Raw genomic sequence first — 72089 nt, 5'->3', positions numbered from 1 at the left:
ATATAGTCTCTGATCTGTCAAAGGCCACTTTCAGTTTCATGAATGAAACCAGATCCTCCATTAGAAATCTGGAGGCACAAGTGGGCCAGCTGAGTAAGAAAGTCATTGAAACTCCTCCCAGTATTCTCCCAAGCAATACAGAAGAGAATCCAAAAGGAGAGTGCAAGGCCATTGATTTAATCAAAGTGGCCGAATGCATAGGGGAGGAGGAGGACGAAAATCCTAGTGAGGAAGACCTCCTGGGACGTCCTTCAAGCAAGAAGGAGTTTCCTATTAAGGATCCAAAGGAATCTGAGGCTCATACAGAGACCATAGAGATTCCATTAAATCTCCTTCTGCCATTCATGAGCTCTGAAGACTATTCTTCCTCTGAAGAGGATGAAGATGTGACTGGAGAGCAAGTTGCTCAATATTTAGGAGCTATCATGAAGCTGAATGCCAAGTTGTTTGGTAATGAGACTTGGGAAAGTGAACCTCCCTTGCTCATCAGTGAACTAGATACTTGGATTCAAAGAACTCTACCTCAAAAGAAGCAAGATCCTGGCAAGTTCTCAATACCTTGTACCATAGGCACCATGAGCTTTGAAAAAGCTCTATGTGATCTAGGGCCAGGGATAAATCTTATGCCACTCTCTGTAATGGAGAAGCTGGGGATCATTGAGGTACAACCTGCCTTGTTCTCATTACAATTGGCAGACAAGTCAATGAGGCAAGCTTATGGAATAGTAGAGGACATGCTAGTAAAGGTTGAAGGCCTTTACATCCCTACTGATTTCATAATCCTAGACACTAGGAAGGAAGATGATGAATCCATCATCCTAGGAAGACCTTTCCTAGCCACAGCAGAAGCTGTGATAGATGTCAACAGAGGAGAGTTAGTCCTTCAATTGAATGGGGCCTACCTTGTGTTTAAGGCACATGGCCATCCCTCTGTGACAGAAAAGAGTAAGCATGAAGAGCTTCTCTCAGTTCAAGGTCAAGAAGAGCCCACACAGTCAAACTCTAAGTTTGGTGTTGTGAGGCCACAACCAAACTCCAAGTTTGGTGTTCAAATTCCATATCCAAACTCTAAGTTTGGTGTGGAGACAACACACTAAATTGATCTGATCATCTTGTGGCTCCATGAGAGCCACTGTCAAGCTATTGACATTAAAGAAGCGCTTGTTGGGAGGCAACCCAATTTTATTTATCTATCTAATTTTATTTTATTTTGTTTTAGTGTTATTTTTGTGTTGAATTAGGTACATGATCATGAGGAGTCACGAAAAAATCAAAGAAATTAAAAACAGAGTCAAAAACAGAAGAAAAAATTTTTCACCCTGGAGGTAGCGCAGACTGGCGTTCAACGCCAGTAAGATGCATCTGGCTGGCGTTCAACGCCAGAACAGAGCATCTTTCTAGCGCTGAACGCCCAAAACAAGCAACAACCTGGCGTTTAACGCCAGGACGTGCACACAGAGGACAATCTGGCGCTGAACGCCAGAAACAAGCATGAAACTGGCGTTCAACGCCAGAAACATGCATTACATGGGCGTTTAACGCCCAGAACATGCACCAATGGGCGTTTGAACGCCAGAATGATGCATGAAGGCAATTTACACGCCTATATGGTGAAGGAATGGTATTTCTTTTCACCTCAGGATCTGTGGACCCCACAGGATCCCCACCTCAGGATCTGTGGACCCCACAGGATCCCCACCTACCTTTTCTTTTAATCCTAATCACACTCTCCTAATCCAAATCTCATTTTCAATGTCACACTTCCCAAAAACCTTCACCAATCACCTCAATTCCTCTTCCCAATTACCCCATGCACCATTCACATCAACCTCCTCTTCCCCATAAATCCCACCTACCCTCATCAAATTCAAATTCAATTTCCCACCCTTTCCCACCCAAAAATGGCCGAACTCCCACCCCCCTCTCCCTATAAATACCTTTCCTTTCTTCTTCATTTTCACACAAACTACAAACCCCTTCTTCTCCCATATAGCCGAAACCACTCTTCTCCCTCTCTTCCCTATTCTCTTCTTCTTCTTCTTCTACTTTTCTTTTCTTTCTTGCTCGAGGACGAGCAAATTTTAAGTTTGGTGTGGTAAAAAGCCTAAGCTTTTTATTTTTCATTCACCATCAATGGCACCTAAGACCGGAGTATCCTCAAGAAAAGGGAAAGGGAAGACAAAAGCTTCCACCTCCGAGTCATGGGAGAAGGAAAGATTCATCTCCAAGAGCCATCAAGACCACTTCTATGATGTTGTGGCAAAGAAGAAGGTGATCCCCGAGGTCCCCTTCAAGCTCAAAAAGAATGAGTATCCGGAAATCCAACATGAAATTCAAAGAAGAGGGTGGGAAGTCATAACCAACCCCATGCAACAAGTTGGAATATTGATGGTTCAAGAGTTCTATGCCAATGCATGGATCACTAGGAACCATGATCAAAGTATGAACCCGAATCCAAAGAACTATATCACAATGGTTCGGGGGAAATACTTAGATTTCAGTCCGGAAAATGTGAGGTTGGCGTTTCATTTACCCATGATGCAAGGTGATGAACGCCCCTACACAAGAAGGGTCAACTTCAATCAAAGGTTGGACCAAGTCCTAATGGACATATGTGTGGAAGGCGCCCAATGGAGAATAGACTCCAAAGGCAAACCGGTCCAACTAAGAAGACTGGATCTCAAGCCTGTGGCTAGAGGATGGTTGGAGTTCATCCAAAGATCCATCATTCCTACAAGCAACCGATCTGAAGTTACTGTGGATCGGGCCATCATGATTCATAGCATCATGATTGGAGAGGAAGTGGAAGTTCATGAAGTCATCTCCAATGAACTCTACAAAATAGCTGACAAGCCTTCATACATGGCACGGCTAGCCTTCCCCCACCTTATATGCCATTTATGCTACTCAGCTGGAGTTATCATAGATGGAGATGTCTCCATTGAAGAAGACAAGCCCAGCACAAAGAAGAGGATGGAGCAAACAAGGGAAGTTCCTCACGGCCCCCAAGAAGAACATGAGGAAGTTCATCATCAACAAATGCCTCAAGGAATGCACTTCCCTCCCAACAACTATTGGGAGCAACTCAGTACCTCTTTAGAGGATTTGAGCCATAATGTTGAACAACTAAGGGTGGAACATCATGAACACGCCCTCACTCTCCAAGAAATAAGAGAAGATCAAAGAACAATGAGGGAGGAGCAACAAAGGCAAGGAAGGGACATAGAAGAGTTGAAGAACATCATTGGTCCTTCAAGAAGAAGACGCCACTAGAGGTGGATTCATTCCTTGTTCTTTATTTTCTTTCTGTTTTCGGTTTTTAAGTATTATGTTTATCTATGTTTTGTGTCTCTACTTCATGATCATTAGTGTGTAACCATGCCTTAAAGCTATGAATAAAATCCATTAGTCCTTCACTTATCTTAAAAGAAAAATGTTTTAATTCAAAAGAACAAGAAGTACATAATTTTCGAAATTATTAGTGAATTTAATTTAATTATATTGATGTGGTGGCAATAATTTTTGTTTTCTGAATGAATGCTTGAACAGTGCATATTTTTGATCTTGTTGTTTATGAGTGTTAAAATTGTTGGTTCTTGAAAGAATGATGAACAAAGAGAAATGTTATTGATGATCTGAAAAACATCATGAAATTGATTCTTGAAGCAAGAAAAAGCAGTGAAAAAAAAATTGTGGCGAAAATTTTAAGGCAAGGATCCAAGGCTTTGAGCATTAATGGATAGGAGGGCCCAAGGAAATTAAAATCCAGGCCTAAGCGGCTAAATCAAGCTGTCCCTAACCATGTGCTTGTGTCATGAAGGTCCAAGTGAAAAGCTTGAGACTGATTGGTTAAAGTCGTGATCCAAAGCAAAAGAGTGTGCTTAAGAGCTCTGGACACCACTAACTGGGGACTTTAGCAAAGCTGAGTCACAATCTGAAAAGGTTCACCCAGTTATGTGTCTGTGGCATTTGTGTATCCGGTGGTAATACTGGAAGACAAAGTGCTTAGGGCCAAGGCCAAGACTCATAAAGTAGCTGTGTTCAAGAATCAACATGCTTAACTAGGAAAGTCAATAACACTATCCAAAATTCTAAGTTCTTAGAGATGCCAATCACTCTAAACTACAAAGGAAAAAGTGAGATGCCAAAACTGTTCAGAAGCAAAAAGCTACAAGTCCCGCTCATCTAATTAAATTAATATTCATTGATATTTTGGACTTTATAGTATATTCTCTTCTTTTTATCCTAATTGATTTTCAGTTGCTTGGGGACAAGCAACAATTTAAGTTTGGTGTTGTGATGAGCGGATAATTTATACGCTTTTTGGCATTGTTTTTATATAGTTTTTAGTAAGTTTAAGCTACTTTTAGGGATATTTTCATTAGTTTTTATGTTAAATTCACATTTCTGGACTTTACTATGAGTTTGTATGTTTTTCTGTGATTTCAGGTAAATTCTGACTGAAATTGAGGGATTTGAGCAAAACTCTGAAGAAGGCTGACAAAAGGACTGCTGATGCTGTTGGAATCCGACCTCCCTGCACTCGAAATAGATTTTCTGGAGCTACAGAACTCCAATTGGCGCGCTCTCAACGGCGTTGGAAAGTAGACATCCAGGGCTTTCCAGCAATATATAATAGTCTATACTTTATTTGAAGAATGACGACGTAACTTGGCGTTGAACGCCAAGTACACGCTGCTGTTTGGAGTTAAACGCCAGAAAAACGTCATTATCCGGAGTTGAACGCCCAAAACACGTCATAACTCAGAGTTCAACTCCAAGAGATGCCTCAGCTCGTGGATTAATCAAGCTCAGACCAAGCATACACCAAGTGGGCCCCGGAAGTGAATTTATGCATCAATTACTTACTCATGTAAACCCTAGTAGCTAGTCTAGTATATATAGAACATTTATCTATTGTATTAGACATCTTTGGTCTCAGTTTTGTTTTATTCTTCATCTTAGGAGATCATTGATCACGTTAGGGGGGCTGGCCATTCGGCCATGCCTGAACCTCTTTTACTTATGTATTTTCAACGGTGGAGTTTCTGCACACCATAGATTAAGGGTGTGGAGCTCTGCTGTACCTCAAGTATTAATGAAATTCTATTTCTTTTATTCAAATCTCTCTTATTCTTATTCCAAGATATTCATTCGTACCCAAGAACATGATGAATGTAATGAGTTAGATTACCCTCATTATTATTCTCACTTATGAACGTACGTGATTGACAACCACTTCCGTTCTACATGCAACAGAGCTTGAATGCGTATCTCTTAGATTCCCCAACAGAATCTTCGTGGTATAAGCTAGATAGATGACGGCATTTATGAGGATCCGGAAAGTCTCACCTTGTCTGTGGTATTCCGAGTAGGATCCTGGGAATCCGGAAAGTCTAACCTTGTCTGTGGTATTCCGAGTAGGATTCCGGTAATGAATGACTGTGACGTGCTTCAAACTTGTAACCTGCTGGGCGTTAGTGACAGACGCAAAAGAATCAAGGGATTCTATTCCAGTAGGAGCGGGAACCAACCGGTGATTAGCCGTACTGTGACAGAGTGCGTGAGCATTAGTTTTCACTACGAGGATGGGATGTAGCCATCAGCCATGGGTGATGCCTCCAGACGATTAGCCGTGCGACTGACAACCGCATAGGATCATTTTCCCGAGAGGATGAAAGTAGCCACAGTTGATGGTGAACCCCTATACAAAGCTTGCCATGGAAAGGAGTAAGAAGGATTGAGTAGAAGCAGTAGGAGAGCAGGCGTCCTTGGGCTCTACAGCATCTCCATCCGCTTATCTGAAATTCCCACCAATGAATCTGCATAAGTATTCTATCCCTTTTATTATTCCTTTTTATTATTTATTCCAATAATCACAATTCCCCTTTTTTCTGCCTAACTGAGATTTGCAAGGTGACCATAGCTTGCTTCATACCAACAATCTCTGTGGGATCGACCCTTACTCACGTAAGGTTTATTACTTGGACGACCCAGTACACTTGCTGGTTAGTTGAACGGAGTTGTGTCCACTCGTGCCAATTTCTAAAATCCAATTACAATGAATATGATCACAATTTCGTCCACCAGTATGGCAAGGCCTGTCATCTGCCCGTGGAACTGGAACATAAAGCCTACTGGGCAACCAGATTCCTAAACCTAGATGCTAAGTTAGCTGGTGAAAAAAGATTGCTCCAGCTAAATGAGCTAGAGGAATTAAGACTCAGTGCCTTTGAAAATGCAAAAATTTATAAGGAAAAGGCAAAAAAGTGGCATGACAAGAAGTTGTCATCTAGAGTCTTTGAGCCAGGACAACAAGTTCTGCTCTTCAACTCTAGGCTCAGACTATTCCTAGGAAAACTGAAATCCAGATGGAGGGGCCCGTGTATGATTACAGGAGTGTCACCATATGGATATGTTGAGCTTCAGGATATTGATTCTGACAAAAAGTTCATTGTTAATGGACAGAGGATCAAACATTATCTTGAAAGCAATTTTGAGCAGGAATGCTCAAAACTGAGGCTTGAATGAGTCTCAGTAAAGGTCCAGCTAACGACAATAAAGAAGCGCTTGCTGGGAGGCAACCCAGTCATTAGCAGGTTATTTGTTTTACTTAATAAAAGTTTGATATATATTCTTCAAGGTTGATCATCAAAATTGAAGGAATTCACAGAGTTACAGAAGGATTCAGTGAAAAAAAGCAGAGAAAAGGAGCTTGCTGGCAAGAAAATGCCAGTAAAGGGCACTCTGGGCATTTAACGCCAGTAAAGGCACCATTTTAGGCGTTAAACGCCAGAATGGGCACCATTCTGGGCGTTTAACGCTAGAATTGCAGTATCCTGGAGCAAAACGCCCAGTGATAAAGGGGTTTCTGGCGTTTAACGCCAGCCAGGGTGCCTGGCTGGGCGTTAAACGCCCATAATGGCCACTAATTGGGCGTTAAACGCCAGAATGGATACCATTCTGGGCGTTTAATGCCAGAAAGGCAGGGGAAGGAGATTTTGCTTTCCACTTCAAATTTTTTTCACACCTTCATGTTTTGACCCATAATTTTCTATATAAACATGTTACAAATTTTCATCATTCACCCTCAAATTTCAAAAATCCAACAATTTTCTAAATTATTTCTCAAATCTCTTTCAAATCCTTTCCAAATCTTCTTCAAAAACTCAAGTATTTTCTCAAATTCTTTCCATATCTTCTCAAATCTCTTTTAAAACTTTCGAAATCCCTCCCCCTCCCTTATAAATACACATTCGGCCATCCCCCTCTCTTCACCATTCGGATTTGCTTCTCCTCCTCTCTCTTCCCTTTCCTTTCTTTTGCTTGAGGGCAAGCAAACCTCTAAGTTTGGTGTGCTTTTCTGTGATCACTAAGCTAAGGCTCATCAAGACCATGGATCCCAAAGGAAAACAAACCAATTCAAGAGGCAAGAAAGAGAATACTCCAAAGAATCTTTGGAGTCAAAAGAGGTTCTTAACCAAAGAACATGCAGACCACTACCACAAAATAATGGGTCTAAGGTCAGTAATCCCAGAACAGCAGAATCAAAACTGCATGCTCTGCAAATTGCTGAAGGAACAAGAGAAGCAATGGCGTGAGCTACAGGAGCTGAAGGGCCAGAAGCTCTCCCTTGAAGGGTCAAACACCCCACAAGTTGAAGGAGCATCCACTTCTCAAAATCAAGGTTGTTGAGTCCTAACTCTGTGATAACCTTTATCATTAGAAATCTATTTTAGAGTCATTTAAATTTCTGTTTTTAATTTTCTATTTTCTATTACTATTGGTCTTATCTTATATTTAATTTTGAGTCTTGTTCTTATTCCATGATTAATAAAATTTAAAGTTCATGTCTTAAAGCTATGAATGTCCTATGAATCCATCACCTCTCTTAAATGAAAAATGCTTTAATCACAAAAGAACAAGAAGTACAGGATTTCTAAATGAATGCTTGAACAGTGCATATGTCTTTTGAATTTGTTGTTCAACGAATGTTAAATTTGTTGGCTCTTGAAAGAATGATGGAAAAGGAGAAATGTTATTGAGAATCTGAAAAATCATCAAATTGATTCTTGAAGCAAGAAAAAATAGTGAACACAAAAAAAAAGAAAAGCTTTAAAAAGGATCCAAGGCTTTGAGCATCAGTGGATAGGAGGGCCTAAAGGAATTAAATCCTGGCCTAAGCGGCTAAACCAAGCTGTCCCTAACCATGTGCTTGTGGCGTGAAGGTGTCAAGCAAAAAGCTTGAGACTGAGCGATTAAAGTCGTGATCCAAAGCAAAAAGAGTGTGCTTAAGAACCCTGGACACCTCTAATTGGGGACTCCAGGAAAGCTGAGTCACAATCTGAAAAGGTTCACCCAGTTATGTGTCTGTGGCATGTATGTATCCGGTGATAATACTGGAAAACAGAGTGCTTTGGGCCACGGCCAAGACTCATAAAGTAGCTATCTTCAAGAATCAACATACTTAACTAGGAGAATCAATAACACTATCTGAATTCTGAGTTCCTATAGATGCCAATCATTCTAAACTTCAAAGGATAAAGTCAGATGCCAAAACTGTTCAGAGGCAAAAAGCTGCTAGTCCCGCTCATCTAATTGGAGCTAAGTTTCATTGATATTTTGGATTCTATAGTATATTCTCGTCTTTTTATCCTATTTGATTTTCATTTGCTTGGAGACAAGCAACAATTTAAGTTTGGTGTTGTGATGAGCGGATAATTTATACGCTTTTTGGGACTGTTTTTAGTACATTTTAGTTAGTTTTTATTATATTTTTTATTAGTTTTTATTTAAAATTCACTTTTCTGGACTTTACTATGAGTTTGTGTGTTTTTCTATGACTTCAGATATTTTCTGGCTGAAATTGAGGGACCTGAGCAAAAATCTGATTCAGAGGCTGAAAAGGGCTGCAGATGCTGTTGGATTCTGACCTCCCTGCACTCGAAGTGAATTTTTTGGAGTTACAGAAGCCCAATTGGCGCGCTCTCAATTGCGTTGGAAATTAGACATCCAGGGCTTTCCAGAAATATATAATAGTCCATACTTTGCCCGAGATTTGATGCCCCAAACAGGCGTTCTAAGTCAGCTTCAGAATTCCCGGCGTTAAACGCCGGAACTGGCACAAAAGTGGGAGTTAAACGCCCAAACTGGCACAAGAACTGGCGTTTAACTCCAAGAAAAGTCTCTACACATGGAAGCTTCAATGCTCAGCCCAAGCACACATCAAGTGGACCCCGGAAGTGGATTTTTACGTCATTTACTCATTCTTGTAAACCCTAGGTCACTAGTTCATTATAAATAGGAATTTTTGCTATTGTATCTTCATCTCATGACACATTACACGTTTCATATTGTATCTTCTATGGCATGAGTCTCTAAACCCCATGGTTAGGGGTGAGGAGCTCTGCTGTGTCTTGATGGATTAATGTAATTACTACTGTTTTTCATTCAATCACGCTTGCTTCTATTCTAAGATACCACTTGTTCTTCAACCTGATGAATGTGAGATCCGTGACACTCATCACCATTCTCACCTATGAACGTGTGTCTGACAACCACATGCGTTCTACCTTCGTTTGAGTGTGTATCTCTTGGATTCCTTAAGCAGAATCTTCGTGGTATAAGCTAGAACCCATTGGCGGCCATTCTTGAGAATCCAGAAAGTCTAAACCTTGTCTGTGGTATTCCGAGTAGGATTCGAGGATTGAATGACTGTGACGAGCTTCAAACTCGCGAGTGTTGGGCGTTAGTGACAGACGCAAAAGAATCACTAGATTCTATTCCGACATGATCGAGAACCGACAGATGATTAGCCGTGTGGTGACAGCGTGCGTTGAACATTTTCACTGAGAGGATGGGAGGTAGCCATTGACAACAGTGAAACCCAACATACAGCTTGCCATAGAAGGAGCCTTGCATGCATGAAGAAGAAGACAGTAGGAAAGTAGAGATTCAGAAGATATAGCATCTCCAAAACCTCAACCTGTTCTCCATTACTGCAAAACAAGTATTTATTTCATGTTCTTTTACTTTTTACAATTAAATCTGAGAATTATTGATATCCTGACTAAGAGTTACAAGATAACCATAGCTTGCTTCAAGCCGACAATCTCCGTGGGATCGACCCTTACCCACATAAGGTATTACTTGGACGACCCAGTGCACTTGCTGATTAGTTGTGCGGAATTGCAAAAGTGTGATTGTGATTTTGTGCACCAAGTACCGTATGCTGTGATGAGAATTCCTAGGCTAGATGCCCCTAGGATTAAGTTTGGATTGTGCAAATGGTTGGTGCTAATATGCATAGTTGGTATGTAATGTGAATTAATGATTAGGTTGAAAATTGTGTGGCCTTGTATGCTTGGTGTATTGAGAATTTGATGTATTGGGTAATGAGTATTGATTTGTGGTTTATGCATTTAAATTGTGAAATTGGGCCGAAGGCCGTGAATTTTGGGCCGAAGGCCAGAAAGAGGTAAGGAAGGTAAGTTGATGTGTGCATTGTATGATGACACAAGTGATTTGATGAATTTCAGATAATGAATATATGAATGATTGGGTTCGTTATTGAATAATAAGGTTTGAGGAGTTGAAGTGTGGAATTTGGTAATTTTGGGTGAAATTATGTAGATGAGGTATGTTTAGTTTTCGTTGAGATATATTATGTGGTCATATATGTGATTATGATTATTGATGCCTTGATGGTGTGATGATGTATGAGGGATATGCATGTTGTGATATATGCTTGATGAATGATTAAGGTTGATTTGTGGGTGAAACCATGTGATAGTGAGTATGATATTGATTATTATAATGATGGTGGATTGGAAATAGTATTGTTGGAAATTGGATAAGGAAGGATGTATGACATGTTAATGTGTTTGTAATTTAGCCATTTGTTTGAAATGGGTAAAAATGATTATATGGCAATTTTGTGAATTGTGGTAAAGTGTTAATGTATGAGTTGAGGAGGCTTGATATTGATTTTGGTATATTTTGATTGATTTCAAAAAGGGTTGAAATTGGCATGCTTTGGTTGATTTTGAAAAGGGTTGAAAATGGCTTGTTTTGAAAATGGCACTTTGTGGTTTTGTATGAAAATATGGTTTTTGGGCATACTTTGACGGGACATAACTTGGACTCCGGACCCCCGTTTTGTGCCAAACTCGTTTAGAAATAAAATTGGATCTGGGATGTCCATGTCGTTCGAATAACGGGCGAAAATGATTTAAAATGAGAATAACCCCCGCTGCACCAAATGCCTAGCCACTTTCGCGAGAGTTATGCCAGTTTTGTGCCTAGAGCACAAATACACCCACGCGTACGCATGGCTGACGCGTACGCATCGTTTGCCTGTTTTTCAATTCACGCGTCCGCATGGGCAACGCTTACGCGTCGATGGACCTTGTGGCCATCCACGCGTGCGCGTGAAGGACGCGTGCGCGTGGCCCTGTTTTCATGCCAAAGTTGATTTTTGAGTTTTAAAAGCCAAATCTCATACTTCTAAGCCTCCAATCTCACCCCTTATGTATTAAATCATTATGATATGCCTAGCAATGAGAAAGGAGCTAGGGGATGTGGTAACTTGCGAATGAAGAAAGGGAAAAGTTGTGATCAATGATGATCAAAAATGATTATATGAGATATAGAGGATGACGGTGAAAGTACCGTGTATGCCATGAGTCGAAGGGCTATATTTGTTGATAAATGGTTGGTTCTTGATTGAACCATAAGTCAGATGGCTGAGTTATTGCCGGGTTACGGCAAAGCCATTATTGATTATGGATGAGTATAAATGCACATATGATTAATGAATGAATGTGTTAAATGGATAATTATGGAAAATATTGAAATGTGATGTGTGATCCGGGTAGTAGGTAGTGGCGTTGTCCACTTGCTCCAGGTATGAGACGGGAAAAGATGTTTATGATAAATGAGTTTAATTATGGAGTTTTGAATGAATATATTTGTGATACCTGGGTAGTAGTAAGGGTGGTGGTTCATCCCCCTTGCTCCAGGTTAATGTTTAAGATTTGATAACAATGATGATTGCTTTTAAACTGAACGAATGTATGTTTTGAGATCCTGGTCAGTAGCAAGGGTTGTAGTTCGTCCCACTTGCTCCAGGTCAGAGATTGTGATGCCTGGGTAGTAGTGGTGAATCCACTCACTCCAGGTTGAGCTTTTAAACACCCGCCTGGGTAGTAGCCGCAATAGTGGTTATTCCACTGGCTCTGGGTTGAGCGAGTAGTAGCAAGGGGGTTGTAGCTCAAACCTACTTGCTCCGCAAGGGGTGTTTCTATCCAATGGTTAGCTACCAGGACATGTCGGGTTGGCTATATAACCGACAGATGATATCATCAGCCATAGGGCAGGCATACATCATTTGCATATGTTTGAATTGTTTGGGTTTGCCTATTTGTTTTGGATTTCTACATCATATATGCTATGTTACCTGATTATGTGCTACTTATTCTACTTGTACCTTATTTGTGTATTGCTTGCCTGTATTGCTTGTGTTTGAACAACTGAGAGGTCCCTCATGCTGGTGTCGGTGGATGTTGAGGGTTGTTCTTGATGAGATGAATTGATGATGCGATTGCATGATGATGATGATGATCATTGAATGAGATAATTTAAACTCCCTGGGTAGACGCAGTGATGTGGTTTCACTAGCTCCAGGTGAGGGTATGATGTATTGATATAGAATTGCTGAGGTAGAACAACTGGTGATGGTTTTGCTTATGGTTCTGAGTCTGATTCGTGGAAGAGTTAGTGAGTTGGGAAACATGTGAAACATGAATTAGATTTAGCACTCCCTTATGATAGTTGCCTATTCATGGATTAGCGAGAACCTAGGATGGATAATTGGTGAAAAAGTTTAGGATGCTTAGTGAGTTTTTATTGCAGTGCATTATATTTATTTGGCACTTTTACCGTACTGGGAATCCATGGGCACGGGGTTCTCATTCCATATATATCTCTTGTTTTTCAGATACAGGTCCAGGTGCTCAGAAGTGAGTTGTGGGTCGTCTGAGAGATGGCGAAGATCCTTATTTTCTCTACTTTGTGTTTTGCTTAGAATCTCTCCACCTTTGTTTTGAAAAGATTATATTATGTATTGAACTCTTTTGAACTTGCCTATAGAGGCTCTCATGTTTTCTTTGGGAGAGATTAGGATATACTGTTGTCAACTACTTTCATAATGTACCCTAGCCAACCTAAACTTCGCAGATTGCGGCTAGTGGCTATTTACTTATGTTATATATATCTATCTATTATCTATCTCTTAATCTCCTTTATGCCTTGTCCGTATATCGCTTTCAGCTCCACGGTTTATCTTTTTGTTGTCAAAACGTGAGTGATACGTCTTCGCGATTTTAATTATACTCTTTGCAGGCTTCTCGATTAATACTCTTTCCGAAATTACCTATATTTATATATTAAAAATCCACCTGAGAGTCGTACCACCGTAGTATCATTGACTTATGACTCGAGCTTAAGGATTTGAATATTAGGGTGTTACATTAAAGCAATCAAAGTAGTATTGAAATTAAGTAATAAACACTTCATAATTGAACATAATTCGTTGACTTTTTATATGAAATAAAAAAGAAAAACAACTCATGATGCACATGCATCACACTTCAACTCTTCCTTTTACATTTTTATAAAAATTTGGATATAACCTCCTCTAAAAATAGACTTAACCACCCTCAATCTTAATAATCCATCAGCCTTTTATCAGCAATTATCCAAATAACATATTTTCAATAATCATCTCATCGTAATTCAATTTATCATTCAACACAACCAATTCAACAAAATCAGTTAAAAGATCATGTTCTACAGCCTTCTCAATAAATCAGTAAATTAATCACAATTCATAACCATAGACAATTTAACTTTACCAATTAGTCACACAATACAGTCACATTTTATTTAAATATTTAATCAATCGCATTTAGCTAGCACAACCCAATCAATTTATACGACTTGCACAATCACAGAAAATAAATTTTCACATTGATATCGATTAATAACAATTCCTTGATAAAAAAACATGTTTTGAAAAGTTCATACCTCAATCGCGACCCAACTACACTATAAACTCCCTTTTTATTCTTATTTCACATTAGGGGCATCGAATTTGACTATTTCTTGCAGCACCAACAACCACAAAGGTAGCATGCAATAACAGTATTCAACCCTACGACATTGAATTCCTCAAAATCTGTAACAAACTATAATAAAATACTAACAGCGAGGGTTCCATAAATAAAATACTTACTGTAATTAAGGAAAAACACAAGAATAAAATGGCAGCCACTCCGGTGTCAACTTTCGGCGAGCATAATGGTGACAGAGAGCTCTGGTGATGACGAAAAATCTTAGTGGTAACAATGCAGTGACAACAATATCCCCAAAAATTGAAAGAATGGAAACCAAAAGCAAGAATACCCTTACCAGCGGCAGTCCCGCTAGCTTAGCCAGTTCCGGCGACAGAGGCGTAGCTGCAGCAACGGCAACAATGCGATCCTCTCTCTAGCCATCACGTTTCCCTCTCTTTGCGGGCTCCTTAGCAGCGACTTCAACCCACAGCTATGACAACGATGGCGCTTCCTGCAGTAAGCTCTAGTAGCGGCGGCAGCGATGGACCTTGACGATGACAGCGGCAAAGGCACAACAAAGACGGAGACAAGGTGCGATAGCTGCAGCTCCTCCCTCTCCTTCTCGTCGTCTCTCTCTCTCTCTCTCTCTCTCTCTCTCTCTCTCTCTCTCTCTCTCTCTCTTTCTCTCTCTCTCTCTTTGGATCTAATTCTCAATGGTGGCACTTGATGTGTGGAAAATGATCCAACACAAAACTCACCGGCAAGTGTACCGGGTCACATCAAGTAATAAAACTCACGGGAGTGAGGTCAATCCCACAGGGATTGAAGGATTGAGCAATTTTAGCTTAGTGGTTGATTTAGTCAAGCAAACAAGAGTTGATTTGAGTGATTTATAATTGACAGAAACTAAATTGCATGAATTGTAAAGGGGAGTGGGTGAATTGCAGGAAATTAAATAGAATGAAAGGAAAAAGAGCTGAATCTTAAAGTGCAAGTAATATAAATTGCAGAAACATAAATTGCAAGAAATGTAAATTGTAGAAACTTAAAGTGCAAGAAATCTAAATTGCTTGAATCTTAAATGGGTTAGGGATGTGGGATTGCAGAAATTAAACAAGGAAAATAAAATTTAACAAACGGAAGAGTAGAAGATGAATTCAATTGAACCGGATCTCAAACTGAAATATAGAGGAACTTTGTAGAAGCATTCAACAGTGAAATTTAAAATGAAAATTCCATATCTCAGGACTCAAGAGACTAGATAACTAAGTCTAGATCTCAATGCCTTCCTAGATCCAAATTCAGAAAACAATTGCAAGAGAAGTAAAAATCAAACAGTAGAAAAAATGAATTCAAATATCAATTTCTCAATTGTGCAGTAAATCAAAACAGAGAGACCTCAAGGTGAGATTGAAACAAAATTCCGTCAATTCTCCAACCCAAGGTTCAAACAAGTATGCAGGAAATGAAAATGAGAAAACCCAGGGGAAGAGAATGCAATTCTTCTTCCGAGAAACTCTAACAGCAACGAAAACTGAAAATTAAATCAAACTCTCTCAAAGGAAAAAGCTCTCTAAAAATTCTAAAAAAAAAAGCTCCCTAAAAATTCAAATCCTAAGCTATTTATACACTCTCTTCAAATGATCATGGAGCCTTGAATTTGGGCCTTGGCCTTGATGGAATTGGGTTGACAAAAGCCTCTATTGATCGCTCTTGGTGGTGGGAAGAAATCCGTTTGCAACTTGGGCCTTGGGGATTTACGTTTGAGTCAACGTTTGAGGCAAACGTTGACTCAAACGTCTTCGTGTGTGGCATTATGCAGCTCGGCCAAATTGCTGTCATCCGCGTTTGAGCCAACGTTTGAGGTCAAACATGAGCTCAAACGTGGCCCTTCCCATGCTTCTCTTGCCAACATTTGGCCTAACGTTTGAGGCAAACGTGGCTCATCCAAGGCATCAAACAGGGGTGCTCTTCCATGCTAAAATGGCGCCAAGGTTTGACCTCAAGTTTGAGGCAAACGTTGGTGCAAATGTTGCCATGCTCCAGGGGTGTTCTTCCTTGTTCTTGTGGCACCAACGTTTGACCTCAAGTTTGAGGCAAACGTTGGCGCAAACGTTGGCCTCCTTGGATGAAAATTCTTAGCCAACGTTTGACCTCAAGTTTGAGGCAAACATTGACGCAAACGTGGGCGTGCCTCCAGGGTGTGATTGCACTCTTCCTCACGTTTGAGTCCAAGTTTGAGGCAAACTTGAGCTCAAACGTGAGTCCTTCCTCTTGCCTCTTGCTATCCCTTTTTCTTCAACCTTCTTCCAAGCCTTTTTCCACCTATCATCAATCAACAATTGCATCAAAGCTATGCTATAATCATGAGAGTTCTTCTTCTTATTGACATATAAGCAATTATAGCACAAAAACTCATGAAAATGCATCAATTCATTCATGGTTGATTGAATCTAAGGAAACATGAAATTCTACCCAAATGACTTACTTGTGGCATAAGAAAGTGCATAAAATCCAATGAAAATCAAAGAAAAAGACTAGTAAAACTAGGCTAAGATGACTTGTCATCAGCACTGAAGAACGAAACTCTCGCGCAATCTAGAATTTTCACAAATAAATTCCTGTTGTAAGTATAGCTTCTAGACCGGCAAGAATTCCTTTCTTATAAATGTTTGGTTGTCACATGTAATGAACCAAATAAAATTTATAAACCGAAGTATTCAAATCTCAGGTCGTCTTCTCAAGAAATTGCAGGGAAGTATGTTTTACTATTTGTTATGGAAAACAGTATTTTTGGGTTTTGAAAAGGTTTTGAACAAGAGAAATGGATTGCAGGAATTAATAAATTACTAACTAAGAAATCTCTTGGCAAAGTATGAAAACTGGAAGTCCTATCCTAGTTATCCTTATCAATGGTAATGAGAATTATATTTCTGCTACCACTAAGTCAACCTCTAACTATGAAGGTCAGTTAAGTGGACAAATTAATTTAACACCTAAAGTCCTAGTCAACTCCTCAAGGAAAGACTAGAGTTATAGGAATCTAAATTAATCAGCAAAGATAACAATTATCAATCACGATGAGTTTGACAACTCAAGAGTTACTAATTAATCAATCAAAGCCAAAAGGAAAAAATCTAAATTATTTATATAATAAATAGAAAGAAGCAATCATGAGATTGAAATACCTCAAATTATATTAAATGAAGATATCAATTCTAACATGGACAAGTTCATAAATTAGATTGAAAAGATAAATAAAAGGGACATTGAACCTGTAATTGAAGAAGATGAAAATATTCCTAAGTCCTTTAAGAGGAATCCTAATCCTAATCCTAAGAGAGAGGAGAGAGCATCTCTCTCTCTCTAAAAACTACATCTAAATTATGAAAAGTGTGACTTATAAATGAATTTATGTTGTATCATCTATCCATTGTCTACTCTACTCGATGAATGGATGGATTTCTCCACTTATAGCCTTTTAATCTGTGTTCTCTGGCTTGGATTTGGACCAAAAAGGGCCAGAAGTCACTGGGGCCGACTTCTGCAAAATCTGCAGATCGCGCACGTCATGCATCTGCGTGGGTCACGCGGTCGCGTCATCTGGATTCCTGCTCTTCCACACGGTCGCGTCAGTCATGCGTTCGCATTAGTTGTGTTTCACGATTCACGCGTTCACGTCATTCATGTGCTCGCGCCGATGCTTTTTGCGCTAAGCATGCGTCTGCGTGGGTCACACGTTCGCGTCGCTTCTAGTTTCTTCAAAAACTCCACTTTGTGCTTTCCTTCCATTTTTGTATGTTTTCTTTCTATCCTTTAAGTCATTCCTGCCCTATAAAACCTGAAAGTACTCAACACAGAAATCACGGCATTGAATGGTAATAAAGGATAATTAAATTTAATAATTTTAAAGCTTAGGAAACATGTTTTCTCATATGTCATATCATAAGGAAGGAATTGTAAAATCATGCAAATTCATATGAATAAGTAGGTAAAGAGTTGATAAAATCATTCAATTTAAGCACAAGATTTATCATAAAATAGTGGTTTATCAACCTCTCCACACTTAAACAATAGCATGTACTCATGCTAAATCCAAGAGAAAAGAGTAAAGGTAAAATGGTAGAATCATATGCAATGCAATCTATTCTAAATACAACTACCTAAATGAATCATGCAATTCTAGTTATTATTCACCTATATATAAAGCATACATGTAGTTAAATTAATTCATACCTTCAAGGAATCATGTATGTACAATTAGGGCCAAATCATATTAAAGCACAATTATAATTGAGTTGAGTTAAGATAGTTCACAACTTGCAAGACAATTAATAATTAAACATGGACATATGAGAATGAACTATTGAACCCTCACTAGATTGTGTGTTTACTCTCTAGTCACTCAGTGTTTGGGGTTAATCACTCTCTTCTTTTCTAGTCATGCTTTCTAAAACTTTGTTTTTCCTCTAATTAATCAACAATTATTGAATATAGACATACAAAAATCATGAGGTCTTTTCCTAGGTTGTAATGGGGCTGAGGTAAGGGTAAGGATGTATATATAAGGCTAAGTGGCTAACAAAGTGAATCTTTGACTAGTCTAAGATCTCACCTAATATATACATATATAATTTCATAATTCTTCACCTAGCTACCCAAACCTTTCCACTTTTGTGTTACAGGCTCATGCATTTTATTTTTGACTTTTGTCCCATGTGCATTGATTTTGATTTTTTTATATGCAGTATGCAGAATGCAAAATGCAATGAATGTCATGCAAAAATTCCAGGTTCAATCAAAATTCAGAAACAGAGTAAAATGGAGAGGGAACGATCATACCATGGTGGGTTGTCTCTCACCTAGCACTTTTAGTTAAAGTCCTTAAGTTGGACGTTTGATGAGCTTTCTGTTATGGTGGCTTGTGCTTGAATTTATCCAGAAATCTCCACCAGTGTTTGGAATGCCAGCATCCTCCGGGGTCCCAAACAAGGCACGTAAAGCCTTTGAGCAGTTTTGAATAGGTTTTCAAGATCTCGGGGTGTTGAATGTCATAATAGAATCCAGGATCCCAAACTTTGCTTTTAAACCCGTTTCCGTCTTGATTTGCATTTTTCCAGCCGGGTGATGAGCAATCTGAATTCTCACTGCAGTGACCAAACAGCTTTTGAGATCCTTTCAATGGAGCTTGACACCAATCTTTGCACCTCAAATTGAAGTGTGAAACATCATTGAATCTTGCATACCAGTGCTGAGTGTGAGTCATTTTCCTTTTGCTCTTAAAGCTGCAAAGAGCTCTAAGCTGGCATCTGTTTCAAGTAAACCATATTCAAGTGGAAAAGTAAAGATAAAGGTCAAGGATTTTACCCACTTGAAGTTTGTATTGGGCGGTAATGGCCTTGGGATAAGTGTTTCTAGTGGTTCTGCAAGCTCTACTCCCTTGTGGTCTTCAGTGAATTCCTCCACTTCTTTGCAAATTTCTTCCATTTTAACCATGTCTTGATCAAAGTCATCGATATCTTCCTCATCACTTGAGTCCTAATTGGGAGGTTGAGAAAAGTCTACCTCTGCATCATCTTCGTATTCACTTGGGAAAGATTCTTCTATCTCAAAGAATTTCACTTGTGGATGCAAGTTCATTACCAAGAGAACTTGACTCTTGATTATCAACATCAAAGAAACATGCGTCTTGGGTTATTCCGTTCAGTTCTTCATAGGATACCTGCTTCGGAGGTTGTGCACTATCCTCCTTAGCATCGATTGTAACGTCCTTAACGGAATTCTCCATAACTGGATTCCCGCGGAGGATCGGCATCTCCTAAATCTTCAACCAACTCTTCTTCTTTTATAATGACAGATTCCTCTACTTGTTCTAGGGGAGTGGTGGTTCTTGGGAGTAATTGGATTGGCGTTGGGGCGGATAAGGATCATACGGTGGCGAATGGCGAAAAGAAGCTTGTGAATGTGGTGGTTTAAAGCTATGTTGAGAGGATGGTCTCTGAGCACAGGGTGGGGCTTGTTGGTAGCTACAAGGGGGTCCACCATATCTATCAGCTTGGTATGCATTGTAGAATGGTCCTTGTCTATGATATCCAGGAAGGTGTTGTTGCCTAAAGGGTTTATCAGATCATTTTGGCTCCATCCATCTTTGATTGCCTAGACCGTGATGCATAGTCCTGTTATAGCTTCCATTCCTTTCAACAAAATTAGAACCAAACTCAAAGCGAGAGGGGTGAGAACTCATAGTAACTATTAGAAATAAGAAGGGAAAACAAAAACAAATAAACAAGTAAAAGAAAAATATTTACAATAACCAATAATAAGGCACACGTTTGCAATTTTCCGGCAACAGCACCATTTTGAAGAACGAAACTCTCGCGCAATCTAGAATTTTCACAAATAAATTCCCGTTATAAGTATAGCTTCTAGACCGGCAAGAATTCCTTTCTTACAAACGTTTGGTTGTCACAAGTAACGAACCCAATAAAATTTATAAACCGAAGTATTCAAACCTCGGGTCGTCTTCTCAAGGAATTGCAGGGAAGTATGTTTTACTATTGGTTATGAAAAACAGTGTTTTTGGGTTTTGAAAAGGTTTTGAACAAGAGAAATGGATTGCAGGAATTAATAAATTACTAACTAAGAAATCTCTTGGCAAAGTATAAAAACTGGAAGTCCTATCCTAGTTATCCTTATCAATGGTGATGAGAATTATATTTCTGCTACCACTAAGTCAACCTCTAACTATGAAGGTCAGTTAAGTGGACAAATTAATTTAACACCTAAAGTCCTAGTCAACTTCTCAAGAAAAGACTAGAGTTATAGGAATCTAAATTAATCAGCAAAGATAACAATTATCAATCACGATGAGTTTGACAACTCAAGAGTTACCAATTACTCAACCAAAGCCAAAAGGGAAAAATCTAAATTATTTATATAATAAATAGAAAGAAGCAATCATGAGTCTGAAATACCTCAAATTATATTAAATGAAGATATCAATTCTAACATGGACAAGTTCATAAATTAGATTTAAAAGATAAATAAAAGGGACATTGAACCTGTAATTGAAGAAGATGAAAATATTCCTAAGTCTTTTAAGAGGAATCCTAATCCTAATCCTAAGAGAGAGGAGTGAGCCTCTCTCTCTAAAAACTACATCTAAATTATGAAAAGCGTGACTTATGAATGAATGTATGTTGTATCATCTATCTATTGTCTACTCTACTCAATGAATGGATGGATTCCTCCACTTATAGCCCTTTAATCTGTGTTCTCTGGGCTTGGATCTAGACCAAAAAAGGCCCAGAAGTCGCTGGGACCGACTTCTGCAAATTCTACAGATCGCGCACGTCACGCGTCCGTGTGGGTCACGCGGTCGCGTCATCTGGAGTTCTGCTCTTCCACGCGGTCGCGTCAGTCATGCGTCCGCGTTAGTTGTATTTCGCAAGTGACGCGTTCGCATCGTTCATGCGCTCGCGTCGATGCCTTTTGCGCTAAGCATGCGTCTGCGTGGGTCACGTGTTCGCGTCGCTTCCAGTTTCTTCAAAAACTCCAATTTATGCTTTTCTTCCATTTTTGTATGTTCTCTTTCTATCCTTTAAGTCATTCCTGCCCTATAAAACCTGAAAGTACTCAACACACAAATCACAGCATCGAATGGTAATAAAGGATAATTAAATTTAATAATTTTAAAGCTTAGGAAACATGTTTTCTCATATGTCATATCATAAGGAAGGAATTGTAAAACCATGCAAATTCATATGAATAAGTAGGTAAAGAGTTGATAAAATCATTCAATTTAAGCACAAGATTTATCATAAAATATGGCGATGGTGGCAGTGAGACCCACTGAAGTCGTTTCCCTCTTTCCTTCTTCTTTTTCTTCCTCAAGTTCTCTCTTCCTTCTTTTCTTTTCTTTCTTCATTTAAAGGGTGGTGGCGGCTGTATAAAAGAGAGGGTGAGTGTGTGAGTGTGGTGTGTTTGGATTAGGGTTAGAGTTGTGTGTGTGTGTGTGTGTGTGTAGAAATAAGGGTTAACGTTAGTAAAGAAATTAGAGATTTTGGGATTAGGGTTCAAAACGGGGGGTAATGATAAAATAGAAAATCTTAATAAAACTAAAGGGTAGAGTAGTAATTTAAAATTAAACTGTTTTACTGAATCTGATATATGGAACTTAGATAGGTTAAGTGAACAAGCTATTCTAGATCTAATGTGTAGTATGACTATGACAGTAACTGCTTATAAGGCAAAACGAGCTAGTGATAGAGAAGTAGCAGTCATGATCACCCAACAGTTCACGAGATAATTAAAAATATGGTGGAATAACTTTCTAACCCTACCAAAAAAAATAATTTTAAGTAGTGTAAAACTAGAAGACCAAACACAAGACGCTACAACAACTTTAATCTTTACAATTGTAAAAAACATTTTAGGAGACCCAAATATTTTTAAAGATAGAATAGAAATCCAACAAATGAACTTACGATGTGCCAGAATGTCTAACCACAAGAGGTATAAAGATATTTTCATCTTGAAGGTAATAACGAGAGATGATGCAGTAGCCCCTTTTTGAAAAAAAAGATTAATAGTAGCTTTACCCAAACTCTTTTTAGGAAAAGTTTTACAAAAACTACAATCTCTATTTGGCACTCAAATACCATATGAGGCCTAACTTTTGGCCAAATACATAATATAATAGTACAAACTGGTGTAGAAATATGTACTGACACCAGATTACAAGAAAAAATAAGAAAGGAAAAAAGAAACAAATTAATTTTCTAAATCAAGAGATTGTATATAAAAGAATAGAACAGCAACTAGAAACTCAAAAAAATTCAAACCATAATAAAAGGATTAGAAGATAGGATTAACAAAGACTTGTGTAGCCTAAACCCAAAAACTTTTCATTATAGGAAATTATATGAAGTATCCTTACCATATGAAGATAATCTTAATGAAAAAGATATTTCCACTAAGGCAAAGTCTATCACAGAGTCTTATGCTTAAGTCATAAAACTGAGGTGGCAAGGTATTACGACCTCTAAAAATAAATATATATACATACATACATATATATAATATAGTTGGAAAAGTTTTATATTTAGGAGCCTTTGAAGAAAAGTAAAAATGAAAGCATTATGCTCGTGAGTAACGTTTACCTGCGTACGAAGCAAAGCTTAAGCACAAATAAATACATATATACAAAAGAGTAGAGGATCAAAGATACATAGTAGTCAAACTCCAAGCTTAGCCTGCGAAGTTAAGGCTAGCCGGAGAATATTTACATACATACATACATACATACATACATACATACATATAATCCCATATCTAAACTTCTCAAAATAAACTCTAGTTCAGCAACAAGAGCCTATATGAGGCACCAAGGTGTAATACATAAAAGGAGAAGTCTAAGTATATATATATATATATATATATATATATATATATATATATATAAACATAACAAAATATAAAAGCACAAACTCCCATCTTCGCTGCAATTGAACTTTAGACGCCAAGCGAGGCGCATCACGACCTGCATCTGAAAAAAAACAATATCGTATGGGATGAGAACAGGGGTCAGTATGTTAAGGTGCCCACATATATAATAAATAAGGCCCCAGGAAAGTCAGAGGCAATCCTATAACGCCGACACCCAAATTATAAAACTTAAAGATTTAAAGACTAAAGCCATAAACAGGAGTAGTTCTCTAAGGTTCTAAACTTGATCAAAACCTAATCAAAACCCTCAATCCTCCACCTTTCCTCTAATCCTCCAACTCTGGTGAAACCATAGGCAAACAAGCAAACAGGTCAAGCACATACAGAAAGCACATATAACAAGTAAGCAGTTAGCAATTAACACGAATAAACAATTAAGCAAGCCAAGACAATGCACAAACAAGCAAGTTAAATATGTGCACATGATGCATGTCTGTCCTACGGATGATGAGTCTCATCTGTTGGTTATAAAATCAAACTCGACATGTCCTGGTAGCTAACCATTGGATAGAACACCAAACACGGAGCAAGTGGGATAACACCGCAACCTTTGCATCTTATCCACATACCCAAAGCAGGGGACAACCTCACCACTGCCTCTTACCCAGGCAGTGTTATAGTTCTCAACCCGGAGCAAGCGGTGTCAGAACTCAACTCTTGCATCTTACCCGGAGTTTCGAACTCTTAACCGGAGCAAATGGATAACACCACTGCATCTTACCCGACAATCTTGCCTCTTACTCGGAGCAAGTGGATAACACCACTGCGTCTTACCCGGAGGCATATCACAATCAAATTCAAGTTCATTTATAGATTAGTCAAAAATGACTAAGTCTGCAGAATTTCAATTTTACATGCCGAAATTCCGACGTGCATAACTTTCTTATTTTAAAATATTTTTCATCCGTTCTTTGAACAGCGTAAACTTCACAAACCCAGTTTTTATATGAAATAAGTTTGAAATAATTTGGGAGTTTGGAAGCCGAGTTATGGCTCGCTGAATTTCGGCCAAAAATAAAATTTTTACAAAAATACTCAAACCTTTATTTTACCAAAATCATAACTCATTCCAACTTACACACACAACATCAAGACACACCAAATCATACCTCATCTCTCCACATTCATAATATGACACCCTTATATACAATTCCATCAAGCTCAACTCTGATAATCAACAAATCTCATATTCACACATTAATATATTACAATCATTCATTCAAATTATCATCTCATCAACTATCCACCACATTCATATCATTAACCTACATAACAATATTTCATATTCAACCTACACAACGTAACTCATAATCAATCTTATAATCAATCCTCAACATTCACAAACATATATCAATTCTCAAATTCATTGCACACATATACATATTAGTTCCTTCATCACCTCCACAGCCAAACATTCAATCCAAACTTATCTTATAGTCATCTAGTCTAAGTTTTCACGACACATTACATATTATATACGAGAAACCAAAATCATACCTTGGCCGATTCCTCGTAAAGCCATAAAGCACTTCAAGGTCATCCTCACCACAAGTCCCAAGCTCTAATTCACCACTCAACAAGTTCAACCCAGCACCCAATGCTCAATCCAAGATTCCAACTTCCTTAAATGTGTTCCAAGTCACATATACACTCCTTAATTCATATTATTTACACCCACATACACAACCTCAATATCCAAACTCATATAATCAAAGGATCCACAAGGATTTAAGAGTTCTTACCTTACCCACACACCAAATGAACAAAACTCAATAGTTTCCTCGAGCTAACTCAAGCTTAGAACATCAAAATCACATAATCCATTAAACTCAAAAACTCTTAAATTCAAAATTGAGAAGGGAACATTTGGGTAATAAAAAATGAATTTCTTACCAAATTGGTTAGTGGGCTTTGTAGAGAATTCTAAGACGAACGCGTGGCCACTGACGGTTTGTCAATCAGAGCTCCGGATTGAAAGTTATGGTGAATTGAAATCGGAGCAAGGGTTTGAGATCTTCCTTCTCCTCCTCCTGTGTGTTTTTAGCGTGTTTCATTGTTGTCGGGGGAAGGAAGAGCTGATGCTCTTCATATATAGTGGGTTAAGTTGGGCCTTGGGCCCATTATGGGTTCGGTTCATCCAGTTCGCCCTGTTCAGTCCATTCTTGGGCCAATTTTTTTTAATTGGTGTCAAAATTCTTATTTTAATTAATTCTACCACATTAAATTCTAAAATATCATTTTTCTAATTTCCTAGGTTAATTATTAATTTATTGGCTAATTATTTACTAATTTTTGGGTTTTACATCTTACCCCCCTAATAGAAATTTTCGTCCTCGAAAATTTGCTCTCTCAGATTTATCCACCTCTTACCATTCATCTTACTACTCTCCCAACATTAATTCAAACAATAATTCACACATTCTCTAGCCTCAAGTTAAGATCATAAACTTAATCAAATTCAAGCCTAAGCTATACCCATTTGTTTCACTTTTAACTTAGTCTAGTTCTTTTTCAACGATTACAAATTCCTTATGTTGTATATGTTCCATCTAATTCAATTTAAATCCCAAGTCCTTCTCAACTATTTCAAATCCTAATCAATTCTCCAATCTCTTAGTCTAATTCAATCTGTTATAACAATATTTCACATTCAACCAACACAACATGACTCATAATCAATCTTATAATCAATCCTCAACATTCACATACATATATCAATTCTCAAATTCATTGCACACATATACGTATTAGTTTCCTAATTACCACCACAACCAAACATTCAACCCAAACTTATTATATGGTCATCTAGCCTAAGTTTTTACGACACATTACATATTATATACAAGAAACCAAAACCATACCTTGGCTGATTTCTTGTAAAGCCACAAAGCACTTTAAGGTCCTCCTCACCACATGTCCCAAGCTCTAATTCATCACTCAACAAGTTCAACCCAGCATCCATTGCTAAATCCAAGGTTCCAACTTCCTCAAATATGTTCCAAGTCACATATACACTCCCTAATTCATATTATTTACATCCACATACACAAGCTCAATATCCAAACTCATATAATCAAAAAATCCACAAGGGTTTAAGAGTTCTTACCTTATCCACACATCAAATGAACAAAACTCAATAGATTCTTCGAGCAAACTCAAGTCTAGAACATCAAAATCACATAATCTATTATACTCAGAAACTTTGAAATATGAAATTGAGAAGGGAAGATTTGGGTAAGAAAATATAAATTTCTTACCAAATTGGTTAGTGGGCTTTGTAGAGAATTTCAAAACGAACACGTGACCGCTAACGGCTCGTCAATCAAAACTTTGGATTGAAAGTTATGGTGAATTGAAATCGGAGCAAGGGTTTGAGATCTTCCTTCTCCACCTCTCATGTGTTTTCAGCGTATTTCATTGTTGTTAGGGGAAGGAAGAGCTAATGCTCTTCATATATAGTGGGTTAAGTTGGGCTTTGAGCCTATTATGGGCCCGGTTCGGCCCGTTTGGCCCAATTTTAGGCCGATTTAAAAAAAATTGTTGTCAAAATTCTTAGTTTAAATAATTCTATCACATTAATTTCTAAAATTTTATTTTTCTAATTTCTTAGATTAATTATTAATTTATTAGCTAATTATTTACTAATTTTTTAGAGTTTACAAATAAGAATTATTGAAATACTGTAAGAAAGAAATCCAAAAATACTTAGATAAAGAATTAATCAGGCCATCAAAGTCTCCTTGGAGCTGCACAGAATTTTATGTAATAAAGGCCACAAAAATCGAAAGAGGAATTCCAAGATTAGTAATTAATTACAAACTTTTAAATAATGCCTTAAAATGGATAAGATATCTCTTATTCAACAAAAATGACTTAATTAAAATATTAAATAATGCTACTATCTTTTTTAACTTTGACTTAAAATCTGGATATTATCAAATATTAGTAAAAGAGGAAGATAGATATAAAATAACTTTTATAGTATCTTTTGGACATTATGAATGGAATGTAATGTCCCAAGGATTAAAAAATACACCAAGTAAGTTTTAAGAAATTATGAATAATATTTTTATTCATATGTAGATGTTACTATAGTTTACTTAGATGACATACTTGTATATTCTAAAGGAATTAACCAATATATTCAGCACCTAGAAAAGTTCATCAATATTATAAAAGAACATGGTATTGTCTTCTCTTAAAAGAAAATGAAAATATTTATGACAAGAGTAAGATTTTTGGGGTATGGAATTTTCAAGTAACAATTACTCTAATTAAAAGATCTATTGAATTCGCAGAAAAATTTTCAAATGAGATTATTGATAAAAAAACAACTATAGAGATTCCTAGGATGTCTTAATTATGTAGCAGAATTTTTACCAAGAATAAGAACTTTATGTGAACCTCCATATAAAAGATTAAGGAAACAACCTCCTCCTTAGACAGAAAGACATATTCGAGATAATTCGAAATTTTAAAATTATAGTTAAAGAGATCCCTTGTTTAAGTATACCAGACACTAAAACAAGTTTAATTGTCGAGACGGATGCCTCAGAAATAGGGTACGGAGAAATATTCAAATAAGTTCTTCCAAACTCAACAAAAGAACAAATAGTTAAATATCATTTTGGGATATGAAATTAGGCCCAGAAAAATTATGCCACTATTAAAAAAAAGAAATACTAGCTATTATCTTATGTGTTTTACGATTTCAAAAAGACCTATTTAATAAGAACTTCTTAATCAGGTCTGATTGTAAAGCTACTCCGAGCATACTAAAAAATGATATCAAAAATCTAGTTTTTAGACAAATATTTGCTAGATGGTAGGCCATATTATCTTGCTTTGATTTTGTTATTGAACACATTAAATGTGAATCGAATACATTACCTGATTTCTTAACAATAGAATTTTTGCAAGGTAAAAATAAACAAGAAGCAAGAAAGTAATGAAGATTATAGTCAATCACTTGATCAACCAGTAACTTCATTACAAGCTAAACAATTAGCCATTAAACCTTTGACAATATCACATGTTGTTAAGAACAAAAAATCATCTACATCAACTAAAAGCTTGTATGAAGTTCCTACGGTTAACAGATATACATTATTACAACCATCTTATCTATTTAAAATTAAACTATATCGAAGGAACATGCTTACCATGAAAAACCTGTACCTATGAAAATAACGGCCTTAGAAAAAAAATGGTTCAAGATGGACCGAAGAACTCTTTATAAAACAATTTTTCCAAATACTTTCCATTACCTATCAATAAGTATCCAAAAAATCCAAATCTTTTATGAGTTTATTTTAGTTGATACAGGATCTATTGAATTAACCCACAATAAAGATCCAACCACAAAAGACGTAATATACTCTGAAATTAAGATCTTCAAAGTAATAATCCTGTCAGAATGGGAAAGACATCCCTTTCATTGTAAAAGTTTTACTAGAAAATTTGAGCCCCCTAAAATTACTCCTATTATGATTACATAGATGCTTGGTAGGACACTTTGTATCTTTCTCCAAATTCACATTTTTTGTTCATATGGTTCTGCAAAATTTTTTTTACAGTTTCCTAAGTGGTTTCAAGTATGGTTCCAAGAGTTTAGACCGATAGAAGCCATTTTCTCAAGAGAGGTTAGCATGGCTTATGAATATTTTAAATCCAAAACCTCATTTTTAGATGGATATAAGCTAATTTCCTTCATTCCCACTATGGGAATATGTTGGATTATGGCCTAAAAATATGATTCCACAGGATACGAAGACACTCCAAGTGTACAATATTTAATCAAAAATATAAAAGTAAAATGGTTGAATAAATTCGACCTTAACCTAATCAGTAAAAAGGTCATTGAAAACTAGATGACTATATCTCAAAAAAGATTAGAACCCCAAGCCATAGTTCGGGTTTTGAGAAAATATCATATGAAAAAGAGACTCGTTTCTTAGCCCATTAAAAACAGATGATGGCTGCCTTTGTAGTGGCCACCTTAGAAGAAGAAATTTATAAATCTCTAAAAATAATAAAAGCAGTCCCAACAGATAAAGACAAAGAAGTTCAGTTCAGCCCAGGACTATGCACACTAGACACCCAAGATCCATTTGGATATTAAAAAAAAGAGTCCCCGAATAAAAAAAATTAGACACCACAAAAAAAAAAAGAGGTGTCAAAACAACTTAGAAAGCAATAAAAGCATCACATGCAAAAAACAACAAAAGCTCACAATGGAATACCAAGAGAGTAATAAAATCAACTACTAGATTCACAAAAACTATGATAGAGTACATCAAATCCAAGATAGAATCATCCATAGAAGGAGCAAACAGATTTGTAAAACTATGGATAACATTATATAAGAATAAGGGGAATATCCCACTATAAAACAGGGGAGAAAGTTGTAAGGCATCCACATTTACATACATAATACACATTTAAGCTTTCGTTGCAATATTTGTATCTTCTCCTAGTCCGGTACTTGTGTCCTCTAAGGAAGCCATCATTTAAGATATTGCTAGGAGAAGAAAAGAAAAGTTGGTCGTCCACTAGGTAGCTGATCCTAATAATAGAGGGTGCAGTTTAACCCAAAAACTCTATTTTTATCGTTCCATCTCACGAAAATATAAAGTCCAGAATCTGAATGGAACAATCTACAATCTAAAGCTCAATCTTTTTACGGAGAAGGTACCTCAAATTGAGAAATTTTCTTAATCAAGAACTTGCACTTAATATTATGTTTTACAGTTTCTCAATATCCTTACTCATATGCTATTATTCTAAAATTTGTTGGAGCAACTAAAAATATTTTAAACTCTATCTCATAATCTTTCAAATATAATTGCAGCAGTGAAAGCTATTTATACGTTGGTTAGCTTAGTGAGCAAGCTTGGTGGTAAGACCTCCTTGAAGGTAGTAAATCCATTGGTCAGTTAGGATGGTCCTGTAGCATAGATTTTTGAAAAGATATAATGGCTCATATTTTAAAATTTTTAGCATTAAGTATGATTTTGGTACTTAAGATATAGGCCAAAACCTTTTTCCGTTCCCAATCTTTTTTGCATACAAAATCGTCTTTAAAATTTAAAACTAAGTTTTAAAATCATTCTTTTTACTTAAATCTTAAAATTTTGGACCAAATTACTCATAATAAAAAAATTATAAAATAAACAGAAAAAAGAAAAATAAGAAGAGGAGAGCATTTCTGCACCTGCGAATGGAGAAAGGAAGAAGAAGAAGGGAGAAGGGAAGAAAACGAATTTTGGGGAGAAAAGAAAAATAAGAAGAGGAGAGCATTTCTGCACCTCTGCCTCTGCTTTCGCTGTAAAAAATTTAAAATCAGGTTAAACTTTAGAAACGATTTTAAAACCATGTTAAACTTTAGGGACCATTTTATATGCAAAAAAATCTTGGGGACGAAAAAAATTTTAACCTATACCTTAGGAATCAAAATCATACTTAACCCAAAACTTTAACTAAACTAAACAAAGGGAAGAATAGTTCAATAATAGTAAGGAACAATGATAATGAACTTCAAGTTCATAATCAGAACTACAAGTAATAAAATTAGAGAAAAAGAAATTGGTTCGTAGCCCCTTATAAGTAAAAACAAAGTTTATAAAAGACAAGCGTTTTGAGAACAAAAAGATAATGAAATACATATGTTAGAAACTAGATTTTTAACATCATTTTTTAGTACGCTCAAAGCAGCTTTACAATCAATCCTTATTAAGAAGCTCTTATTAAACAGGCCTTTTTAAAATTGTGAAACATATAAGACAATAGCTAGTATTTCTTTTTTAATAGTGACATAATTTTTCTGGCCCAAATTTCATATTCCAGAATAAGATTTAACTATTTGTTCTTTTGACGAGTTAGGAAGGACTTGTTTGAGTATTTCTCCATTCCTTATTTTTAAGGCATATCCGTCTCAACAATTAGACTTACCATAGGATTTGGTATACTTAGACAAGGGATCTCTTTAACTATAGTTTTAATTTTTCAAACTATCTTGTACATGTCTTTTATCCAAAGAGAAGGTTGTTTTCTTAATCTTTTATATAGAAATTCATATAAAGTTCTTCTTCCTGATAAAAATTCTACTACATAATTAAGGCATCATAGAAATCTCTGTAGTTATTTTTTTGTCAATATTCTCATCTAAAAATTTTTTTGCAAATTCAACTGATTTTTTAATTGGAGTAATTGTTTTTTTGAAAAATTTCATACCCAAAAATCTTATTCTTGTTATAAATATTTTCATTTTAAGACAAGACCCTTTTTTTATAATATTGATGAACTTTTTTAAGTGATGAATATGTTGGTTAATTCCTTTAGAGTATATAAGCACGTCATTTTTTCTTGACTTATAGACTTAAGTTTTTTCTTTAGCTCATCAATGTCAGCTTCTACGTCTGTTCTTAGTTAAATCACTTCAGGACTTTGAAACTTATATGTATGCTTTTCTATGGGTTTAATTTATTCATGTTTATATTCAATTCTTTCTAATTGATTTTTTTATAATATATAGGACCGTATTAGTATTGTTAAACTATTCATGTACTTTTTTAATATCTCTTTTATCTATACTTTCCTATTTCACTATTTTTTATATGGAGTAATTTCTAGTTCTAAATTTTGAGTTACTTGTAGTTTTATAGTTTCTTTCATATATATATGTTTTATTTTAGTGCAAAGATATCAAATAAAATTGTTAATTTAGTTTAAAGAGATAAAAAATAAAATTTGTTACTACTCAAAATTTTTTTACTATATATCAAATAATGTGTTCATTAGTTTCCACTTTTTGTGAAAATTATCTAGATGATAATATTAATAGTAATCATAGGCTATTATTATTAATGTATTAATTGTATTTTAATGTTTATTATTTATATATTTAAAAATTATCTTTGAAAATTATTTATTTAGTTTCATAATATATGATATTTTTAAATTTGAATAATTTATTAATTAGTTTGTACTTATTATACTTAGGGATGAACGCAGATCAGATCGGATATGACCAAAATTTTGATCTGATCTACACTAAAATCATCAAATTGGATCTAATATCCGCAGTTTTTAAGTTTCGATCCTATCCGATTCGATCCGATCTACACATTTGCGGATCGAATCGGATATCAAATATATCCACAAAACACAAAAATATTTTTAAAAACTTATTTTTATTAAAAATATCAATACTTTTTTTTCTATTCTTTTAAATATGTTTGCTCTTAAAATAAGATTAAACATATTTTTCTTAAATAATAAATTAAAATAATACAACATATATGATACTTATTGGTTGAAATAAAACATACAAAGAATATTTACTTATTTATTTTTTTATTTTTGCGGATACGTGGATATGCAAATACCTACACATGATCTACAATCCGATCCTATTAGTGTTCGGTTCGGATAGTCTTGTGGATCAGATCCATATCTGCAATTTTCGTATCGGATTTGGATAAACACCGCGGATATACGGATCAGATCCGATCCATGAATACCCCTAATTATACAATATATTCAATAATTTATTAAAAAAATATTAATATAATGAATAAAAAAATAATTTAAAAACGATATTGTTTGAAGAATAAGGATAAATAAATTCCTAAATAATTTGAATTTAGAAACACCTACATGGACTGCCTTGTGTCACGGAAGTAGAGGATATAAATCGAAGTGGATCGTTTTTATCTTGAGAGGTCGCGTTGTCATTTTGAGAAATGGATAAGGGTCAGGTTTAGAAGTGACAAACGTGCCGAAACCTGCCATGTCGGTTCGCGTAAACCACAAAAAATAATGTGCTAGGTTAAAAATTTGCAACCGTCAAACTTAAAAAGCCCGCCTAACTCGCACGGCCTAATCCATGGGTCTTGGAGAGCTTCGGTAGGGCGAGACGGACTTCATAGCGAATTAGGCATTTTTTTGGTTCTAATGATATTGTTAATGTACAAGAGGATAAAGATGATAATTAAAAGATATTTTAAGTTATATTTTAGAGTATGTTTTATATTTGATTGATTATAAACTTAAAGATGTTTAATTATATGTTTTTGGATAATATTTATTTTATTTTAAATAATATTAATTTTATTATTTATTTTAAAAAATTTGATTTATTATTATAATTATTATATATTTATAATTATAAAAATTTTAATATTTATAAATTTAAAAATTATTTTTTTATATCTTTAAAAATTATAAATTTATTACAATAATTTATAAAATTATATATAATTTAATATTTAATAATTTATAAAAAAAATTTGACAGACTTAATCCGCTGACCGACTAACTAACCCACTAATCCGCTATTAAATAAGACGAGAGAGGAGTTTAAGATCGCTTACTAAGTGGAATGGGGCGGATTGATAATTCACTCTTACTATACTGTATGCCATCATTAATTTGCCGACTAGCGGTTCTCCTCTAGTGTTATTTGTGTTAAGACTTCAGAGAGAATAGGAAGCTGACAACCGTCTTCAGTGGTTAGTGGTGGGTGCTCAAACTCTGCATATTAGTAATTGCACCGTTTGAAATTCTTTGACATGCAGCTGCAGGGGAATGCTGCTGTCAGTCAGCTGAAGTTCACTACCTGACTACCATTATTGCAACAATTTCTACCGTCTTGAAAACAAGCTTTTCCATTTCTTTCTGCTTCATACGTCATGAGTCATGGTGCCCCTCAGTACCACAAGGACAAGGTAACTGCATCCTTTTTTCTTCTTTCTTTCTTTCTTTCTTTCTTTTTTACACCTTAACTTTGTTATCTACCCTCCTTGTGTTGTTCTTCAACATTTCATATTTCACTTTTTTTTTGTTAATTTTCTTCTATAATGTTTCTAAGCCTTAAGAGGGAAGTTAGGGTTTTTTGTTTTTTGCTTTTATTTTTTACTTTTTTATTTTTTGACAAGGGTGTAGCCTTGCTATGAAGAGCTAGTGCCTTGGTACTCCTACAACTAAGTGATCCATCCCAAGTCTTAGCAATTAAGTTATAAAGGGTTTGAGCTTTTATCCTCCCTTGTTAGGGTTAGTTGGGAGTTGTGATTTTGGGAAAGGAAGGGAAGAGAAAGACTTTGAATTCTATTATTTTAAACAATTATTTAATTTTATTTTATCTCTTTCCTTCAAAATTCTAATTTGCAAACGATCCTAACTGTGCTGGTAGTTTTTATTTCGGGGAAAGGAAGGAGTGAAAAGGAAAAGTGTATTTAACTTTCTTTTTTCTTTGTTTTTCCACTTTTCTCTTCCAAAACCCTAACCCACATGCATTTTTTATTTTGGAAAAAGGAAGAAAAGGAATTTAAATAATTTTTCCTTCTATCTCTTCCTTTTGTTGTTTTCCTCCAAAATTCTAACACACAAATAAAGAATTTGCAAACAACCTCGATGAGGCGTGTGTGGTTTGCAGAATGTTTTCACAGGCTGCGTATTTGATCTGTTCTGCAGCTCAAATGCCACTTGAGGGAAATAGTTTTTGAAGTTGTTTACTTTTCTGTTTGGTTTCTCAGGAATCATGGTCAAATAAGAAATAGGAGAATGTTTATTTATTTAACTTCCACAAACAGTCAGACATAAACTCGCTCCATTTTAATAGGTAGAATCTCTGTTTTTCTCTGCCTTAAGACTTGTTATCAACTACTGCATAGGTTGACACACTGTTGATTTCAAAATTGCTTTTGTATGCATGTGAGTTAGGCAACAAGAACTAAACCATTACTAGGATGGAGTAGAATGCAACCTCTGGGAATCTAATGAGCTTCTATTGTTGGGATTGGAAACATTATGATGTAATGGAATAGTTCCTCATCAAAATCCATCAAAACCTTCAACTTTTGCACCTTTCAATTTTGAGGATTTGGGATGAAATCATAATTTTATCCAAACAATGGAGTGGAAAAATAACTTCATTGCTTTTGGCTTGATTGCATTCCCTTGATCTACATTCCACTCCACTCTGTTAGCTTCTATCAATCAAACATAAGGGCTAGCTGCATGAAGCAGAAGAAGTCATAGTGTTGTGTTAGGAATCATGTTTTTGTTCAAACCATTTACATTTAAATTTCTTTTGATATCTGCATCCATCTTCCCCCCTTCTTATATTGGTCTATACGTCTAGTTATTAGACTACTATCCATATGATCTTCTTCCCTCTAGCTTCTCATATGCTTTCTTCACATGTCAAAATCATGTAATGTGAGGTATGGCTATGTTGTGATTATAGAAATCACAAAAAGATCAGCTTATTATTGCTGCACTGGGAATAAGGAAATTTATTTTAAAAAAAGGGACAATATGGCTTTGTTGCAATTAAGCAAAGTGCAAAAAGCGATGCCCATAATAGCTGGATTGTGATTAAAGGAATTACAAAAATATTTATTACTATTAGGTTTGATCCAGTTGGTGAAACTTCCAATGTTTCCATGATGGCAGCAATTTACAACCAATAGGATTCTTCTTATATATATTGTTCTGTTTGGTTGCAAATCATACGAATAAAGAGGTAGCGGAGATGCAGATGCGTAAGATTTTTATATAGCTGCCACTCTTTTCTTTTTCCACCCTTTTCTGTCCATGATATTTTCAGGCCAGGTGGTTGAAATTTGTGTAGGATTTTTGGGCCACAAGTCCCCGGTGGTTACTATTTTAGCTGTATAGCTGAATTGTTTTTATCAGAAGAGAACAGAATTGATGATTTGTGTATGATTTTTGGGCCTCATGACCTTATCAGTTATCACAATGAGCAAATGATTTTCAGTGAGTTCTTATGATATTAACTTTTAACTATTCAAATGGATTGTATTTTATCTCTTAAGAAATGAGGTCAGATGAACATGATTTGATATTTGGCTTTGTTTTCAAGGTTATGCTTTCTACTACAGCTCTTCCCCTCTTTTAATTCAGGTGGTTCGTGATCTGTCTTCTGAAACTAATAATACTCTGGAGAACGGACCTGTTATGCACAACATGATTGCTACAAAAGCTGTAGGTTTTGTGATTTTAGTTTACATTCTGAAACACTGAAGATATATTAATTCTGAAGCTCCTTAGTATCATAATTTGCCATAATTTTTATTTTTTAATTTTTGGTTATATCTATATTTAAAATATTAGCCTGATATAGTAAGAGTTTGGATCTTCGTCTCTGTTTTGGAATCAAGTATAGCATAGTAGTCTGTGTCGACATTATTTGTAAGTGGATATATTGATTTGAACTTATTCATCTTTTAGGACGTAGGGCATTCCACTTCAAGGTGTGGCGGCTCTGAACAATGTAAAGATAATACACAAACTGGTGTTCATGTAAAAGATAAAAAAGCTGTTGGAGAACTTGTATGTTTGCAGTGCTTGCATGGTAGTGAACTCATGTGAGTTTGTGACCCAACTCTGTTTCTCCTTAAGAATTATCATATTCTCCCATTGGTTTCTAGATTGAAATATTCCTTTCCTGCTCTTGTTCGTACGTCATCTCTGCTACACCTTAAGTTCATGAGTATAATAGAACAAGTTGATCAACAGAGACTTTAGGGAACTTAGGAGCATGCATCTTTATCTTAAATGCTGTTTTCATTCTGTGGTTTTTGATATGTGTATCTTATTTCACTTGTTGGGCATCTTCTTCTTTTCCAAAACAAAAAATATAAATCTTTACTTGATGGCAACCTGGTTATGCATGTTCTGAATTCCTTGTAGATGTGAAAACTTATCAATGTGCTGTATGATGGTATTTTCCATGTGTTGCTATCTTCTATCTTGCAATAATGACATTGTTGAATTTCAGCTTTATATATTCCAGTCATGTTGGTATTTTGATAATGTATTACACACATCTGCTCAACATGAAGCACTTGCTAATAAATGGTGTCTGTGTGCTATGCTTAGATTTAATTATGTGAGTAATTACCCAAATCAGTCCCTAAGGATTCTAAAAACGGCATTTTAGTCTCCAAGAAAGATTAATACCCAAATCAATCCCCAATGTTTTACTCCGGCAGACAAATCAGTCCCCAATTTATTTTCCGGCAGAGTAATTACCCAGATCAGTTCCTAAGGATTTTAAAAATAGACATTTTAGTCCCCAAAGAAAATTAATACACAGATCAATCCCCAATGTTTATTCCATTAGATATAACAGTCCTTCGTCCAAAAAATATAAAAAAAATTATTATTATTATTATTATTATTATTATTATTAATTGCATAATAATATTTTACCATAATTTTTTGTATTTTTTGGATAAAAAAATAATAAATTTATTCATTATATTTTTATGTATGTATTTGTAATATATATATATATATATATATATATAGAGTCACTAAATAATAATAATAATAATAATAATAATAATAATAATAATAATAATAATAATAATAAAATTTAGAGATTATTCTACAAGAAATTTAAAATTTAAACCATTTGATATTTTTGTATTTAATATAATCAAAAGATGTCTTATTTTAAAAATCATATTTGTATTAAAAGAAAATATTATAATTTAAATTTCAAAGCATCATTATTCACCTTACTTGTTTCTAACAAAAGAGAGTGTATTATTATTATTATTATTATTATTATTATTATTATTATTATTATTATTATTATTATTATTATCATTGTTATTATTATTATTATTATTATTATTTAGTGACTATATATATATTATAAATACATACATAAAACTCTTATGAATAAATTTATTATTATTTTTATCCAAAAAATACAAAAAATTATGGTACAATATTATTATGCAATTAATAATAATAATAATAATAATAATAATAATAATAATAATAATAATAATAATAATAATAATAATAATTTTATTTTATATTTTTCGGACGGAGGATTGTTATGTCTAATGGAATAAACATTGGGGATCGATCTGTGTATTAATTTTTCTTGGGAACTAAAATGTCTGTTATTAAAATCCTTGGGGATTGATCTGGGTCATTACTCTGCCGGAAAATAAACTGAGGACTGATTGGTCTGTCGGAGTAAAACTTTGGGGATTAATTTGGATATTAATTATTATTTTTGGGGACTAAAATGTCCACTTCTAAAATCCTTACGGACTGATTTGGGTAATTACTCTAATTATGTTTTATTGGGGAAATAGGAAAGCTGTTCAAAACTGTAGACATCAGGAAAGACTTTAATCTATCCTTTTCTACAGGCGCAAAAGACTTGTGTGGTAATAAGTTGTCCCAATAGCTTAATTCAAGATACATTCATGTATTCATGGGTTTACCAATTTTTTGAGTGTATCTAAATATGAGTTAATATACTTGTGCATATCCAGGCAATCTTCCTCCGTAGCATTTTTCAGAGAATGATACTAGACTTGTCTGTTACTTTGACAAATAAAAGGATTTGTTTTAGCTTTCTAATATTTTGCAGTGGAACAGTTATATACTTAGATGATTTAGACAAAATTGGGGTACCAAGATTTTGTTGCATTCCGTGGCTTTTTAGTTTCAATTGTGTATTTAGCTGAAGAAAAATGCTTGTAGTTGCAAGGGTCTCAATATACCCCAACATTTGTAAGAAGCTTGTGATTTTTACATCTTTTCTGTTGTACTCCTGGTGCTTTAAGAGGATTTCTGTTGCTACTGTGCTGTTGCTAACAGACTGGAAATTCTGATACATTTCTGGTCCTGGAATTTTGCTGCTCTGCTCCCCGTCTTTTTTTTTCTTTTTATATTTTGAAATTTAGGATCTTATTTTCTCACTCGATCCAGATGTATCACGTGTCCTATTTCTTAAATATTTTCTTCTTTGAAATTAAAGTAAGCCGAGTAAAAGATCTAGAAGAGACTTGAAGCAGCTAGAAGCTAGAAACTGTTACAGCAGTTATAAGAGCTGCCAGCTAGGATAACTTCCCCCTAACAGTCCCTAACTAACTTTTGTTAAAAGACCTTTCTACCCCTTTAGTCTAGAGTGCTGAACACTCTTCCTATCTATGTATAAATACTGATTCACCACTCTAATGTGAACTTAACTCTCATTTTCTGCAATTCTCAGTTTCTCCTTCTTCTCTTTGTTCTCTCCTGTCACTTTCTCTCTACTTAGCACCAGCACCGCTGGTACACTTCCTGACCCTGGGAGAAAAAGTAGCAAGCCATTAAATCCCTTCCACTCCCCTTTCTAGTGCTACCATATTTAAATTTGACTTGATCTTTATATGATGGGCTGTATTCTTTTATTGTTACTGTTGTTTGTTGATCTTATTTGCTATTGAACTATATTTTAGTTGCTGCTTTGGAAAAGGATGTCAAAGGAGGTACCATCCCTCTTGTTTGAATCCTCCTCTCAATTACTACCCTGTGGGCTTTTGGAATTGTGCATGGTGTGTTAAGAAAAAGCTAGATCTTGGTGCGTACTCCATTTCTGAAGGGGTGGAGTCCATCTTGGATTCTAGAGAAGGCATTTCGAAAAACAATGGTATGGTCAATCACAATTTGTGGTGTTTCTTTTCCCCAACGTTTCCTATTATATTTCACTTACCTTTGTTTCAAAATTTCAAATATATTAGATAGTCAGTTTATTCATTGATGATAATGATTAAGTACTTGTTGGTAGTGACGGAAAAGGAGTACTTTGTCAAGTATCTGGGCCTTGCTCATGCTCACAACCGCTGGATTCCAGAAACACAAATGCTTGAAGAGGGGCCAAAAGTTTTGTCAGCATTTAAGAGGAAGCGCCGGGTTGAGTTACTTTATATTTTCTCAGAAACGAATGGCAATGCTCATTTTTTATACTTGCTTTGGAACTATCCTTAATAAATTTCTTGTATGCCACAATGATAGGTTATCAAGTGGAAAAAAGAATGGAGTATACCCCACCGCTTGTTGCTAAAAAGAGCAATTGTGTTACCAAAGCAAAATAAAGAACATTTAGATGGGCATGATAACAATTATTCAGTTGGCTGTTTTGAATGGCTTGTAAAGTGGTCTGGTCTTGGATATGATCATGTTACATGGGAACTAGATAGTGCTTCCTTTTTGACGTCGTCTGAAGGCATGAAACTCAAAAATGATTATGAAAGTCGTCGTCTTCAAAAGGGGATGGATGGAGACATTAATGAGGTGCTTCTTTTGATCTGGCTAAATATGATGGATCTACTATTATTGCCTACTGTGATCTTTTCAAAAGTTCTATCATGAACTCTATAACAACACTATCTAATGAAATTTGCAATTTTTTTATTTTTTACTTTTTTAAATAAAGAGAGGAAACTAAGAAAGATGCAGGACAGTAGGAGAACAGAAATCTCATTTATTTGTTTATGGAAATCTCTGTGGAAACAGCCACTGATATAATTATCAGGTTAGGCTGTGTACATTACACCTTTTGGGTGTGGCCCTTCTCCGGACCTTGTGTTAACGTGGGATGCTTGTGCTCTGGGCTATCCTTTTTTTTTTTATAAATACGTGCACCTAGAGCTTACATTAAATGCAACATCATAATCTAAATGACTTGTTTAGTGTGGAAGTGGCTTCAGATTGCAGCATTTTTTCCAAATGATGTTTTAGATTTCTGTAGCTTTGTTCTGGTAGAGTTTCTCTTGTCCTCCTATCTTCTTGTAAGAGAGAGAAATATGAGCACTCTTCTGCTTGACAATGATTTCCATAATCCATGGGAGGGATGACAATATGAATCCTATCAAATTTGTAACTTTTTTATTGGGGTTACACTCATGTATGAGATGGATACTTTCAATATATAAAGGCAAAATTAGCTCTTTACAACTTGTATGAAATGTATCTCAAGTCTAAATATGAGCATGATTCCCTAAATGGTTTACTTGGGCCTGTAGGAGAGAAAAGCTTCCTTTGCTGAATTACCTGTACCGCCTTCAGGTAATTCAGTGGCAGTTTCTAGTCAGCATTTGAGTTATGTGAACAAGCTTTGCATGTGTTGGCACAAAGGTCAGAGTGCTGTCATTGTAGATGATAAGATTGACCAGGTAATTTTTAATTCTCCTTATTTGTTGTTTACTTAAATTTCTAAACACCAGGACTTGTAATTAAATTGAACTTGTACTATGAGTACCTCGCTTGAGTAATACAAGTAACAATCACTATCTCCTAATTGGACCTTTGGCAAGCGTTCTCTGTACATATCTTCTCTATAATTCGTATGATCCCAACCTTCTCTCCCTCTGTAATGTATTCATTCCTAATCTTTTCTAGTCCAATGTTTCCACTCATCCATCCAAGCATCCTCATCTTCATAGTATTAAGCTTATATTCATGTTAGCTTTTTACCCTTAGGATTTACAATCTGGTTCTAGGGTGGGCATTTTCATGGGTGAGCTCCTTGTGTAATTTTACACATCAAACTCATCCATGAAAGCTTTTATGCCAGTTTCACCCCTAAACAAGTATACCTCTATTGGTACATTTTACTTGCAAATAAATCTGAATTTTTCTGAATTAGAAGGCCAACCCCACCTATGGGATAAAGCTTTGTTCTTCTTGTTGTTGTTTGCTGAATTAGAATGATACCCCTACATTTTGACCCCTCATCTTGAATCCTATAATTTCCATCTTGCAATATTAATGGCTTTAGAATGTCTCATTTTTTGCTGAATTATATTTTCAGGAGCGGGTTATGAAGGTGATGTCATTTATATTGTCATTGCATTGTAAGGTGACAAGGCCTTTCCTCATTGTCTCAACTTCTGCTGCTCTTGCTGTGTGGGAAAGAGAGTTCTTACATTTGGCTCCATCTGCAAATCTTGTCATTTACAAGGGAAACAAAGATGTACGGAGAAGCATAAGGACCTTGGAGTTTTATAACGATGACAATGGCATCTTATTTCAAATATTATTATCATCGTCTGATATTATCGTTGAGGTATATACTCTCTTATTGTACAAACTGATACTTTCCAGAAACAATTTAAGTTTTCAATTGTTCTATGATGAATGCTAATATGATTTGCAGGACTTAAAGGAACTACGATGCATTTTGTGGGAAGCAATAATAGTTGATGAATGCCAGCGACCTAGAATTTTGGAACACCTTGACAATATCAAGATTTTGACAACAAAGTTGAGGCTCCTGGTTGTTAGCGGACAGATCAAGGTATACTACTTGTGTTTGCTATTGATGTTTTTGTCACATTGACAACTTCTGCAATGGATTTTCAGGATGATCGAGCTGATTATGTCAAAATGCTTTCCTTCCTCAACTCTGAAAATCATGTGTTAAATACTACTGAAACAGAGCCATTAGTCTCTGATAGCATTTCCGATTTGAAAAGCAAATTGGATCAATATGTGGCATTTAGAACAAAAACAGGGTCCACTAGGTTTGCAGAGTTTTGGGTTCCTTCCAAGCTTTCCAGTTTGCAACTTGAGCAGTATTGTTCATTGCTGCTTTCTGACAGAACTCTGCTATGCTCAGCCCAAAAGTCTGACAAGGTCAATGCTCTCCGCGGCCTCCTTAACTCAACAAGGAAGGTATACCTGAAGTTAAATAATAAGTTCAAATAGAAGCTGAAAGTTTTCACCTCATGCGAATTTGCTTGTTAACCATTAATTAAATCCCCCCCCCCCTTCTTTCTCTCTTTATGGTATCATTTCTTTGACTTGTATAAAATCTATGGCTCCCAATGCATTTCGAATAGAACAGATCAGTGATTCAGTGTGACTGATGTATACAGTGCTGCAACCATCCCTTTCTCTTGGACTCGTCACTATATAATTCCGTCAATAAAGGTCTGTCTGTTGAAGAGCAGTTGAATATTGGGATAAAAGCAAGTGGCAAATTGCAGCTTCTTGAAAAAATCCTTTTGAAAGCAAGAAGCCGTGGTTTAAGAGTGATGATATTATTTCAGGTTATCATCGTTTAAACTCCCTTGACTGTTCCTTATCATTATTGATATTTCTTTTATTTTTGAATTTGTGCGAGTTTATTCATTATTTGTTTTGGAATCGGTAGCAGGAAGTAATATAGTGTATCCGAGGTTCATCCACTGAAGTCTCTTGCTTTATTTTAATTTTTTGCATTGATGTTACTTTACTATAAAGCAAAACTTATGGGATGAGTTAATAATATAAGTGTTGTTTATATACATCCAAAATTACCTGATTTTTGGAATTTTAATTTACTATACTATCTTAGTTTTTAATTTGTCAAGTGTTCTATTTAAAATTTGTGGCATTTCCTCCGTTTTGCTATTCCGTAATTTTTTCCTCATGAATCTTTGGCTTATCTATATGATTATTATAATTGTTGTTAAGGCTCCATGTCCTGTACTGTATTGGACATAAATAACTAGATACTTTTAATTTATGTTTGATGACTGGTCTATGTAACTAAAGGCATTGATTATATGTTTATGGCTTTTAAACCATGTCTCAGTATTTCATGGTTGGTTAGATTGAAAAAGTAAAATTATGAGCTACAATAAATATTTCAATTGGTCAATGTGGTTTCATTTAGTTATAAGTTTTCCAAAAATGATTAGTAGGGCTGTCATAAATTTAGCGTCCTTGTTGAGCTCAAACTGGATTTTCAAAAAATCATTTAAAAGCAGAATTTTGGATTTGTAAGTATCACTTTGTCTTGTGTGCGTGCTTGTGATTGGCCATCTTACTACGTTCCTTGCTTTGTTCCCTTGTTTCAATTATGAGAACAAAACCAGTTTCTCTTCATTTAAATTCATTTATCTTCTTTTATTTCTATTTTATTATGGCTGTCAAGTTCATTCCCAAAACTTCAAACATTGTGGTCATTTTATCTTCTTTTCTTTTTTTTTCCCCTCTATTTTTCAAGTTACCTAAGGACTTATTTAAATCTTATCTCTCTTTCTTTTCATATGATTTTAAAACTGCAGTCAACTAGTGATTTGACATCGATTGGAGATATTTTGGATGATGTACTTTGTCGGAGATTTGGCGAACATTGTTATGTACGATATGCTGCTGGGTATGCGCCCAAAGCGAAGCAAAGTGCTCTAGACAAATTTAATGATGGCGAAAGAGCATTTGTCTTCTTGTTGGAAAGTCGTGCTTGCCTCCCTAGTGTTAAGCTTTCCTCTGTTGATGCCATTATATTGTTTGACAGTGACTGGGACCCAGAAAATGATTTAAGAGTCTTACAACGTATGCCTATAAGCTCACAGTTCGAACAGTTAACGGTGTTTAGACTATACTCATCTTTTACTGTTGAAGAAAAGGTTCTAATGCTTGCAAAAGAGGGTAGTAGTATCCAGTTGGTTAACAATAGTACCTCTCATGCCCTGCTCAGATGGGGTGCCACCTATCTTTTCAGTAAGCTTGATGACTTACATGGCAGCAACACTCCAGTCTTTGCTCAAGACATTGCCTCTGATCAGTCACTTCTACATGATGTAATCTGTGAGTTATCAACCGTATTTTCTGGTGGAAGCAGTGACATTGATAATCATGGATTGTCCTTCATAGCGAGAGTATGGCAGAAAGGAGGGGAATATGCAAAGAACATTTTATTGCATGGCGAAAGAGTGATGAAGGAATTGGATGATGGTTTTGATGTTTTTTCTTGGAGTAATCTCCTTCAGGGAAGGAGTCCTAGATGGAAATTGTTGTCTGTTTCATCTCAAAGGATCAGAAAACCTGCCAATCACTTTGATCACAAAGCAAAGGAATCTGAAAGTGAAAATAATGCTGATAATAGAAAGAAGAGGAAAGTGTCTGAGGGTAACGTTGATTCCAAAAGGAAGGAAGTGTCCAAGGATACTACAGTCACAAGGAAGGGGAAAGTGCCAGATCATGCCAATTCCAAATATTTGAAAAAAAGTTTGAAGAACAAGAAGCTAAACACTAGTACTGCTGACTTTCTTTGATTCATTTATCTATTTCTTTATGCACACGAAATCATGAATTTTTCTCCATTTTTTCTTGATTGGGAAGGTGGTTGCTGGAAGGGACATGTTGCTGATGGCTCTTTTTCATGCCTACAGGTAATGTAGATGAGTTCTTGCCAAAGCCAGATTTAGCAGGTCTTTGTGATGTTCTACAACTTCCGGTAAGTTCTTAAATTCATACTGCTGCGTCTGCTTAGATATGTACTTTATACTCTTTGGCCACCACAAATTTATTTGTTCTTTTGGATATCGGTCCTAAGCCTTGTGGCAATCCTTAAATTTTCTACTCATTTGGGTTTAGTTTGTATAATCTCTACTCAGAAAGGCATTAATCCATATTTTCCAAGAATCACCAATCCCTGTCGTTTCCCCTTACTAATCTATCGGTTTCTTGGGCTGTGTTTGTTTTTGTGGACATGACAGTGACACACAATTAATAGAATAAAGACACTAAAAATGATCCTTTGTGTATTGTGTTTGGATACAATGTACAAGACTAATATAATGTCCTGTATTATATTTGGATAGACATGAATAAGACTAAAATATTATGTGAAATGACAAATAGTCATGTGATTTCAAATTTTCCACATCAAGTATAAACTAATTTAATAGAGAATGAGTGTGTGGGGAGTCAGGGGATTACAAGAAGAATTGGTCTATAAACCAACAAGGTGAAAATGGTATTGAAGTAACAAAATTAAGAATAAACAAAGTAATGTAAATAGAAGAATGAATTAAGTTTCCATTGAGTAAACCTGAAGCATGACATAGAGAAGAGAATGAACAATAAGAAGGAATGAATTATCAAGCCAGGTAAGAAATTCTGCAAGAAGAAGAGAGTACATGGAGAAAAAGAGAGAAAGAAGAACGCAGAGATAGAGAATGGAGAAGAGAGTAACAGTGGAATAACAAAATATCTATGGACAAAAGGAAAAAAATCCATGTCTACCTTCTGAAATTCCATGTCCATCATTCTCCTTTATAAAAGAGTGGACACAAAAGTAAAGAATGGTTCCGGAGATAGTGTCTAGTGTCTATGTCTCTACTTCCAAACACTTTTTAAACATTCACTATCCATGTCTCTGTATACATCTTCAAAAACAAACGCAGCCTTGGGGACTAATAGGTGCCTTATGGAGTTAGCTTATAAGCATGTGTGCGAGACGGTCCCTTTATCTTCCGAAGTCCTTCCAAATTTTTTTTAAACCCTTCCTACACTCCGTTGCCTCTATCCATATTTCTCTTCCCAACAGTTCCTAAAATCCTCTTTCATCTAAATAAAGTGCTGAATCAGCAGTTATTTACAAAAGGATACCTATCATTCTCTATAATCTCATATCAACAATTCCAATGAGGGCCCAATTTGAGATTGGCCTGGTACTTAACAAAGACCAAGACCAAGCTCGAGTCCAAACATTGGGATTGATATCCCTCCAAAAAGAGTGACAGGACCTTTGTGGAAATTATTGGAACCAAAATCTTATATAGAGTTTTTTTTGTATTTATTGTTTATCTAAATGAATGAGGTTTAAAGGTCCAAAAAGAAGCTACACGAATAGAGGTGGAATATCTTGATGTCTCTATAGTAAAATATGAGATATAGAAAATTGTGGAAATTACAGAGAAATCAAGCTTATATGTGTCATACTATGAAGTTATGGGAGAGAGCGATAAAATAGAGGTCGAGATAAGAGACTTAGGTTTCAGATAACCAGTTTGGTTTTATGCTAGTAGATTTACCATGGAAGCTATATATAGAATGATGGAAAGGCTTTAGAATAACAAAAAGGATTTATACATGGTGTTTATTGAATTGGAAACGGTATACTATTGGATATGAAGAGAGGTCTTATGGAAGAATTTGGAGAAGGGAGTAAGGATTGCATATATTCATACAATTAAGGAGGAGTACAAGGAAGTTATAACTAGTGTGAGAACCCAATGTGGGATAACATAGGAATTTTCTATTGGTGTAAGATTATACCAAGAATCATTTCTAAGTCCATTCCCTTTCACATTGGTTTTTAAGGTGTTCAATGAACATATCTAATAACATGTACTATAATGCATGCTTTTTGTTGATAATTTTGTCCTTATGGGAGAATGGTGAGAAGATTTAAACGTAAAGCTAGATCTGTGGAGATAGGCACATGGTAAGTTGTACCAAGACAAGTATATGGAATGTAAGTTCAACATGGGAAGGAGAAACACTAGCACAGAAGTCAAAATTCTGAAAACATCATACACAATAAAGTGGTGCGAGTATCTTGGATATTTGATTCAGTCATTCAGAACAATGGAAACAGAAGAGGATGTAAACCATAGAGTTTAAGTGGATTGGTCAAAATGGCAGTGTGCTTTGGATTTTATATGCCACAAAATTACCTTTAAAACTTGAGGGTAAATTTTATCGCACTATTATTAGACTAGTCATGTTCTATGGATCAGAATGTTTGGGCAACAAATGATGAACACAAGTATAGTGTGACTGAAATGAGGATGATTAGATGGATCAGCGTATGAAGCACGAACATTGACGCAGGCACGGGACGTGATATAACACGGGACTTGTGAACACACGAATTTTAAATTTGTGTAAGACATAGGGACACGACATATATATAAAATGTAAAATATTTTTTAGATAAATTATAAGAAAATTTTAACATTTTATTGATTTTAAAATAACTTTATTTTAATAAATAACATATATCATTTCTAAACTTAATTAAAGAATACAAGTTAAGAATAAGGTTGGACACGTTGACAGATAGTGATATTTAGGTATTCCAAGCGTGTCTAGAGAAATGAAGTAGCCTTCATTGTTGAAAAAATGGTGGAATCCTGTCCTAGATGGTTTGGACATGGGAGAAGATCAGTAGAGCATCTAATAGGAGGGTAGATCAGATATAAGATAAACAGTGGTTAGAGAGAGAAGACCTTAAAATATACAAATATTTTGCATGAAATTTAAGTGAGATTTCTCTGTGAACGATCTCACTACAGACATGATACATTTTTTACCTATGTATCTGAACCCACTAAGTTTTTGTTGGTTTCTAGAAGTCAACGGCATTCCTAAAATATGTCACTTAAAATAAGGCGGGAATTTGATTTTATATTACATTATTATTGGGTCTATAAATCATTCATTATCATGATTACATTATTTACGTAACAGCTGACATGTTTTAACTATTAAACTTAAATAAATAAATACACAAAATGCAAGAGATTTTTGTAAAGTAAATAGCTTACCCGACCATGTGCTTTCATGTACAGAAAAATGTCAAGGCTCTTGGTGCAAGGCTTCTTGAGCACATATTGGAATATTTCAACGTTAATTGGCGAGACGTTTCTACCATGCAGGCATTTGAATTATCTGTGGTTAGTATTTAGTCTCCTGTTCCATATTAAATAAGTGTCTGTTGAGATGTCTGTTGAGATTTTGGACACATCATTGTGAATCTTTTAAGAAATAACCACTTTAAAGTTCATGATGGACTAAATTAACCACTCGGTAAGAAGCAACAATCACTCTGAAAATTGTTTGGCATTAAAGTTCAAACTTGGTCTTAAACTTTTATGTTTATCTGTTATTTACTCAGCATTGTTAAAAAATAAAAGCAATGAAATTTACTTTTTCCTTTTTACCTGGTCATACATAATGGATGGAAACATAGATGGTCAAAAATCATATTTGATTTCAAGATCGTTGTGTTCATTCTGTTGCAAAGCGTGTTTTGCTTGTTTAATATTCTTTACAAGAGAATCTCCATCCTTGAATAGGGCATGATCATGAAATAAGGCTCCTTTTGGCAAGTCTAATGGGAAAAGACATGAAAGTATGAAGTCTAACAAAAATATAATTAGAATGATAAATTCACATATAAAATATCATTTATTTTTAAGTATAATACATTTGAATTTATAGTTAATATTGAATATTAAATAATATCTATTATTTATTATTCATTTATATAATATGCACAAGATTTTGTTTTGATGAAGTAAAGAGTAATTATCAAAACTTTTATATAATTGATAATATTTATTTTTTGCTATAATAAATTATAAAAATAGTTATGATAACCTAATTTTTATCAATTAGTTATTTAAATCCTTAAATTAAGTATTTAACTGTTTTTTATTTTAAATTTAAATGGCTTAATTAATTTTAATTTGTGATAAATATGTTGATATATCTTGTGTTGAAAATATGTACGAGGATATGATGGATAAAGTCATCAATATAACCAGTTTATTTTAGGTTTAATTACTTCGCTGGTCCCTATGATTTCACAAATGTTTAATTAGGTTTCTATACTTTTTTTTTCTTTGCAATTGGGTTACTATACCATATCAGATTTTATAATTAAGTCCCTATTCTGACAAAAACGCTGAAATTAATGGAATATTTAATCAAGTGTTAGGCATATCCATTTTGTTTAACAGAATATTTAATCAAGTGTTAGGCATATTCATTTTGTTCAACGGACTATTTCCTTAACTCCAATGTTTTTGTTAAGGTAAGAACTTAGTTACAAAATCTAATATGGTATTGGACCCAATTGAAAAGAGAGAAAATATACAGACCTAATTAAAAATTCGTTGAAATTATAGAAACCAGGAGAGTAATTAATACTTCATTTTTTTATGCCTGATCTGAAATCCTTAATGAACCCAAGTATCACTGATTTGTAAGAATTATACCATGGGTTGTACATTGAAATGTTTTTTGTTCTTTTTTTATTTTTAAATTTTTTCCGAAGTGTTGGCTTGCGGCTTCGTTATTGAAGCACAATTTTGATAAGCAAGGTTCACTTGCACTTGCGAAAGTGCACTTGAACTTCAATTGCGAGGAAGAGGAAGTAACCTATGTTTACTCTAAACTGCTGAAATTTAAGAAGGAATTTTCAAGTTGTTTACAAAGTGGAATTTGTGTTGAGAAATGTACATCAGACTGCGAAACACCTGGGTTGACAGATTTGGTGGAGGATATGCAAAATGGTTTTCAGGGTCCTCTAGAATCCGACACATATAGACATGATCTTCAAAGGGAATCTCCCACAACTGTGCTAGCTACTCATTATCAGACTTGTGCAGAAAATTTTCAAATCAGACTTACAGATATTGGAAGTTGTCCTCAAAAGTCATCTGGCACTTTCCCTGCCAAAGCAGATGCTATCCCCGTGACATCCAAAGCTTCTTTCTTGGAGCATCAGAGTGAGGTCTTCGATTCAAGTGATGATCCTTGTAATGTCAACCCTGGCACTGGTTCTTTGGAAAATCAAATTAATGGCGATGATTTTGAAGTTTCTCTAATAAATAATAATGAAGTGGTTGAGACAATCACTTGCAGTACTGCTGATGTTCCTGAGGTCAACCAGCATTGCAGTGTAGTGAGTGCTGTCCATGGTGAGTCTATTATGGATTTTCCTGAGACTACTTTCCCATATATGGAACCATCAAATACAGATCTACTGCCACTGCCTCAGGAGGATGTTACATCTTTTTTGGAGAATATTTCAATTGGTGAAGTCTTGCCTTTTGATGAAATATTTTTTGAAAATTATAACCTTCATGAGGATGAACCAACATTACAAGTACCAGATGACCCACCTGAATCAGGTAACTTTCCCTTGTATTTAACCTGTGAATACAACAGATGTTTCTCGCATTATTACTAGTCCTAGATATACAAATTGTTATCCATTTAAGGGTGCATTTCTTTTGGCTTTTTTGAAGGAAAAAACAAAAAATTCTCTTTTCACTTATTTGTTTAAATTTTATAGAATAATTAATGTTCTAATTAAAAAAAATGTGATTTTCATCTTTTTTTCAACTATATAAAGATTGCAAAGTTTTAAAATCACTTTCCTGAATCTGAAACAAATGCACACTTGTCACTGTCATGTCTAAAATACACTGTGTTGCAGTCCCAGACCCATTGCAAATTGAAATGGAGAGAATAAAAAAGGCGACTGAAGAAGCTAACAGGATACGCCAGCAAAAAGTATGTGCAGCACTTAATTACTATTTTTGCCACTTGAAAATATTCACATTGTTGAGGTCTGATGATATGATTTGACTTTCTTTAAGTATTTTCACATGCTCTCTTTTGTTAAAGACTTGTTTGTTTCAATGGTGCAGTACATTTTGACAAAACTAATATTAAATTGCTTTCTATAAAGGTGCATGAGAAACTTCTATATAATTATTTTCATTTTCGGTCGGGAAAATGGCAAATGTACAAGCTCTAAGAAAAGACAATATATACTTGATGTTAATAGTTATCAATCTCTAGTACTAGTGTACTGGATCTTTTGTCATTTTTGGATATTAAACTAGTGTGACACGAGAGCAATTTCATTTTTGTATATTAAACTATTGTGACTTTTCATCATTTTTTTGTTGGAAAAAAATATATATGTATATAAATGAAAATTATGTAACAATTATTATGCTAAATGTAGTTTTGTATGTTCAAAAGAATTGATATTTATGTTTTCATGTTATGTTATTTTAATACAACATTGCAATCTATTTTGTTTGTTAAACATTATTGAATTCCTGTTTGTGTTGATTTGCGTTGTATCCATATCTCATATTTATATTCGTGAGTCTTAGGTTTCCAGTATTTCTCTTCGCATTCTTGGGCTGCTGACTGAAGCTTTCTTTTAATTTCGGTTATCCAGTTACACCAGCTTGAGTCAGACCATGGTATGGAGGTTAAAGAATTGGTTGCAAAGTATCAAATGTTGCTTCAGAATATCAGTACTGAAGTAGCATTGCAAAAAAAGGAACTTGACGCATATTATAAAACAGTTCAAAAGAATAAGTTGTTGGCTTCTGTTTTGGATCACAATCACAAGGAATATAAAAGAGAAGCAGTTCTATTCGCAGAACAAGGTAGGCATTGTACTTGAGCTTCACCTGCAAGTTGATATATCCTGGTTTGTTGTTAAATCGGGCAGGGCCATTTTTTATGCTAAATATACACACATCACAAGACAATGCACAATTTACGTCAATGGTTGTTGGGGGGAGGAAAATAAACATGAACTTGACGAGTTAACACATAATGGCTTGTCTCATCTATTTACCACCTTGGATATTTATGTGCGGTATTGATTTGAGGTTACTAATCACAAATCATTTATTGTTAAGAACTAAGAACCCAAAGTTCCAAGTTCTCCTATCTTATTTACATATCAAGTAAGCATCTTGTTTTATGCCTTCTCTTTGCTAATATGGAAGCTTGATTTGTATTAAAACATGCAAGCGGGAAAAATTCATTTAATTAAATTATCTGCTTCAGTTTGTGGTAATAAGTGATCACCAATGTTTAGGAAGTTGTGATAGACTTTGGAAGCACGCCACATTAGAAATTGAAGAAGTTGGTTGGCTTAGGGCCTGTAATAACCACTGGTCTTTTTGTCTTGATCCGAGTTCTTATCATGTCAATATCTGAAATATAGACATTCGCAAGATTATTGTGGACATTGAAGTTTCTGGCTAGAAAAGCCATTTGTTTCATCATGTTCTTGCCTGTTATTTCTTTACTTTCTTTTAAATATTCCTCTTTGCTTTTCTAGGAAGTTCAAAAATGACAAATATAATGGGAATTAAGTACTTTGTATTTAGCATGCCGTGTATTCAGTCAAAAAATTAGTATATAATGCAGTTAGCTTTAGTCACCTGTATATTCTTGGGATGAATGTATATCATCATGCCTCCTTCTATTGATATTTTATGTATACAAACCTTGATAAAATTTCCTATTGATTAGGCTTACCCTCTGCAATGGGAACAGCTAGCTCCTCAAGTACTCAACAAAGAGAGCACCAACCCCCTCTTATGTCTGATCAAAGACTCGAACAGTGTCTACCGATGATTGCCCCACACTTGTTTACTCCAACGGAAGCGGTTAATACTCTGGAGATTGCTAACACTTCAACAGCCGTTCCAGAAATGAGCGCACCTAGAGAATGTATTGATCCCATGATTCAGTCCTATGTAAACTTGAATTACGGCTGTTATTCAATGGCCTCAAACCCCCATCTTGAAGCCTCTAATTCAGTGCCTATGATGCCAAGTCTAAGTAGTGGAATACCAGAACAGCAATTGCCACTACATTTACATCAATGGCAATATCAGTAATTCATAGAAATACACAGTTAAATGCTGCGGCCGCATGTACAGAGCAAGTTCCTTCCTTTGTAAATTTGGCATCAAATTATTGCCTGCTTCACCTGATGGTTTCTACTTTGTTGTTTCTACCAAAAACCGAGTTAGCCTAGTCATCTGGTGAATTTGTTAATAGTTGTTATCCTTCAAGATAAGGAGGACTTAAGTATGAATTAGGATTGTTTGGGTAGGACGGGACAAGAGGTAAAAGTTGGTTTGAATTCGGATTGTTATCCTTCAAAGATAACCGAGACTAAATTTTGCATAGTAGGTAAAAGTTATTAACCAATAGAAGCTTTGGAAAAAAACATTTCAGACTCCTTAGATGGAGTCTTGTTACATCGTTAGATAGTTCACTTATTGGAGGATAAATAGGAGTTGATTGCACCAGTTTACAAAAGCTTTAAGTTCTCTTCTTAATATTAGGCATGTTAATATAGAAAAGATAAGAAATAGGTGTTTCTTGGAAGATATATTAATTAGTTCAGATATCGCAGCCTAGAGAGAAAGTGTGTGTGATTTAAAAATAGTGGGTCTTACGTTTGAGGAGGGGTATTGGTCTTGCATATGATTGCGGCGTTTGAGGGTTTTAGCTCGTAATAGTTGTCTAAAATTTTAAGGTTGACAGGCTGCTTCATTTCGTCTTGTACAGAGTCTTGTATCTTATGAGAGGCTTATATTTGGTTTGGTAAGGTTTTTAATTTTTCATAAGCCTTGTCAAAATTAGTTTTTGAAAGAGAATCTTATAAAAGTTGTAGTACTTTTGTTTGGTAAATCAAGCTAAACAGGATTTTCAATTAGTATAATAATCGTTTGATAAAATAATTTTTAAAATTTAAGATAATCGTTTGATAAAATAATTTTTAAATAATTTAAGATAATAAAAGAATTTTGACCATAAATAAAATTTAGTTCAATAATTTAATTAATATTTTGAATGTTTTAATATACAAAATGAATTAGATTTTAAAATTTTGATAAGTACAATTTTAAACAGTATCTTTTTAGGTGGTTTAAAATAGGGGTGTTCAAAATTGATTCGTATCGAATTAAACTAACGAATTGAACTGAAATAACTGAAAACTGAATAAATCGAAATTGAATAAATCGAAAACCGAAAAAATAAAAAAAATGTTTTATTGTTTTTTGTGGTTCGGTTTGGTTTTTTGGTTCGATTCGGCTTTTTCTCATTTAAGATGAATTAGAGAAGACTATGCTATGTATTTCAAAATTTAAATTATGGACTGTTTCAATGCATTCTTTAGAGTGAAAAATCGTAACTCAATAATATATTTGTTCTTTTAATTTAATTTATTGTTTCTGTTATTTATTTATAATAAGTTTAATGTATTTTGTTGGATCAAGACTTTGTTAGCTATTGTGTATTTATGCTTGTCGATTTTAATGTTATGACTTTGTGAAATAATATGATAGTATATTTTTTGAAATGATTAAAAAAATCGAACAAACCGAACCAAACTAAATCGATTTCAATTGGTTTGATTTGGATGGCCTCGATAAAAAAAATCGAACCAAATTGAACCACAATTTAATTAAATGATTGGATCGAATGACTTTTCTCTTAAAAATCGAAACAAACTGTACCGCGAACACCCCTACTTTAAAACATACCCTTAACGTCTCGAAGTTACAAGTAGGTGTAAAACGGGCTTGTTCGACCTATTTAGGTTTGCTTGTTACAGGTTTAAACGGATGGATCAATTATATATCAAATATATATGGACCACTAAAAATCAAAACTCGATCCCTCTAAGAGAAGTTTTTTAAACACGTCATTCTATTTATTTTTAATTATTTGTCTAAATGGGTAACTTTTAATTAAGAAAATCAAAGAAAATAAACTTTTGAGCTAAAATATCTTTTTTGGATAAAATTTTAGATACTTCTGGTAAATTATTGATGCATTTGTATTTTTAGTGATTTTTTTCTTAGAATTTCATTTATTAAATTAGTGATTCTTATTTTATGATCAATTGTTTCATGATTTAGTGAAAAATATTTTGAGTTGCTTTGAATTTTTTAATTATAAGAGATTGTGAAAGAAAGTCAGCAAGAACAAAGATCAAGACAGGCAAGCAAGAGAAGCACTAGGAGTAAGGGAGGAAGTGGCGTTAGATGCCACTCCATCTTGTGTTCAACACATGTGAATAGAGAGCTCCTGGACATCCAAGCTCAGCCTTGCGTCCAATGCAACTGATCTTGCGTTCAACGCAGTCAAGCAGAGAGCTCCTGGACATCCAAGCAAAAGCTGCGTTCAACGTAACCCAACCAAACCCTACATCCAACGCACCATCCCAGCTGCATCTAATGCACCGTTCCTTGTGTCCAATGCATTCTCCAGAAGCATGTCTAGTGGCTGTCGACACTAGCTGCGTCTAGCGTAGCTTAGACAGAGGCTTCAAGAACTCCAAATAGCACCATGCGTTAAACGCACTCTCCTTTAAGTTTGACGCCACTTCATGGGCTAACTCCTCGGGCATCACAATCCTTCACCAATCTCTCTAACTTCAAGGGCTTGCTTTGTTGACCCAAGATTAAGTTGCAATCTCATAAGTTTTAGTTCTTCTGGCCATGAACTCACGTGTTGGTTAAAATGCCAGAACCTGACACATCTGGTAGCTAACTCAGATATGGAATATGACAACAAAGAGCAAGTGAGACTAAATCATAACCCTTGTCTCTTACCCAAATGAGTGTTTACAAATCTCAACCTAGAGCAAGTAGGACAAATCCCAACACTTGCATCTTACCCAGGTGCCTCAAGTCTCATTCCGGAGCAAGTGGGACAAAGCCACCATCCTTGCATCTTACCCAGACAGGTGTTTTCAATTCTCAACCCGGAGCAAGTGGGATTAAACCACAACCCTTGCGTCTTACACGTGTTTCATGTCTCAACCTGGATCAAGTGGGAGAAGCCTCAACCCTTGCGTCTTACCTAGGTACCTCATGTCTTATCGTAACCACGGAATAAGTGGGATAACACCCAGACCTTGCCAATCCGTCCAACCAGGCCATACTCAGTCATTATCAGTGTCTTTTAGTAATTTCATAAGTGATTTAACTCATCATCCCATCTCTTTATCAATTTATCAAACAATCGATTCATTAATCTCAATTCTTTATCAAATAATCAATTCTGTTTTCTCGTGAGTAGGGTAACACTACGGTCCTCACTGTGGGCGGGACAAGGCCACCATCCCCATGCGACAAACCACAATCATTGCATCTTACTCAGGTGTTTCAACTCTCAACTTGGAGCAAGTGGGACAAACCACAATCCTTGCATCTTACCCAGACAATAAATCATTAATAATTAACTTTAATCAATTTCATAAATTATTAGATAGTTTAAACTCCATTCATTATTAATTTTCCAAGTTTAGGTTCATTAACCACAGTATTTTATCAATTTGGCAAACCTTTAACACGTGAGTGGGATAGAACTACCATCCTCACAGCAGGCGAGAAAAAACCACCATCCCCACAACCTTGTTATCCGGTTTAACCAAGCATTTACCCGAGAATAATTTAATTTAATTCATCATATATCTTCTTAGTGTATTTGATGAATCCACATTTCATGATATTTATTTGCTCTATTTGGGTGGATTTTATCAACTTTTCTTGCATTTATCTATTGAAATAGCATAGTTTCATGATTTCTTCTTAAATTATGAGTGAAAGTAAAAACATGCTTTTTAGGCCTTTTAATTGCTAAATTTTATTCACTTTAATTCTATTTGATGCCTTGATGTGTTTGCTAAGTGATTTCATGTTTCAAAGTTAAGTATGGGTTGAAGAAGTGAGAAAAGAGCATGCAAAATAGAAGAAACCATGAAGAAATGGAGTTTGGAAGTTTCAGCATCCATGCGTATGCACAGCGATGTGTGAAAACGTACAAGTGTGAGCTCATGGCGCCGCGTACTCGTGAGGCTGAATTTTGTTAGGCCACGCATACGCGTGACCCATGCGTACACGTGACCCTTGTCACGTGAGCTCATTAATTGCAATACGTAGGGGCAAATTTTGGGCCTCCAAAAAACCCAGTCCAACTCATTTCTGAAGCTATTTCAAGCCAAAGTGAAGAAGGATGAAGGGGGAGCAATCAGGTTTAGGTTTTTACATGTTTTAGCTTAGTTTTCTAGAGAGAGAAGCTCTCCATTCTTTCTAGAATTTAGGGTTTTTCGTTTAGTTTCTCTTTTATTTCAGATTTTAATTCTTGTTTTAATGAAGTTTCATTTATGTTTTCATACTCTTTTGTCTTGATCCTCATAGTTTCTTTTGTTATTTTCTCAATTTTTGCTACTTTTAGTGTATGAACACTTGTTAATTTTGGTTTCATTAATGCAATTTTAATATTTTATCTTTCTTTAATTCTTGTTGAGTTTCTATTATTATTCTCATGCAATTGGTTGTATAGATTTTACTTTTATTGTAATTTATGATATTTTTCTTTTTATGCATGTTAAGTGTTTGATAAAATGTCTCTTATAATTTTTGTATAATTTTTCACACTCTTAATTAGAAATTGGGTAATTAGGTGAACTTGAGTTATGGATGTCCATTCTATATTGTGTTAGGATTGTTAGTTGGTTTGGTTTACATTGACGCTAGTTTTTCAACAAGTTAATTAGTGAGTTGGCTAGAACTTATGGATTGAGATCCATTATGGCCTTCTGACTTATCCTCGATGTTAGGATAAACTAATTGGGATTAATTCTATGTAATTACCGTGTTTGTGGTCCATGACTAGGATAGGAATCATTAATTTCCTAATCCTTGCCAAGAGTCCTTTTTGCCTTTTGAATTCCATTTTTGATTTACTTGCTTTGAGTTTTAATTCCTTTGCATGCTTACTTGTTTAATTTCTTGCATTTTAATTTCTTGCCAATTGAAATCATAACCCCCGCTTCCCTTATAGCCAACAATTGAGCATTTCATTGCAATTCATAAAGACAATGACCCGGTAGTTTAAATACTCTTGGTAATTTTGTGTTGATTGTGGCTTATCTTTAATTTAAACTTTGATTAAAAGTTAATTGTTGGTCTAGACTATGCTTGCAACGAGATTCTAATTTTGTGAAATTCTATATTAACAATAACTTTCACATCAAGTTTTTGGTGCCGTTGCCGGAGATTTGCAATGGTGTTACATTGTTGGCTATTGTTAATATGTGAATATGTGAATATGTGACTAGTTTGTTTTTGTTTGGTTGCTTATTTTTGCTTGTAAATATGTCTCTTGGTTGTTGGCTTGCTTTAATAAATTTTTGTTTTAAAAGGCATAAGTGAATAGTTAGTAATCTTTTTGTAATTGCATTTTTTACTTGAGTTGCATGTCTAAATTTTCAATTAGTTTCTAGATGGTTGAAATAGTTTTGGTACATTTTTGTTTGTGCATAGTACAAGTGATTTGAATAGTCCAATGATTTTGATTTGGAAAATAAAATTTTAAGTTAATTTTAAAGTTTAATGTGAATAGCTGTATATTTTTATTAATTTATTATTTATACGCATATTAGAATGTTGGGGACGGATTCGGTGTGCGAAGATCTTTGGCACACCAGTGCGCATCGCACTTATCTTCAGCTGACCGGTGTGCCATCGGATGCTGTCCGTCGGATGTCTCTCGTTTTTTTAATCTAATGGTAGAGATCACCTTTTCTTTTCCCTTCTTTGATTGGTTAATGGATCTCTTGTCTCAGAGGGGCTACTTTACAAATTTATTTTGTTGCTGGTTAGTTTTGTTATATCTGAAAACTATCTAGATTTATGTAGAATTAGTTAACAATTTTTAAGATGGAATTATTTGAAGTTAATGACTCTACGTTACGTTTAATCTAAAACGATGGGGTTGGGCTGGGAATGAAGGAGTTTCATCGTTGACGTCGTTTGACGCATACCAGAATCACGTGGACGTTTAGGTTTCGGTCACTGACCATCAATGGAGTTGCAAGAAGTTCCCCCCACCCCACCTCCTCGCGAAATCACACTGCAAAGCTGCTGCTCTTCGAAGTGCGGCCTCCGTCGCGACTCGTTGGTTCGGAGGATGAAGATATGCATAGTGTCCTCGCCAGAGCTGGATTCGATCACCGTCTGATAACAATGAGTGATGTTTCGGCTAGATGTGTGGCTTTGCCGGAGATGACCAACAAGGAAGGATCGAAGCTGCGTGGGGATGGTGGGCGAGAGGATGACGAAGGAGACCCCGATTGTGTTATGGGTCAGGCGGGTTAGGTTAGAACCCAGTTGGTTAAACTTGGGTCAATCTTGATGGGCCTCTAGAGTAAATTTTTTTTCTTATTGAGATACACATTTTTTCTGAAACCAATGATGGGCTCAAGTGTTGGGCTATTAAAAATGTTGTTAAATAAGGAAGAGGAACACCATCAACAAAAAAAAAAAGAAGAGGAACACCAAAATAGTTATTGCATGTATAATAAGTTGTTGAACCGTTTAATAGCAATATTAATTTTCTGAATGATATAATAATTAAAATACTATGCAAAACAAACTTAGCGGGTTAATGTAAGGTTTTGCCAAAAAAATGATTGATGACATGTCACCATGTCATGTTTTTCTATGCTTTTTCATACAAGAAATAGATGATTTGTGCTTAAATATTGAATGCTTTTGTGCTTAAATGGTATATTTTCTTGATCTTTTAATTTTATAAATCTTGTAGAAAATAAGAAGAAAAAGAAGCAAAGAAGCACAAAATAAGCTAAAAAGGAGAAAAAAAGAGCTTTGGGAAACACTTTGAAGTTGGAGCACACTTTGGAGCCTTAGGCCAGGCTTTTAAAAGCGTGGCCCATGACCAAATTAAAGGAGAATAGGCAATCAGCATACAATGCTGCGCTCACTTGGAGAGCTGAGCATTACCCTGATGCAATTTCAACTTGGAAGCAAAATTTCCGCTAAGTTAAAATTTGGGCGCTCACAGCATGACCATGCCTCCTTCCAAGGGCTATAACTTGAGCTACAGATGTCCAATTGATGTGGTTCTAGTTACGTTGAAAAGCTGACATTCAGAGCTTTCCAACAATATATGGCAACCTATATTTGGCATGAAATAGAGGCACGAATGAAATGCATCTTTAAGGGTTGAAAACAAGCAAAAATAGACCAAAGTGCAACCACCAAGATTCGAAGAGGGAGCCTCACTCCGAGGCAAAGAGGCGCTTCAAGTAGCGCTCACTTAGAGAGTGCTGTGCTCTCTTGGAGAGCATTGTCGTGCTTCTCTTCATAAAAAATCAAGGAAAAATTGCTCCCCAAATGCTTTCACCAAGGCTTGAACTTGGGACCTCCCCTTGGAAGCCAATGCTCAGCTCACAAGGTGAGCAGAGCGCTACTCCTTGGTGCATGAGGTACAATTTGACACGGCCCAGGGAAGCATGTCACGCACAATTTGGCACGGTCAAGGGGCTTGGTGCGCACAAGGCAACACAAGCAAGCTCAATGCTCCGCTCACCACTTGAGCTGAGCATCCTCCTGGGAGAAATTTTCACATGGGCCAAAATTCAATTAAAATTCCTTTTGAATTCAACTCTTCACCAATTGAACCAAGGCCATCTAGACCCACTCTTCCTCAAATCCAAAGCAAGCTAAGCCCATTATCATCACTCAAAGGCACAAGGATCAATTAGATTAGGATTTTCATTTTAATTTGTTTGAATTTCATTTTCATCTTTGTAAAGGGAGCTCCCATTAGAGAATATTGGAGGGCAGCTCCATTAGAAAGCTCTCTCTCTTGGCTTTCATTTTCGTTTTAGGATCTTGGGTGGAGAATTGAAGAACTTCTGTTTCAATTCCACCTTGAGATCTCTTGTTAATTCTTCTGCATAATTCAAATTCTGTTTACTGCCTTTACTTTGTTTTCTTCTGCAATTTACTTTCCATTTTCATTTTGCAATTGTTCTTGTTGGATCAAGGAAGGATTTGAGATCTAGACTTGTTTTCTAGTCTCTTCCACTCCTGAGATCTTCAACATCCTTTTAATTGCTGCAAATTAAGCATCGCTCACTTTCTGTTCTTAAATTTTCAAAGCATTTTTACTCTTAATTCAATTCATCTTCTACTTGTCTGTTTATTGCAATTCACTTGTTCTTGTTTAAATTCTGCAATCCCAATTCCCAATCCCCTTTACATTTAATGCAATTTATATTTCTTGCAATTTAAGTTTCAGCTATTTTACTTTCTTGTTCTTTAAGTTACTTGTAATTTTACTTTCTGCATTTTTTAAATTCCTTGCAGTTTACTTTTTGTTGGGCACATTTCACACAATTCACTAAATGTTAGCTTGACTAAACTAATCACCCACTAAAGTTGCTTGATCCATCAATCCCTGTGGGATCGACCTCACTCTAAGTGAGTTTTACTACTTGATACGACCCGGTACACTTGCCGGTGAGTTCTAGGTGTTTTGGAAATTCGTTTTTCTACAAAAACATCATCAATGATGCTGGTGCATAAAATTATAGAAACGTTGATGCACATATTTTCCAGTTGATCACGGGTTGTATTCATACAATATAGTTGGTTGAGGTTTAATACCAGTCCTTTAATGAGAAATGAGGTTTTTTAAGGAGATTCTATTATTTGATTTCACTAATTGGTTTATTATAGCCTCATACTGAGGTACGTACTTTGAAACTTGTTTAAACCAGTCCCTTCGTATTCTTTGTTGATCCAAGCATTTTAGTTGGAAACAGGTTTATCCTTTATAAAGGAACGGAATTTGGCATGACATTACGATACGATAAATGAAAATAATTCTGAATGTGTATTCCAGTAGTGTAAAACTGATTTGCAAGGATAACTTGATAGACAGGTCTTTCATAACGCACCCGTAAATAGTTGCCGAAATGTTCTGGGATCATGATTTGGAAACGTTAAATGCTAACGGCGGAAGATAATTCCCTAATTTTGTTTAAACCGCTCAAACGACTTGTTTTATTTGGCTGATTTATAGGCAGAGGGGCTGAGTTATGAGTAACTCCAAACAATTCACGATAAGCAGAGAACGAACCGATGAAAGTAGATATAATAATCGTTACCAAGTTTTAATTAGCATTTCGTAAGATCAAAGGGAACAAACAAGGGGACCAAATAGATCATTCAGGGCTTCAGGCCTCGACAAAAAACCAAAATAACATAAACACATCACCCATGTGCACCAGGTCCAATACCTCCGTCACTGTCTTCAATCTGCACCAGTTGAACGCCTGCCTGGCGGGACAAAGATTTCTCCTTGACCTCCAAAACATCGACGACCCTTTGTGCCAGGTCATGCCATTTTGAGCTTTCCACCATCATTTCGTTTGCTTTGTCATACATTCGGCGAACGGTCGCTTCACAATGTTGCTGCTCCCTATGCAACAACTTCTCCTCCCGGCGCCGTGCCTTCTCCTCTTCCTCCAGTTGATCCTCCATTTTCTTTAACTTGACCATTAAATTCAACCTCTCGGACATGATATTGAATAGTTCATCTGAGATTTTTTCAAGCCTAGCCTCCCAAATTTCCTCCCTCCTGACAAGTTCAGCCTCAATGAGGTCACAATCCGCAGACTTCTTATCTGTACGGACGATGTCGATCAGATTGGACATCAGCTGTTCTGTGAGGTCGACGGGACTAACGGTGTGGTCAGTGACGGTCTCCTTCGACATTTTCTCGTAAGTACACAACGGAGAGAGTAGTGGAAGGTGGCAGAAATAAGGAGGGGGATAAGGATAGACGGAGAGGTGAGAGAAGGAGTTACGATAGAGTAGAACTGTGAAAGAAGCCTTAGGAGGGATAGGGTTTGTCGTTAACAGGCACGTATACATATATAGTCTAAAGTGGGAAGCTGCTTCGAATACTTTTTTTCGTAGAAAATGAGTAGTACTTCGTTTTTTTTGGAAAATAAACGATTTATATTTAAGGAAAAAGAAGAGATAACAAATTTAATATAGTTTTAAATTTAAATTTAATCTTAAAATTATTTTTCAGTGCTCAGCTTTTAAAATTACATTTACGATGTCTTCGATTCCCGTGCCAAACCCAAAAATGAAGCATCAGTTACAGTGGGCGTAAATGAAGGCGTATGTGGCATGGTACCTGACTTATGTGGTGAGCCGTTTTACAGTATATAAGTTCCCCCCAGCTTTCCTTTATCGCGTCTGGTGCCCGTGATTCATACTCTCCTGTAACCTTTCCCTCTCCCCCCCACCGTCCAAAAAATTTAAATCAAATAGGATGAAATTAGGTGCAACCTCCGACAAAGTCAGTAGGGAAAAGAAGGCCAGATATGCGAGAAGGAAAGGGAAAGGGGTGCCCCCCCACGGCTGTTCGCTGACTATTCTGCCTCGCAAAATATGGGAGAGAATTGTAGCAAGGGTTGCGTCGGCCTCGATAAAGGATATGTTTAACATGCAGGCGACTTGCAAGGTATTTTTGGACGCAGCCTGCTCATCTGCAGTGTACAAGGTGGCCTCCATGGCAGAGCTACCCGTCGTGTTCGGTTATGACTTAGAGGATTATCCTGCGGATGGGTTCCTTTATAGAAGCCGCTATATTCCGTGTAGGGATTAGAGAATTCTGCTGGATGGGCCGATCTGTCACTGGGGTCGACACCCTGCTTGAGGCCGCCGATGCGGGTGACGTCTAAGCCCGCTACATGTGTGCGATGCTACTACTGACGCCAGGTGTTCGGGACGAGGCGGATGATGAGCGGATATTTTATAAGCTTTTTGGGGGTAATTTCATGTAGTTTTTAGTATGTTTTAGTTAATTTTTAGTATATTTTTAGTAGTTTTTAGGCAAAATTCATATTTCTGGACTTTACTATGAGTTTGTGTGTTTTTTTGTGATTTCAGGTATTTTCTAGCTGAAATTGAGGGAGCTGAGCAAAAATCTGATTCAGGATGAAAAAGGACTACTAATGTTGTTGGATTCTGTCCTCCCTGCACTCGGAATGGATTTTTTTGGAGCTACGGGAGTCCAATTGGTGCGCTCGCAATTGGGTTGGAAAGTAGACATCCAGGGCTTTCCAGCAATATATAATAGTTCATACTTTTCTCGAAGATAAATGATGTAAAGTGGCGTGTAACTCCAGTTCTACATCTTGGCGTTAAATGCTAGAAACAGGTTACAAGTTGGAGTTAAACGCCCAAAACAGGTTACAACTTGACGTTTAACTCCAGAAACAGCCCAGACACGTGAAAAGCTCAAGTCTCAGCCCCAGCACACACCAAGTCGGCCCCAGAAGTGGATTTCTGCACTATCTATGTCAGTTTACTCATTTTTTTGTAAACCTAGGTTACTAGTTTAGTACTTAAACAACTATTAGAGATTTATTTTGCATCTCATGACATTTTAGATCTGAAATTTGTACTCTTTGACGGCATGAGTCTCTAAACTCCGGTGTTAGGGGTGAGGACCTCTGCCGTGTCTCGATGGACTAATGCAATTATTTCTGTTTTCTATTCAAACACGCTTGTTTCTATCTAAGATATTCATTCGCACTTCAATATGATGAATGTGATGATCCGTGACACTCATCACCATTCTCAATCTATGAATGCATTCCTGACAACCACCTCCGTTCTACCTTAGATTAAATGAGTATCTCTTGGATTCCTTAATCAGAGTCTTCGTGGTATATGCTAGAATACATTGGCAGCATTCTTGAGAATCCGGAAAGTCTAAACCTTGTCTGTGGTATTCCAACTAGGATTCAGGGATTGAATGACTGTGACAAGCTTCAAACTCATAAGGGTTGAGCATAGTGACAGACGCAAAAGGATCAATGAATCCTATTCCAGCATGAGTGACAACCGACAGATGATTAGCCGTGCGGTGACAGCGCACCTGGACCATTTTCACTGAGAGGACTGATGGTAGCCATTGACAATGGTGATCCACCAACACACAGCTTGCCATACGAGGAACTTTGCGTGCGTGAAGAAGAAGACAGGGGGAAAGCAGAGATTCAGAAGACAGAGCATCTCCAAAACTCCAACATATTCTCCATTACTGCATAACAAGTACTATTTAGTCAATGCTTTTTATTTACTACCAATTAAAACTGAGATTTATTATTATCCTGACTAAGAGTTACAAGATAACTATAGCTTGCTTCAAGCTGACAATCTCCGTGGGATTCGACCCTTACTCACGTAAGGTATTACTTGGATGACCCAGTGCACTTGCTGGTTAGTGGTACGAGTTGTGAAAAGTGTGATTTACAATTTCGTGCACCAAGTTTTTGGTGCTGTTGCCGGGGATTGTTTGAGTTTGAACAACTGACAGTGAATCTTGTTGCTTAGATTTGGAAAATTTTGTCTTTTAGGTCAGAGTCTTTTATTTTCTTTACAAAAATTTTTCAAAAAAATATTATTTGTCCTTATTATTTTTTAGTTTTTCTGTGAGTTTAGTGTCATGTTTTAAGTTTGGTATCAATTGCATGCTTTTCTTTGTCTTTCAATTTTCTAATTGCATGTTTTTATTTTCCTTTAAAAATGCCTTATTAAAACACGTTAAATTTATAGCTCAGTTGGCTAGAGCGTGGGCTTGTGTTCTTAGCAATTGGGTATCTTCCTTTTACAACTTTTTCAAAAATAAATTTTCTTTGATTAAATCATGCACCAAACTTTAAGTTTGGTGTTCTCTTGTTAATTTTTCTTTAGTTTTCGAAAATTTTATTTTGGTTTTCTAAAAATTTTAAGTTTGGTGTTCTTTCTTTTGTTCTTGTTGTTTTTGTGAGTTTTCAAGGTGTTCTTGAGTCTTCTTTGTGTTTTGATCTTAAAATTTTTAAGTTTGGTATGCCTTGGTGTTTTCCCTCCAAAATGTTCGAAAACAAGGAGCATTGGATTTAAAAATTTTAAGTCTTGTGTCTTTTGTGTGTTTTTCTCTTTCATAATAAATTTTAAAAATAAAAAAATATGTTTTCTAACTATTTTTAAGCAATTATTTCGAATTTTTTTCATAAAAATTCATATTTCAATTTCAAAATTTTCAAATCTTATCCTTTTAGGATTTAAAAAAATCACATCTTTTTCAAAAATCTCCTAACCACTTTCTCTCTCCTCACTTTTTCGAAAATCTTCATAAAACATTTTCAAATTTTTATTTTTTATTTTATTTTATTTTATTTTATTTTATTTTATTTTATTATTTTGAAATTTCTTTAGTAAAATAAATAAAATAAATCTACATCATCTCCCTTTCTCCATCATGGACTTAAGTGGAAATGAACAATCCAGAAGGACTCTGGGATCATAGGCTAACCCCACTACTGCTTCATATGGGAGTAGTATCTGTATACCCTCCATCGGAGTCAGTAGTTTTGAGTTGAATCCTCAGTTCATTACCATGGTGCAGCAAAGTTGCCAGTATTTCGGTCTTCCACAGTAAGAACCTACAGAGTTTCTGGCATAGCTTTTACAAATTGCTGACACAGTACATGATAAGAAAGTAGATCAGGATGTCTACAGATTATTACTATTTCCATTTGCTGTAAAAGACCAAGCTAAGAGGTGGTTAAATAACTAACCTAAGGCTAGCATAAGGACATGGAAATAGCTGTCAGAAAAATTTTTGAATCAATACTTCCCTCCAAAACGGATGACGCAGCTTAGGCTGAACATCCAAGGATTTAAACAAGGAGATAATGAATCTCTTTATGATGCCTAGGAGAGATACAGAGAGATGCTAAGAAAATGCCCCTCTGAAATGTTTTCAGAGTGGGTGCAGTTAAACATCTTCTATTATGGGCTTACATAATTTGTCTTTGACAAAGAGTGTTTGCAGGCCTTTGAGACTCTGAAAGCTAAGTTGGTCACAGCACCAATTATTTCTGCACTAAACTGGGCATTACCATTCGAACTAATATGTGATGCCAATAACCATGCCGTTGGTGCAGTATTGGGACAAAGGCACGATAAGCTTCTGCACGTCATTTATTATGGCAGCCGTATTCTAAATGATGCACAGAGGAACTACACAACCACAGAAAAGGAATTGCTTGCAGTGGTTTATGGCATTGAAAAATTCAGATCTTATTTAGTAGGATCAAAAGTGATTGTGTACACTGACCATTCTGCTCTTAAATATCTACTCACAAAGCAGGATTCAAAACCCAGGCTCATAAGATGGTTGTTGCTTCTGCAAGAGTTTGATATAGAAGTAAGAGACAGAAAAGGGACAGAAAATCAAGTAGCTGATCACCTGTCCTGGATAGAACCAGTAGTAGGAGCGTCCCTCCCTCCTACTGAGATCTCTGAAACCTTTCCGGATGAGAAATTGTTTGCTATTCAGGAAACTCCGTGGTTTGCAGACATTGCAGACTAAATTAAAAGCTCAGTAATAGTCCAGCTAAAGATAGTAAAGAAGCGCTTGCTGGGAGGCAACCTAGTCATGAGTTCATTTTATTTGTAATTTTAATTCTAAATTAGATAATACATTTCAGTGAATGATACAGAGAAATAAAGGTTCAGGACATAAAGCAGGGGAATCACAGAGAAAAGGACATCACTAGCACAAAAACCCCAGTAAGGAAGGTTTCTGGCGTTTAACGCCAGAAAGAAGCAGCAAGTGGGCGTTAAACGCCCAAAACAAGCAAGGGCTGGGCGTTAAACTCCCAAAGGAAGCATATCCTGGGCGTTTAACGCCAGGATTGTGTGGAGGAGAATTTTCGAAATTGCCTCTCCTTCTATTCCTCTCCTTTTCTTTCTTTTGCTTGAGGACAAGTAAACCTCTAAGTTAGGTGTGTTTTTCCGTTATTAATGAGCAAAAACTCATCAGGATCATGGCACCTAAGGGAAAACAAACCACTTCAAGAGGCAAGAAAGAGAATATTCCAAAACTACTTTGGAATCAAGAGAAGTTCTTAACCAAAGAACATGCAGACCATTACCACAAAATAATGGGTCTGAGATCAGTGATCCCAGAAGTTAAATTCGATCTGAAAGAAGACGAATATCCAGAGATATAGAAGCTGAAGCACCAGAAGCTATCTCTTGAAGGACCAGACACCCCACAGGTTGAAGGAGCACCCATCATCTCCAAACTAAAGGTTGTTGAGTCCTAATCTTAACCGTAAATCTGTGATAACTTTTATTTTTAGGAACCTATCTGATTAGTAGTAATTAGTATCTTTATTTTGATTTTATCTCCAATTAAACTATAATTCATTTTCTCATCATCATCAAACATGAATAAAATAGCAGATTTTTAGAATAAGGAGGCAATATTTTTTCGAGTTTTTAATAAGGAAAATTCTAATTATTTATATGTGGTGGCAATACTTTTTGTCTTCTGAATGAATGCCTGAATAGTGCATAATTTTGATAAATGTATTGGCTCTTGAAGGAATGATGAACAGGATAAATGTTATTGATGATCTGAAAAATTATGAAATTGATTCTTGAAGCAAGAAAAAGCAGTGAAAAAAAGGAGTGGCGAAAAAAAAAAGCAGAAAAAGCCAATAGCCCTTTAAACCAAAAGGCAAGGATAAAAAGGATGCAAGGCTTTGAGCATCAATGGATAGGAGGGCCCAAGGAAATAAATCCAGGCCTAAGCGGCTAAATCAAGCTGTCCCTAACCATGTGCTTGTGGCATGCAGGTCCAAGTGAAAAGCTTGAGACTGAGTGGTTAAAGTCGTGATCCAAAGCAAAAGAGTGTGCTTAAGAAATCTGGACATCTCTAATTGGGGACTTTAGCAAAGCTAAGTCACAATCTGAAAAGGTTCACCCAGTTATGTGTCTGTGGCATTTATGTATCCGGTGGTAATACTGGAAAACAAAGTGCTTAGGGCCACGGCCAAGACTCATAAAGTAGCTGTGTTCAAGAATCAACATACTAAACTAGGAGAATCAATAATACTATCTGAATTCTGAGTTCCTATGGATGCCAATCATTCTGAAGGATAAAGTGAGATGCCAAAACTGTTCGGAAGTAAAAAGCTACTAGTGCCGCTCATCTAATTAGAATCTGAGCTTCACTTAAAACTCTGAGATATTATTGCTTCTTGATTTCTTTTTATCCAATTTTATTTATCTAGTTGCTTGGGGACAAGCAACAGTTTAAGTTTGGTGTTGTGATGAGCGGATATTTTATACGCTTTTTGGGGGTAATTTCATGTAGTTTTTAGTATGTTTTAGTTAAGTTTTAGTATATTTTTAGTAGTTTTTTAGGAAAAATTCATATTTTCGGACTTTAATATGATTTTGTGTGTTTTTTTGTGATTTCAGATATTTTCTGGTTGAAATTGAGGGAGCTGAGCAAAAATCTGACTCAGGCTGAAAAAGGACTACTGATGTTGTTGGATTCTGACCTCCCTGCACTTGGAATAGATTTTTTGGTGCTATATGAGTCCAATTGGCGCGCTCTCAATTGGGTTTGAAAGTAGACATCCAGGGCTTTCCAGCAATATATAATAGTTCATACTTTGCTCGAAGATAAATGACGTAAACTGGCGTTTAACCCCAGTTCCATGTTCCATTCTGGCGTTAAACGCCAGAAACAAGTTACAAGTTGGAGTTATACGCGCAAAACAGGTTACAACCTGGTATTTAACTCCAGAAACAGCCCAGGCACATGAAAAGCTCAAGTCTCAGCCCCAGCACACACCAAGTGGGCCCCGGAAGTGGATTTCTACACTATCTATCTTAGTTTACTCATTTTCTGTAAACCTAGGTTACTAGTTTAGTATTTAAACGACTTTTAGAGATTTATTTTGCATCTCATGACATTTTAGATATGAACTTTGTACTCTTTGATGGCATGAGTCTCTAAACTCTATTGTTGGGGGTGAGGAGCTCTGCTGTGTCTCGATGGATTAATGCAATTATTTCTGTTTTCTATTGAAACACGCTTGTTTCTATCTAAGATATTCATTCGCACTTCAATATGATGAATGTGATGATCCGTGACACTCATCACCATTCTCAATCTATGAACGCGTGCCTGACAACCACCTTCGTTCTACCTTAGATTAAATGAGTATCTCTTGGATTCCTTAATCAGAGTCTTCGTGGTATAAGATAGAATCCATTGGCAGCATTCTTGAGAATCCAGAAAGTCTAAACCTTGTCTGTGGTATTCCAAGTAGGATTTAGGGATTAAATGACTGTGATGAGCTTCAAACTCACAAGGGTTGGGCGTAGTGATAGACGCAAAAGGATCAATGGATCCTATTCCAGCATGAGTGAGAACCGACAGATGATTAGCCATGCGGTGACATCGCACCTGGACCATTTTCACTGAGAGGACGGATGGTAGCCATTGACAACGGTGATCCACCAACACACAGCTTGCCATATGAGGAACCTTGCATCCGTGAAGAAGAAGGCAGGGGGAAAGCAGAGATTCATAAGACAAAGCATCTCCAAAACTCCAACATATTCTCCATTACTGCATAACAAGTACTATTTAATCCATGCTTTTTATTTACTACCAATTAAAACTGAGATTTATTATTATCCTGACTAAGAGTTACAAGATAACCATAGCTTGCTTCAAGCCGACAATCTCTGTGGGATTCGACCCTTACTCATGTAAGGTATTACTTGGACGACCCAGTGCACTTGCTGGTTAGTGGTACGAGTTGTGAAAAGTGTGATTTACAATTTCGTGCACCAGCGGACACTGGCAGGGGGTTGAAATGTATGAGAATGTACTGGCTACTGGAAAAATTGAATCGTGCAGAGAACTCTTTGGGCAGTTGTTCGCAAATCCACTGATTGGGGTGCACCCGTCGGATCCAGGAAAGCCTGTCGTCTGCCAGTCAAGCGTCTGCCCGACCCGCGGGACCATGGGTTCCGCCAACGATTCGTCGAGTGTGTCGTGCGTCCACTGCCTTGCCGAGTTTGAGGTGTTGCATTTCCTTATTCTGTTTACTTTCAGATGAAGCTTCATTGTAACCAAAGTTGAATGTATTTCATTGCTAATGTTTCATGCGGTTGAGTTTAGTGGCTTTGTTTAAATTCCTGCTTTCGTATGTTTACTTTCACGCAAACCATATGGTCAGGACTCAGGAGTAGGGGTGCAGGGACTCTAGGTTCACGAATAGTGGTGTACTTGCACCAGCAAAGAACAAATAAATAACATTTATCTTATTTACCACTATTAAGGCTCTTTTAAATTACTTCATTATTGAGAATATTAGCCCCACCTAGAAAATGGGCATCCAGTTAAATACGAAAGATGCTTCTTTCATCAATATAATTTTAATTATACTATCTGAACGCATCGAGAAACGAAAACATCTAGGGAAACGTATGCGGTACTGAACCACAACCCCCTAACTCCCTTCCCCCCATGGTAGTATATGAAAAGGCAAAATGCCACAAGCTCAGTTACAAACTCGTCTATCCTCTTTATAATCTCCAA

General features: G+C 35.8%; 1 protein-coding gene across 38 annotated transcripts; it reads left to right on the top strand.

Moving 5' to 3' along the window:
• Positions 1–33949: 33949 nt before the first annotated feature.
• On the top strand, positions 33950–53797 carry LOC112696531 (uncharacterized). 38 transcript variants are annotated; one of them, XM_072196939.1, is made up of 21 exons: positions 33993–34132; positions 34199–34348; positions 36232–36401; positions 36549–36629; positions 36876–37012; positions 39899–40089; positions 40228–40352; positions 40455–40733; positions 41465–41614; positions 42253–42300; positions 42403–42507; positions 42598–42738; positions 42804–43115; positions 43319–43492; positions 44495–45464; positions 45602–45666; positions 48791–48895; positions 50281–51139; positions 51448–51524; positions 52207–52420; positions 53301–53797. In XM_072196939.1, the coding sequence occupies exons 4-21, from the start codon at positions 36603–36605 to the stop codon at positions 53669–53671; spliced, it is 4350 nt and encodes a 1449-aa protein (XP_072053040.1). In that variant the 5' UTR covers positions 33993–34132; positions 34199–34348; positions 36232–36401; positions 36549–36602; the 3' UTR covers positions 53672–53797. The 38 variants fall into 38 exon arrangements, with proteins under 38 accessions (XP_072053024.1, XP_029143343.1, XP_072053035.1 ...); XM_072196938.1 differs by adding an exon at positions 36034–36147 and having other exon boundaries at positions 33996–34348; positions 36256–36401; XM_072196929.1 differs by adding exons at positions 35156–35241; positions 36034–36147 and having other exon boundaries at positions 34023–34348; positions 36256–36401; positions 42253–42507.
• Positions 53798–72089: the final 18292 nt, after the last annotated feature.

The sequence above is a fragment of the Arachis hypogaea genome, chromosome 6 (genome assembly GCF_003086295.3).
Source record: "Arachis hypogaea cultivar Tifrunner chromosome 6, arahy.Tifrunner.gnm2.J5K5, whole genome shotgun sequence".
Classification (NCBI taxonomy): domain Eukaryota; kingdom Viridiplantae; phylum Streptophyta; class Magnoliopsida; order Fabales; family Fabaceae; genus Arachis; species Arachis hypogaea.
This window is presented reverse-complemented; position numbering and strand designations above follow the sequence as displayed.

Bases quoted from the DNA above. Each gene is read 5' to 3' on its own strand.
- LOC112696531 (XM_072196911.1), top strand. From the start codon at position 34,320: ATGGTGCCCCTCAGTACCACAAGGACAAG. The intron at 42,508-42,597 runs GTATATACTCTC...TATGATTTGCAG, and splicing joins CGTCTGATATTATCGTTGAG to GACTTAAAGGAACTACGATG. The intron at 43,116-43,318 runs GTATACCTGAAG...TGATGTATACAG, and splicing joins TCCTTAACTCAACAAGGAAG to TGCTGCAACCATCCCTTTCT.